At 33.6% G+C, this 72089-nt stretch overlaps 1 protein-coding gene across 2 annotated transcripts; it reads right to left on the bottom strand.

Moving 5' to 3' along the window:
- Positions 1–12233: 12233 nt before the first annotated feature.
- Positions 12234–38410, bottom strand: LOC139490520 (betaine--homocysteine S-methyltransferase 1-like). Of its 2 annotated transcripts, none has more exons than XM_071277319.1 (7): positions 38325–38410; positions 23978–24168; positions 16974–17171; positions 15923–16034; positions 14391–14569; positions 13066–13147; positions 12234–12644 (listed from the first exon to the last, which is right to left on the bottom strand). In XM_071277319.1, exons 1-7 carry the CDS (start codon positions 38335–38337, stop codon positions 12376–12378), a joined length of 1044 nt encoding a protein of 347 aa, XP_071133420.1. In that variant the 5' UTR covers positions 38338–38410; the 3' UTR covers positions 12234–12375. The 2 variants fall into 2 exon arrangements, with proteins under 2 accessions (XP_071133420.1, XP_071133411.1); XM_071277310.1 differs by lacking the exon at positions 38325–38410 and adding an exon at positions 26172–26314.
- Between the last annotated feature and the right edge of the window lie 33679 nt (positions 38411–72089).

The raw sequence follows: 72089 nt of genomic DNA, 5'->3' as shown, positions 1-72089 counted from the left end.
ATGAGGAATAAGACTGGTGTTACATTGTAGCATGATCTACTAACCCTTCCGGGACACCTGAGATCACCCCTGGTTTTTTGGTAGGGTTTGTGTTGCTCAGTGTTAAGTTTTCTATGTCGTGATTTTTTTATATTATAGAGTAGTTTAGGGGTGAGTATAGAACCACACTTAAATCAAAACGTGTTAATCGAAAATGCTTAAGTTGATGCAAAGAGTGTTTACTAAAGGACAACAACATTAAGATGTTTTCGCGTTACACGAATTGATAAGTTTATGATAAGGAGATGCAAAGAATTGAAATTGATCGCTTGTTATAGTTAAGTTTTTTGTGTTTTGGTCTGTATTTCCTATACTGTATGTAATAGGTCTACTATACTTGGTGTATGGAATGATTCAAGGTGTACATTCTAGCATGTAGTTCATTGCTTATATTAGTGTTAAGATTTTGTGTTTTGGTCTGTTTTTCTTAAACTATAAGCAATTGGTCAACTAGATTTGTTGTATGGAAGGATTGTAAGCTGTACATATCTGCCTGGCATTGATATCTGACCTTGACCTCATTTTCATGGTTCATTGGTCAATATTTAGTTTTCTTGGTTATGTCTGTTTCTTAAAAACTATAAGGAATAGGTCAACTTTATTTAAAGGTTTCTTCAGTGATTCCCAGGAGGCCAAAATGAAATTGAAAATCCAAAACTTTTTAAAAAAGCTATAAACCAAAAAGGACAAAAAGAAAGCCAAAGTTGGGCAAGGAATCAGAGCTTTGCATGAGGGAGATACGTACATTCCTTAATTTTAGATTATTTCAAAAGTTTCGTAACAGCAAATTCTAATACATGTTTTAAAATAATACGGGGCTTGTACAGGAAGTCATGCTTTATACATGTATTAGTATATCCTGACTCATTCCTTATTCTTGCTCAAAAGAAAGTTTGTGTATAACAACATGTTTTCTAGGATACCAAATTGAAGCTCAATAAAAATTCAAGAACTCAAAACAAAATTAAAGAATCATCACGAAAAAGTATACAGATCTTAAAAATAATTTAGCTAACAAGTATTATATCAAAATAAGGTTGAATATTCGGGTACAGAAACATGGTCTGCTTTCCCTCGGACTCTCGACAGACGAACTACATCTGTGAGAGTTGGTTCTGAATCTTTACATGAGGGGGGAAACTAGCTTTGAACAATACCTAGGATGGTACATGGCATTGCTGTCGCTGTAAAAGCAGGCCGGACGTAGTTGCCGATGTAGAGGCAGTCCGGGTGTTGTTGCCGATGTAAAAGCAGTCCGGGATCGACTGACACCTATGAGTTTCAAAATTCAAACTTTTTAATAAAATAAAAAAAAAATACAAAAATACAAAACAGTTACAAACAACAATAAAGTAAAACAAATATTTTCAATTATTTCCCTAATAGAAAACAATAAATATTTTGATAAAACTTTATTTATGATTACTATTAATTATCTTTATTTTAGTTAAACTTATTTGAAAATAATTTACTTTAAATCTTAATACTTTTAAAATCACGACTTACCTATAAGTTTCAAAATTCAAACTTTGACGTCTCATAGCAGAATTTCTACTTATATAGCAATAATTTTTGTTCGTTGTGAGAATAAAGTACAAAGAACTTCTGAAGGATTTGCCTTCAACTGCAATTATATTGTATGCTGGCGAAACAAAACTATCCATAGCCGCTGCATGTTTATACACCTGTCCTGATTGATTCAGGGGCGCCTGTCGTTCAGCAGTTATCGTTTGTTGATGTCGTTCATTGGTATTTTCCCGTTTGGAAATATAAATTGGATCGTTGGTTCTCCTGTTCCAATTGTGTAAGCTAATAATTTTGGGGTCCTTTTTAGCTTGCTGTTTGGTCTGTATCAAAGCCCGGTGTAAAAGGCCGTACTTTGACCTGTGTTAACAGTTTGTTATTATCAGGTTGAGAACAACCCTCCCTCAGACAAGGGGTCATTTAACTGATGAAGAAAAGAAAATAGAAATATCAAGGATTTGTATAGTTCTTCTATACAAAACCTTTGAAAACTTAGAATGTTGTACTAAAAAAGAGGAGAGTTACATCATATTTTAAACAACTTTTTCTAAAAGTGGGGTCCACTTATTTTGAATAATATTAAATTGTTAAAGTAAATGTGTTAAAGTCCAGGAATATTACAAAATTCTTGGACATGTTTTGACCATTTAATACCAGATAGATATATAGTTTTTTGAGAAAAAATTAGCCCTTTTGTACAAACAAATATATTATAACTTATATTGATCCCTTATAAAACATGTAAAGGGATATTTATAACATCAAGGGGTTGCCCCCAAACTGATTATGACTTGGATGGAGAATTGTCTCATTATCTGTCACACATACATAGACCAGATTTAATTATTTCTTGGTGAACAGGGAAAAAATACTTCAGAAATTAAAGAAGTGTCAAAGTACAAGTGATAAATTAAGTTTTAATATTGTCAAATAGAATTGAGAATGGAAATGGGGAATGTGCCAAAGAGACAACAACCCGACCATAGAAGAAAACAACAGCAGAAGGTCACCAACAGGTCTTCAATGTAGCGCACCCGGAGGCGTCATTCAGCTTGCCCATAAACAAATATATACTAGTTCAGTGATAATGAACGCCATACTAATTTCCAAATTGTACACAAGAAACTAAAATTAAAATAATACAAGACTAACAAAGGCCAGATGCTCCTGACTTGGGACAGGGGCAAAAATGCGGCGGGGTTAAACAATAAAAAGTCATGTTTGTTAGATCTCAACCCTCCCCCTATACCTCTAGCCAATGTAGAAAAGTAAATGCATAACAATACGCACATTAAAATTCAGTTCAAGAGAAGTCCGAGTCTGATGTCAGAAGATGTAACCAAAGAAAATAAACAAAATGACAATAATACATAAATAACAACAGACTACTAGCAGTTAACTGACATGCCAGCTCCAGACTTCAATTAAGCTGACTGAAAGATTATGATTTCATCATATGAACATCAGGCACAATTCTTCCCGTTAGGGGTTTAGTATCATACCATCATAACATATATGAGAAGAACATAACCCGTGTCATGCCAACAACTGTTTTTTTGAATAAATGTGTTTAGTTCCGATGCAAAGACCCTATAAGTGAATCAATATTAACGCCAAGATATGCAATCTTTAATGACCTGACAACAGTATCGTAACTATAACCTTTCTTAATAAGTCTATTCAAAGGTTTTGTTAGTATTTGAGGTGAATACTGAAACCTTTGCGCTTTATAAAGAATATTTCCATAAAAAAATTGGATGTAAATACCTGAACGTATAAGAAGCTAAGTCTGCATGTTGAGCTATATTTACGAATGATGTCCTTATACCGATGATAAAATTTAGTAAATGTTTTGACTAGTTTGTGATATCGAAAACCCTGGTGTAATAATTTTTCAGTAATACATAAATTTCTCTCGTTAAAATCTAAAACATTGTTACATACACGAGCGAATCGTACAAGTTGAGATATATAAACACCGTAAGATGGTGACAAGGGAACGTCACCATCTAAAAATGGAAACCTACTATTTTATGTTTACAAAAAAAATTATAATCGCTCGCCTTTACTTTTCAAGTTTCGCCTAAAAAATTTGCAAATTAAATATTTTTTTATTAAAATTTTCAAATCGCTCGCTCGCCCCAAATTTTGGAGTCCAAAAATCCGTAGAACAAGAAATTAAATTGATGTGGCCTAATCATGCCTATTTTTCAGATCTTACCAGGCAACCTTATTCATATATAAAATCCCCCTATCCCCCACTCCAAAAAAGGAATAAATATCAGATAATTTTCATTTTAACATATATTTTATAAATTGATTGATTGTTTGCTGCTAATTTGTAACGCCCGGTGACAATATTTCATTCTTTTTATAAAAGTCAGGTATATAACTAAGAGATGTGATATGATTGCCAACGAGTCAACTATAAACCGGAATTCAAATATGAAAAAGATGTAAGCAATTTAGGCAACCGTAAGGCCTTCGACACAAATGACGAAACAAGATGATATAGAGTCGTCTATACAAGACTCGACGTTAAAAGTTTGAAGAAATTCAAACGAAAAAACTAACGGTCTAATTATTATACATAACAAAACAATTTACAAAATATTAAGTATGAGTCGAGACCTGAACCAACGACAACCCCTTAACTAAAGGCTCCAGACTTTGGACAATCACATAAATAAATAGGGCAGGGTTAATATGAAAACGGAAATGTGGCATCTCCACAGGAGACCAAGTTACACAGAAATTTCCAGCTATAAGTCATTGTATGGCCTTCAACAATAAACACAGCCCAAACCGCATAGTTACATGTAGCTGTAAAAGGCCCCGAAATCGCAATTGTAAACCAATTCAAATGATTAAACTAACGGCCTAATTTATGTACAAAAAAAATAACGAACAACAAATGTGAAACGTACATGTACATAGCAACAAACGACAACCACGACAATCCTGACTTGGGACAGGCAAATACATACAGAATGTTGAGGGTTTAAACATGTTAGCGGGATCCCAACCCACCCCCTAAAATGGGACAGTGATGTAACAGTATACCATGTTTGTGAGCGTTCAACCCTCCCCGAAGCTACGACAGTGGTGTAACAGTACAATACAAGAAAAACCTGAAAAATCAGTTGCAATTAGATTAACTCAAAAGTTCGGTACGTGACACGCACAAAAAAAAAATAACATTAAGACAATAGACAACAAAGAACCGAAATAATAGTATTTGCACTTACTGGATGTATGTTCAAAGCTTTAATCACAACTAGTACTGTAATACATCTTGTTCTTCCGGACTGAAGTATCAATCAGTCAACAAACAACGAATTTATTAAATACAAAATAACATAGTCTGACAAACGTATACTTGCAGATAGATCCATATACAATGAAAGTTTTTGAAATGAGGTTGATCCGACGGCAAATTAAATTTTTGTTTTATTGTTCTTCCGTAGAATTTCTCCAGAAGAGGTGTAAAGACTTCACTAGAAGACATTCTAGAGATGTGCAGAAGAGACCAATAAAACACGCCCCAGGTATCCTACATAATTATATTGGTTCATTGAAGATGATACAATTTTTTTTAGAATAATAATTTTCTGATATCATCGCTTATAATTATAGGATAGGAAAGGTATACGTGTTTGAAGGGGATATGGTCGATTTTTCTAGTATGCACATCTAGATTTGAACAAAATCAAATAATAAGCTAGTTTGATTTTTTTACTAAAATTAATTACGATATCATACTGTCGCACCACTTGTGAACCTCGTCCTGAAAATGTATGGACTATTTTTCACTGGACGAAAAACAAACAACATTGAACCAATCTCTGCAAAGCCCGTTCAAAGCTCTAGTCTAGTTGTTTTTATGCTCCCTACGATAGGAGATGGTAATTATGGTAATTGATCTGTGCGTCCGTTCTTCTGTCCGTCTGTTCGTCTGTTTTTCCTGATTCAGGTTAAAATTTTGGTCAAGGTAGTTTTGGTGAAGTTGAAGTCCAATCAACTTAAAACTAACTTCAAATGTTCCCTATGATATGATTTTTCTAATTTGAATGCTAGATTAGAGTTTTGATCAAAATTTCGCGGTCCACTGAACAAAGAAAATGATAGTGTGCATGGGGCATGTTCTATGGACACATTCTTGTTTTTCGGATGTCTCCAAAGGCTCCCACTGACTTTGAAAGTGTTTAAGCACCCTATAGCATGTTCCACCTACATGTATGTCTGATACCCGAACGGTAATTGCAAGTTTATTTTAACATAATATTCTTTCTGCTCTTAAGCTTGTTCTACACGTAGCTCTCAGTTTATTGCGTCAATAGAGGAAACGAACGGAGAATGCAAGCGGTATTTCTATTTTACCTAAAATGACAAAATCCCGAGGATCTGTAATGCCATGCTTGGTCAATTAAAGGCAGTTTATTAATACCGCAGTCCCACTAGACCACGATCGCTATACGATCTGTGAAAAAACTGAAAATTTTGACGATCGTAGTGCGATCGTGCAGATTGCAGTAATGTCGTAGTACGGTCATGGTGAGGTATTGATGATCGTGATGAGCATGGCCAACTTTGAACATGTTCAAAACAATCGTGGTGCGGTGCGTGGTAACGAAATCAGGTCGTAGTAAAAGCGTAGTGAGAGCGCAGTAAGATCGTGGTAAGATCGCAAAGGTCGCTGTACCATCGTAGCGAAAGCGTGATTCTATTCGGAGAGACTGCCCTACGATCTCACAGCGACGTTATTACGACCTCACTACGTCCATCACGTTCTTACAGCGACCAAACTACCTTCAACTACGACTATACCACGTTTACACCACGCTGTTTAAGACCATAGTACGATTCTAGCACTACCTTGCCGCCCTCATCGCGGTCTTCCTACGACCCGACTACGTTCATACTACGACTTTCATTCTTATTGTCATTTTCACATAAAATATATTAAATCTCTCCAGGTTTTGTTTGTCTGTATGTATAAAGACTTCTTGTCAATTTTCTCTAACTGCTCAACCATGCCACATTATGTATATAGGTGCCTATCAGGAGCCTGTTAAATCAGTGATTGTCATTTGTTTTTCATTCTTTTTTAACAATAATAAAGCCGTTAGTTTTCTCGTTTGAATTGTTTTTACATTGTCATTTCGAGACCTATGAGGAATGGGCTTTGCTCATTGTTAAAGGCTGTATGGTGACCTATAGTTGGTAATTTCTGTGTCATTCTGGTCTCTTGTGGAGAGTTGGCTCATTGCCAATCATACCACATCTTCTAATTTTATATTCACACATCAGTGTCATCTCTACAACCTTTCACTAAAATATCGTCTGTTGAGCTTGATGGACTAGGAATAGGTAGTAAATTAAGGTTGTATTGGTCGTTCCGACATCTTTGCTGGATCAGGGTTCGTAATTATCAGAGCTACTCTCTGCCTCTGAATCAACCCTTACCACCACGCCCACGTGTTCTAGTAGATTTTGGTGGCATGAATGTATTGTTTCCGAGAAATCTGCGTATTAATCAGAAATAGAAGGAATGGAACTGTATTGATATGGAACACGATTTTGATATTATTCCTGAGAACGTGGTAATATCGGTATGAACGTAGTATAATCGTGGTAAGAACGTGCTATAATCGCAGTAGAAGCGTGGTACGATCGTGTTGCAATTGGATAAATCGTAGCATGGTCGTAGTGAGAACGTAATGAGCGTAGAAAGATACGCGCGGTGAGAACGTGGTATAATTGTAGCGGGATCGTTGTAGAAGCGTAATGAGGACGTAGTATCGATCATCGTGAAAGCAACGAAAATTAACATGTTCATGCAGCTCATACCTTGACCTCACCACGACCTGAATTTAATTTAGATCGCGGTGAGCGTGGTGCGATCGTGATCTAGTGGGACTTGGGCTTAACCTGTAGAGCATCATCCTATAGTTATAGTGTAAACCTTATATGATGCGTATTGTCCAAACTCTTGAGAAAAATTATGCCCGAGGCTCTTTGTCTTGCCTGAAAACGACATGAACATTGCTGTCAAGTACCGCTTACGTTTCGTGTATTTTATGCCACCCTTCCAAGTAGTTGTTGAGGATGCGCAACCGGTAAATATCAAGTTCACCTTTACAAAGAATCCTTACAAGAGAATTTACAATTAAAGTTCAATCTTAGTTGGTTTTGTTTTTGTTAAGACTTGGTTAGGCTTAAAGAAGTAAACAAAGAAAAGTTTCTTGTGTACAATTTGGAAATTCTAATATGACGTTCTTCTTAAGCTTTGGGTACAAAGCCATGTTCTAATTCAAATAGAACATGGGCTGCACGTGATTGACGTCACAATTGAAATTGCAACGTCAGATGAGTTTTGAACAACGCCAGAGATCAAAATGGACATTTTTGTTGGTGTTGCTCGCTAGGAAATTAAATAAAAACATTCTAAACGTAAGTTTAAATGTTTGTGTTCTTTTTTTAATGATAAACTGCTGATTTTCTATAACGTTTTTGGTTCATGAAATCATGAAAATGGCGACATTCCGAGCGTCTACTATAGATCCGCTTCGAAGTGAAAAAGTTCAAATATTCCTATTAGAATCAAAATAATTCTATCCTGCCATGCTCTATGCTCATTTTAACATGGGTAGGCATTATATTTGTAAACATTTAATACCTCGCTAACGCTCGGTATTAAGATATTAACAAGTATAATGCCTACCCATGTTAAAATGAGCATAGAGCATGGCAGGATAGAATTATTTCTTAATTAGTATGGCGTTCATTATCACTGAACTAGTATATATTTGTTTAGGGGCCAGCTGAAGGACGATTCCGGGTGCGGGAATTTCTCGCTACATTGAAGACCTGTTGGTGACCTTCTGCTGTTGTTTTTTCTATGGTCGGGTTGTTGTCTCTTTGGCACATTCCCCATTTCCATTCTCAATTTTAAAGAAAATACATGCATAAATATATTGTCATTGACATTAACCAACAGATATGAAGAAGTTACGACACATAATTACTGGATTTTTCATACACGATAATGATTACAAAACAAATCATAAAATTGATGAAAATCATAAATAATTGAAATTTGTGTCAAGGTCACTTACATGATATAACAGTTTCTGTTCTGTTTTATTGTCTAGAAAGTATTAAATATTACACGACATTTTTTTTTTATATTTAAAATAACAATATATTTGTGAAGGATTCATAAACACTCCAAAAATAAAAAATATACGAATAGTTTTATTTTTTTTAAATACTCAAAATTACGTAGTTGTTTTTCAATAGTTTTAAACAGAATGACGATGAAGGACATACATTTCATTTCACTTCCATTGTCCCCATAAAAATCTTTTCGCTTTCTAAAGGATTCTCTGAAATATATCATTAAAAATTAAAAAACTACGAGTAAGATAACGCAAAATAGAGTATAACATAAGTTTGGTCCCATTCAAACGTTTATATAAAATGCGCTTGCAAATTCATGAGGTAAATAATAACAATGAAAATGTTTCATTGTGTCCTCAATGGCAATGATGATATCGATAGCGGTAATGACATGTTATAATAATATGCTTTCCACATATCGTATTATCCATTGTAAAATTTAGAAATTATTAACGAACTAAGGTTCCAAGTCCTTCGGGCTGGAACCCTCGGGCAGACTATTCTATAGGTGAATTTTAAATTACCTATTCTTCTTGTGTCCTTTTTGATGATATATCCCCACTTTACCATTGTTTTAAACAATCTTGGCTTTGGAATATTTTTTGCATTTCTTACTCGAACCTTGGCAGTGTCTGACGTTCCTAGTGGTGGTTTTAAAAAAACAGAAAATTGATTCAGATGCATTAAATCAATAAAGGTTATTTTTCAATTGCTAGAACCCGGTCAATAACGATACCGGTTGAATTTTAATCCCAGAGAGTATCATCAGGTCAGTAGTCAGTGCTTCAGTTGTCCTTGGCCTCATTCTAAGGGTTCATTTTCTCCTTGAAAAAAACATAATTTCTCACTTATAACCAATAGGATAGATAACTATACTTAGTATATTGTTCCTTGTAATGTCAACATGTCTGTCATACAGGGACCACCCCAACTCGACCTCAATTCATGGATCAAGGTTAACGTTACGTGATTAGGTCCGTTCCGTTCCGCAGATACCACGAGCAGTCGGTCAACAATATGTTGTGTATGGAAAAAAGTTTAATAACAAAAATTACGAACTCCGAGGAAAATTTAAAACGGAAAGTCCATACCCTAATGGCGAAATCAAAAGCTCAAACACATCAAACGAATGTACAACGGTCATGATGACATTAAAAAAAAGTGTACCAAATATAGGTATCCTATTACTTATCAGTTTGAAATTCACATTTCGAAAAGCAAGCAGTCGTTGAACAATGAAAATGAGGCATATGGACAACGGACATATTTCAGGCAGTAACTTCGTAACATAAGGTATATGTATGAAAGCTAAAATGCATCCAGGTCCTATATTACCTTTTGAAATATAAAGATTTATACAAATAGTTTACTACGCCGCAGCTGCCGGCGGTGGTAAGTAATTTCTATATCTCGAATACTGATAGTTTTACTTTCGTTGCAAGCGTGACAAAAACCAGCAATACGTTGGCATAACTCGATAAACGATAAAAATACAAAATTTATGTTCCATCATCGATTACAATGAATTATGTCTAAACTCCAGGAAATGCATATATCTTATATTACAAAGTTTCTGACTGTCATATGTCCATTGTCCTTGACTTCATTTTAATGGTTCAGTATCTCCTTGAACATTTTAATAATTTCTCACTTATAATAAGCTATAGGATAACTAATATTGGTATAATTCTTCCTTGCAATGTCTACATTTCTGTCAGACGAGGTTCACCTGACCTTATATATTAGTTATCAAGGTTAAGGTTGCGCGATTAGGTCTGTTTTCTCAGTTGGTAGTTAGTGAACAATATGTGGTGTATTGGATGATTTTAAGGGGTACGGTACATGTCAGTCTTGTAGGTTCCATTTCACCTTGATGATTTGGTACAGGACATTTTAAGACAAAAATGGTGGATTGATTCTGGTTTTGTGACTAGCCAAAACAATAGTTCATTTCGACATGTTAGTAGTTATCAAAGGTTCCAGGTTTGTAATTTAATACGCCAGACGCGCGTTTCGCCAACACACAACTCAATGTGCCGGCGTCACACATTGGCGTATAGACCGTCGTGCACCAAAAACGTACAGAGAAAATTAATAAAGTCGGTATACGTTAGTTGCACGCCAGAGGAACGCTAAGCAATCGTTAAACACGCGTTGCATGAGTTTGAAGTACGTCAATATACAAAGGTATACGCATGGTGAACGCTACAACTCAGCAAATTTTTATGCAGCATAAAATTTTCATTCAGCTCAAGCCTGTGTCTAGCTTATACCTGTACGCTACATGCACGTAATACATACGCTACAAGCGTGTTGAAAACGCTACAGATAAGTTTGAGACACGTTTATGGCACGTTTGAAGATCGTTCGACTTTAACTAAAACTTATGGAGGTGTGTTTGTAACAAACACCTCATAATAGAACGTCCAAGATACGACCGGGACGCGTCTCAAATACGTTCAAGAAACTTTTTGTTCTTCGTAGCGTACATTCCATCTACGTTAGACAAACGCCAGGCATACGCTAACATAGGTTTCTTGAACGCCCGATGAAGGCTTAGGTACTCTTCTCGTTCGCCCAATACATGCTTAAAGCTCGTTGTGCACACGTTACAGATATGATTGACAGGTTGAATGCATTCAAAATTATTAGTGTATTGGCAGCTAACAAGGTTTTTAACACGCCCGCCATACGTCAAAACTATACGCTGATGTGTGACGCCGGTGATGCTCAGATCAAAAGAGTAAGAAAGCCTAACAAGTACAAAGTTGAAGAGCATTGATGATCAAAAAAAGTTGTGTCAAATACGGCTAAGGTTATCTATGCCTAGGTTAAGAAAATCCTTGGTGTTTAGAATAATTCATACTATTGCAAACAGTTAATTTATGAAAATGACCATATAATTGATATTCATGTCAACATCGAAGTGCTGACTAACCACAGAATAAAAACGAACACGAAATACAACATAGGACAGCATATAAAAACAGCACATCATTAACACGCATTGAATTATGGTATAAGAAATATTTTATAACAATTACAAGACTATTAATATAGATTTGTATTAGTAATTAGATAATTAATTGTATTGTTTAGCTATGTCTGTTTGGCAGGTTATATCTGACCTTGGCCTCATTTTCATGGTTCATTGGTCAAGAATGGATTTTGTAATTTGGTCCGTTTTTCTTAAGTTTAATAAGAAATATGTCATTTGTATTTGGTGTATGTCTGTCAGACGGGATTTTGCTGACCTGGACCTCACTGTTGTGAATTTTTAAAACACGTTACGATTGTGTTCGTGTACTTGTAGTTAAACCTTCTGCTTTAGGCCTTCAACATGAAGTCAATGGTCAGTTCAGCTTCCGAGACATTTCAGCGTGTACACTTGTGTTGATAATTTATACAAAAAACTTCGAGATTAATTTACAAAAGTAGTTAATGGATATTCAAGAATACAAATGGTCACGCAATAAAGAAACTCTCCCTGAAGTAATTATTTTAATGCTTTTTGAGAATTCAAAATCACAAATATTCAATAAAAATATTAAAAACCCAAAACACCTAAATTTCAACAACGTAGTAACGAAACTAATCGAAATGTGTGTGTACCTAAATACTTATGATCATTTAAATCTTCTTGTGAATTTCTGTCGTGAAATATTCTGGAAACTTAGTTTTGTCTCCATACATAAAATGTTGATGCATTTCTGGGGCATATTTTTTTGCTCCAAATTCTTTTCCATAAACATCAGCTACAATACGAAGATAATTTGAAGTTCCACCACAACAAAGACCTATATATTGTACACCAAGTTTCTTCATTTCTTTAGCAAACTCTTCTATCTCGTATCTTGTTGATTGACAAGCCATGAGGTTAAGTGGAAAAGCCTTTACATCTAAAATATTAATGTTAAACAACCTTTGTATTGTACATTCAATTTTTCCATTTTTGAAAACAATTAATATTCTATCAATCATTTTATTTATTTTTAGAAAAAAATTCAGTATGATATTTGTTCATAATTCAAAATGTTAGATAAAATAATATCACTATATATGTTCTTTTATTTATTGTGGCGACCAATTTTAAAAAGTTGTCGACCGATAATTTTTTGTCTTATGTTTTTATACCACAATTTTTACAACGGAAACCACTTTGACATACAATTTATCAAACTCAACTGGCCAACAAAATAATGATTATCTTTTCTTAAAACATAAGTTTTTAAAAATAAAACTAAGCTTTCGACACAAATTAATATCACCAACTACTCGTTAGAGTTCTTGGTAGTACATATAAAAGAACCATTTAATTACCTGTTCCTGGTACTGTTAAAGAGAAAAATGAGGGTTGTTCCGTTGTTGTTCTGTAGGTTACTGGTAAACAGGCGATTGGTCCCTGGGATGATAATAAAACAAATAAAAACAACACATTATTAATCTCATGCGTCCGGATCGCTTTTAATGATTAACCTTCATCAAGATCACTCAAATCGAATATTTAAAATATAAAAAAAAGAAGATGTGGTATGATTGCCAATGAGACAACTGTCCACAAGAGACCAAATTTAAATGACACAGAAATTAACAACTATAGGTCACCGCACGGCCGTTAACAATGAGCAAGGCCCATACCGCATAGTCATCTATAAAAGGCCTCGAAATGACAATGTACTATTAAAACAATTCAAACGAGAAAACTAACGGCCTTATTTATGTTAAAAACCCAGAATGTATATAAACTAACGCAGTTGACGAGCTTTATAACCAGATAGTACCTTAAACATAGCCAAATCCATCTATCGCCTGGCCAACTGTTTGATCCTGAAAGTCTATTAGTTATGTTTGTAATCATGTTTTGAATAAGGTCATTGTTCAGTAGATTCTTTTTGATTTGCAATGTAATTGTATAGTCATGACTTAATATAAGAAGATGAGGTATGAGTGCCAATGAGACAACTCTTCATCCAAGTCACAATTTATAAAAGTAAACCATTATGTATGGTCTTGACTGTCTATTTCTTTGTTTGCTACTCTTTTTACATTTGCAAATAGGTTCTAATTTCAGATGATACAGGGGTTGGCTTTGTCAATCAATTTGTACGTTCGTGTAAATGCTTCAGTCAGTTGTGTTGTATGTTTGTGATGTATGTTTACACAGTTTTGGCTGTTGGATTCTAAACGTTGTCACATTTGCCAATTATATAGAAAAAGAAGATGTCGTATGATTGTCAATGAGACAACTCTCCACTCGCGCTTATTTTATGTTTGTTTGAGTTGCTGATCCTATTTGTCAATACAACTGCCATAAAAAAAGTAAGGTTTAGCTAGCTATAAATTCAGGTCTTATCCACCATTTTCTTCGGAATATGTCTAATTCAAGTCAAGAACATCAGGGTTGTTTACCATTTGTTCCGTTGATGGTTTCTATCGGTTTTCATGGACTTTCCATTTTTTGAGTTCGGTAATATTATTTTTATCAGTTCTATATAGTATTTTATAAGTTCAATATTTTGGTTGTATCGTAAACCATTATATGTTATTCTTTTTCTCAATATATTGAAATCATCTAGATATATGTTTACTTAAATGACTATCTTATTCGGAGGACAATTATCTTTTCCCGTTTTTAAAATCCTTACCTTGCATTTTTCTCGCACTTCTTTTATAACTTCGACTATTGTGGTTGGACCTCGTCCACAATTCAGCCCTACAATGTCTGCACCTGCATCTTCTAATTTTCTTGCAGCTTCTCCAATTTGAATGTTATCAACAGTATACATTGTTTTCACAGGTTGTAAAGTTATTACGGCAGGTAAACCTTAAATATTCAAAAGCAAAATATAAAAGATATAGATATGTGATATAACAATGTGCATTTTGAATTACTGTCGACTAAGGTTTGAATTCCAATATTTGTACCGCCTAATACATACAGATTTCATTAAAAAAGTTTTTTTAGTTGCAGTCCAGCTAAGAATCATACAAAGGGTGATACATCCATAGTGAAGTATATTCATCTGCTATAGTTTAATTGCTTCAGCTTGAGGCAAAATTATAATATAAATGGCAATTTGCACACAAAAAATCAAGCTGTTGCTATAGAAACGGCTGTTCCTAGCAACAAGGTTTTTAATGGCCTTAAAAATCCTAAATGTGTATATTTTTGTTTCTAATTGAAAAAAGTATAATACTGATGAACTGTATAAAAAATAAATCCTAGATCTTACAATCTATAATGTACTAGAATAAGTAGGAACAGTTCATATTTTCCAAACATTCAATTTAGCACCAAGAAAAAGTTACTGTACCCAATGGTAAATTTATTATAACTGCACGCCATTACTATGTTTACAATTTGCATAGTTATAGGTCCTTAGTCATTCCTATTCTTGTAACGTTATTTGCTTTTTACAAAATGTAACAAACGGCAGGATGATTTATAGTTCTTGAGGAAAATATTTACACTACATTACAGACTCAAGCTCTGAAACAGACATACACGTAATATGGCTGGGTTAAACATTATATTTAGAGACGTCCCAACCTCCTCTAACTTGGGATAATGATGTATCCGCATCATACAAAGACAAACTATAAAAATTAGTTTAGATAGGCTCAACTCATCAGATCAAAGCACAAAAACTACCAAAACAAAAATACTTGTCACAGTGTAAAGACCTTTCAGTACTCACAGTTACATAAAGCAAGTTCAGGACCAATAAAAACTAATACACACCCCATACATTGAAGACTGAAAGCATACTTTTTAAAACGGGAAATCATATACATGCTTGCAAACTACTAGTACCATGAGGTAGTCAGTGGGGGTAGAATCTGGTGGTTTGGTATCCAAACCGCACATAACGTGTAGAGGTAAAGAAAACTTATACATGAATCAAAATCGGATTTTAATTTACTTTTTTTTTTTTATATAAATTGACATGATATTTACTGTATCTGTTAATGGTGTATAAATTTGTTGTTTGTGTTGTTTATTTCGCGTTGTCGATTTCGAAAACAAAAAATGAATGAAATTTAACGTCAGTTGGTTTTGCCTTTTACTGCCGATTGTTTTTTTTTTAATTCGCAAGAACTAGGAAATCTTAACATTTTATATATTTTACTATACCATAACATTTGATGATAAAGATTTAATATTCATTAAATATACCATTTCCATACTGTTTGATGGTTTCGAGACAGAGCATGGCCTCTCCAAAGCTCGAGAACGTTTCTCCAACTATAAAATCCGCATGTCCCTTAACTGCCCATTCAACTTGTTCCTGTTATATGATATTCATACATTTATGTATTATGAATTTAATATGGAATATTTAAATATATATAGAGTTTTATTAGGGAAACTATTGTTGTTATTTAATAACAGATTTCAATTATATTTCCCAATCTTATCATCGGCATGTGTTTTTTTGGTTTGTTATAACATTCGTAGGTGTCGTTAAAAATGTGTATTTCTAACGGCCCTCTATTCTATCCCATAATCTCACAAACAACTTAATTGTAATTTTGTTCAGTTGTTGTTGTTTGTTGATTTGGTTCATAAGTATTTCTCATTTCCCGTTTTTCATATAGATTAGACCGTTGTTTTTTCCCGTTTAAATGGTTTTGAATCATTTTGGGGGCCCTTTATACCTTGCGGTTCGGTGTGTTACAAGACTCCGTGTTGAAGACCGTACTTTGACCTATAACCTTTTACTTTTTCTTAACTGTGTCGTGGATAGAGAGTTGTCTCGTTGGCACTCATATCATAGCTTCGTATATATCTTTAAGGTGTGAGTGTTACTAATGAAGGTAAATGCAAAAAGGAAATTCAGGAAGCATTTTTTATTAAGTGTTAATTTTCATTTACCCCTTAAAAAAATCGTTTTTATCCATCGAATTATGTATGTATATTTACTTTGTTGCTGTTGCCATGACAATTGCTTATAAAATAATTCAAATTATATTTTATCTAATCTACATTTAATAGTAAACGATAAAGCCACCAAGTGTTTTTGTTTTCAATATATCAAAAGACTATTTCAAGATCAGAACGTCTTGCGTAAGATATTTATTTGACTGAATGGTTGCCTTATCGTACTTACATGTGCTTGCGTGAAATATTTGCAAACATGATTGACATAAACGTTAAGCAATACTTTTGAGCGAAATAATACGTAGTGCATTTTGTGGTCATGCGTAGAACATAAAACATAAATTACCTTAAACATTGCTTTCACTTGTTGTATTTCATCGGCATCTGAGTCTTCTTTAAAAATCGTTGAATTACACAAGTTGCCAGCCATCAATGTACCCGTTTGATCAGCGACTTCCCTTGCTATCCGAAGAGCCTCCATATTAATCCTCTCTAGTTCGTTCTCGCGCCCAATTAGCCGCAGTTTCTCTCTGTGGCCATAGTACTAAAAAAGGACGTTTAATTATTCTTTACAATATATGACCAATCTTCCATATCTTTCCTTTTGGGCAGTCCCTATATCTGGGTTAGGTCTTCTTCATAAATATGGTAATTCCATAACATGGATTAGATTGTTGAAACTTGTCAGTTCCGTAATCAGTTGTTTTGATACGTAAGAAATATGTCGAACGAGTTTCTGTGCATTGGGAGAAACATATTTAAACTAGAGGCTCTAAAGAGCCTGTGTTGCTCACCTTGGTCTATGAGCATATTAGACAAAGGACACAGATAGATTCATGACAAAATTGTGTTTTGGTGATGGTGATGTGTTTGTAGATCTTTCTTTACTGAACATTCTTGCTGCTTGCAATTATCTCTATATATATTGAACTTGGCCCAGTAGTTACAGAGGGAAATATTTTGTAAAAAATTACAAAGTTTACAAAATTTATGAAAATTGTTAAAAAATGACTATAAAGGGCAATAACTCCTTAGGGGGTCAAATGACCATTTTGGTCAAGTTGACTTATTTGTAGATCTTAATTTGCTGTACATTATTGCTGTTAACAGTTTATTTTTATCTATAATAATATTGAAGATAATAACCAAAAGCTGCAAAATTTCCTTAAAATTACCAATTCAGGGGTAGCAACCCAACAACGGGTTGCCAGATTGGTCTTAAAATTTCCGACAGCTTGACCTAATGAATATTTTCATTCCCGTCAGTTTTGCTCAAAATGCTTTTGTTTCAGAGATATGAGCCAAAAACTCAATTTTCCTTATGTACTATCTTTAGCCATGGTTCGCGGGCGGGGTCATCGAACACATTTTTTAAACTTAATTTGTAACCCTAAAGATGAATGTTGAGAGTTTGCCTTTTATGTTTAGGGCGTCTTGAAATCTTTTGACAGCTTCCGAAGTGCTAATTTTCGACCTTTATCAGCTGGACCAAATCACTACTTTTCTTTAACATTCTGGACCCAATTTGTTTTACAGTGTAATTTCCGCCACCCCCCCCCCCCCCTACTTGCAATTTGAGGTATTAAATATGGAGAAATTAATTTGGAAGGGGTATAAAAATTAATGGCAAGCAACCCACTGTCAACACTAGGGACTATATTCGTGGTCTCGGACCAGAAACAGCGGAAATTAGCGGCATATATAGAAACACTGTAAGTGAGACTAGAACCGTGAAGAATGTCCCTAAACATCCCATTGGAAAATACTAAAAAAGAATGTGTATTGACAACCAACTAAATTGATAGCTATTATAATCAAAACAAATACCCCAGCCATTCTATCTCGTTGAATATATTTTTAAATATTATTAGAAGAAAAACGTATTGGACAAAAATATGCACTATGTGAGATTCGAACGGATATCGCGGAATACAAAAGCCGACGCGATACCACTACACTACGTCGCCACAATGTCTGAATTGTGGTATATGTATGCATTTATAGGCATACTGTAAAGTCATGATAGAAATGAAATAAAAAATATGGCACTAGGGCTAACTACCTCCCCTGGACAACTCTCAAATTGTTTCCTTTATATGAGACGATGTGTACTCAAAACAAAAAAAGATTCCCGTTAATATTAAACAGAATTAACTTGTTCTTTTCGGCAGTGGTCTTTTGCAAAGTCGTATGCAATTACAGATTCGACCCAAGGTATCTTGTCCCGAATTTACACATTCAGTTGAACGGCAAACGATTTAATGGCTTCTAAGTTCAAGACATTGGTCACGTGATAAAAGGTCAGAGTTTACGATTTTTTTGAAAACGTGCATGCCTCGTGGTTTTTGGACTCGTATCGTCTTATTTGAACTCGTACATTAATAAAAACCAAAGTGTTCAATTCTAGATTGAATAAGCTTTCTTATTTTATATAATTATAATAAAAAAGTATTGTTAAAATGTTATAAATTCACGAGTGAAGTGAAACTTTTTTTCTGAAAATTTGCGTAGGTCCACGGAAAATCCGTAATAAATCCTTAAATAGGTTTGGTAACGTGTTGAGGGGTATAAAATATGAAGTAAAACCATTTTTTGCTCCTACTATTTCAATATCAGATCACAAAAACCCCGGATACGCAATTGTGTCAGTTTATTCGTGGCGAAGCGGAGATCAAAGGGAGATAACTCGGTACGCGCATCGTATGATATTGCAAGTTCACAACAGTAAATTTGAGTAAAATTAATGATTGCAGATCTATTTCGACGAGTTCTTGAATACCTTTCAATATTCTATGTTCCTCTACTGTTGTAACATTAAAATAGCCATGGAAAGGTTGAAAATGACATTTTTTTTCAAGTTCTTACAGGTTTTTGAACACTTCCATAGAAGACAATTACCTACATTTTATAACAGACTGACTTTTTCTTGACAAAATACTTGAACTTATTGTATATATATATTCTCAAACACCCTTTTGGTAGATAGAAGGATACAAGATGGGTTTATCAGTCATTTGTCAGAAGAACCTGTGTTACAATAGATGCAGAAGCAGAAGATTACATTTAAACAAAAATATGGAAAAAGGGAAATAGTCTTGAAAATTATGAGCATTTAATACCATAGATTGAAAATAAAATCAATCTGCAGTGGCCAGAAGTACATGTACAATTTTTGTTTTATTATAGCTGCTTTAAGATACAGTTGCAGATCTCAGGGAGTCTGGTGATTGGAACCTCATCTTTATGGAAGATTAATGTATTTGAATGGGATCATGCATATAGTTGGAACCACCTTTTTATCTTTGTTATTATGGTTGAGAATACCACCACTTAAGTTTTAAATTTTCTGGATTCACCCTGAGATAAGAAACTACATAAGTTGTACAAGTTCTGTTGCTTGTCTTAATCTGACAAGAGAAAAAAATCTGAACATTCAAATAAAATTCAAAGACCCAGAAAGGGATTTAAAACATAATAATCAACACAAAGATAACTGAACAAAAGCAGCATTGCAATCTGCTATCCTGCAGTTATCATAAATCCTATTATATGTAATATTTGAAGTTTTGCTTTATATTTTTTCTTCTTTCTTATATTTGAATTCAAAAGTCCTGCAACCAACTAACCAACTGTAAGTCCTTTCAATTAAATTATTGATTGGATGATAACCTAAGCTGACCAGTAAATAAAATTTGAAAATGCTTTGATGAAATAAAATAGAGGTATGATGTCATTAGATATACTGAATGACTTTAAATTTAATCCAAATTCACATTTACCTGCTTTAAAATGCAGTCAATTGGACTACAAAAACCTGAGACTATACTTCAATGTATAACATAGAGATTGTGGTCACCTCCCATGTTATAGTAGTCTCAGACAAAAACAAAACTGACTTAAAAACAGTATGTTTAGAATTTTATTGAAAAAGGACAACAATGGGAAATTTATTATTCTGATATATCTGAAATAATCTCATAGTATCAAAGCAGAATGTCAGTTCTTTTAATTGAGATAACCAGTTTAATCACATTATTTATTTTTATAAAAAAAACTCATATTATCTGGATTTACAATCATTGACTGAGCTTGTCATCAACTCACTGACTTTAAATGCTTTTAAAAGTTAACCTGTCAATACTAAAATAAAGAAATGTGGTTAAGACAAGATACTTTATTCCAATTAAACACTGTTATAGGGCATATGAAGAGCAAAGTAATGTACATGTATTACAATGATTTATATATATGTATATATAATGGAACAATTATGTTGATATTAATCAGATAAATATGAAGATAACCAACTTCATTCTTAGATTTTTAACCACAGCCAGTGCAGAGCCACACATGTATTTGAAAAGGCATATAACAATTATATCTTCAATTAACTGGCAAATATTCCCAAAGGCCCAATTAAAACAATATATGTACTCTATATATTGATAGTTTTCTGAGTTCAAACCATTTATTTTAAATTGCAACACTTTTCAATGCCTCTAGGTTTTCTTGAATGAAAAGCCAATAAGATTTGGCCCTTGTGCTGAACTTTTCAAATTTTTTACAACTTGTTATTATATTATTATTAAATTCTTTTCTTAAAAAAATTAACTTTAATATAAAGGGGAAACTGACATTTATGATATAGTTGCCAATGAGATAACAGTCTGGACACTTATCATCAGAGTCCAAGTCTCTTTTAGCAGTGACAGTTAAATTACAAGTCACTTTACATACATCAACAATCAATACATTCCATTGTTTTAAGGCAAATGAGGAAAATAAGAGTAACAATAGCTTTTGCCTTACTACATGCACAAGAGAATATTAGAAATTAAAATATAAATAAGTAAATATCAGAGGCAAAAAAGACAGGACTTAGCCACTGGACTCTTAGTAAAGTATGACTTATCCTTAGGGGAGTTGATGTATACTAGAAAAAATGATGTTGATGATTTGACCCCATCAATCAGCATTTTAGCATTACATTATTGTCAATTGCTATCTGCTCTATTTGTTCCAACCTGTTATGAGAATCAAAACGTATACCTAGGGTGGGAATTAAACCCATGTACGTTCTTTTACTTTATTGTTCTTTGTGTACATGAAATATATCAAATGCAAAAAAATGCTGTAATGTATCATTACACCACAGGGGCTTGTTACCATTGCCGGGTTTACTATCTATACGAACCCCTAAAAAAACACAAGGGAGGAAGCTAATTTGCGACAATGCTTCAAATTGTTGTTGTATTTTTTTTCTAAGACTTTCACTTACTTTGTGACCTGGATAAATATGTTCCCACTTGTTTTTTTAGGGGTTCGTATGGATAGTAAACCCGGCAATGGTAACAAGCCCCTGTGATTACACTCTCATTAGTTAAGGACAAAGAAAAGGAAGTCCCTGCGCCTACTAGACGTATTTCTTGAGTAAGATTTATTATATATTACTCTTGAAAGTATAACACGATAAAGGTTATTGGTAAGTATATAGTAACATCAACGTGTAATTCAGGTAAACAAACTGTCAAACATAAACAATCTACCACGTGTTTGTCTGCTGTGCTTGAATTCAAAACGACCCATCAGGCTTATTTACACGAATTGTTGCTCAATCAGACAGTTAAATATGTCCGTTTACCTTATGGGGTCTGTTAAGAATGGATTTACTGTTATAAAATGTGTATGCATGGAAATATAAGGAAGATATAAACATTGATTTTTACCGTAACTTTTGAATACACAACATTCCCAAGGTATCCCCACAAAACACATGGCTACTTTGTAACGACGGCTGGTAACGTGTAGCCACTTTCTAACGGCAAATGTAATTGGATGATATTTAAAGATCAATAATAAAATTGCTAATAAATGATTGGATACGAATTTGTGTCAGATTATAAATAGGTGAAAAAATGTAAACATTGAAATCCGCCATCTTGACGTAGGAAACAAACTAATTTTCAGTCTTGGATTAAAGGACATTGCGCACATTGCCAGCGTATCATGCATAAACAGTCATCTGCAAATATATCTTTTAATTTGTGTTTTACAATTACTTTTCTATGTTTTAGTTAATTTAATGTTTTAATTTACTACAGAATGGGACATCGTTCTCAAAGATGCCGTAGAAAAAATTATAGGTGGCGCTGTTTGTGGGCGTAAACATTTTACATACGGGTTCTTTTTTTGTCGACAAATTGACCTCTATCTGTCAGATTCAGGCGTTTGCCTTCCAACTGACAACTGAAAACCTTGAGCACCTATCGAAGTATTCTTGCTTTAGTTGAGGGTGTCTTGTCGTAACAGCCGAATGCGGATATTTTCAGCTCTTTCTCCGATTTCATTCCGATACTACTATTTTGACACAAATTGTTGTTTTTTTACGAGAGATTTTTTTAATTTTTGAGCAACTCCGCCAACGTGAGCCAATAATTTCTTTTCATATTTTGAATACCCTGTTTGTATGCCATCTTTATCACTAATTATTAGTGTGTTCACGTTGGCGGAGCCCTTTAAAAACGAAGGATTGCAGTCCACAAATGGACATTTTTCTATATTTTGACGTTATCAACACACTTTAGCCAACCCAAAATCAAATTTCTGCCATACTAGAAGACAAATTGGGCATGTGGTATTGAAGAACAAATATATTAAGATATTTTATGATGCTCAGTTCATTTATAAGGTGAAAATTATTTTTTGACAAAATAGGGGGCAAGATACGGCCCTTAGTGTACCTTGTCCTTTGTCCTAGAAGTTTCAGAGGAGAAGATTTTTGTAAAAGATTACAAAAATTTACGAAAAATTGTTAAAAATTGACTATAAAGGGCAATAACTCCTCAAGAGGTTAACTTACCATTTTGGTCATGTTGATTTATTTATAGATCTTACTTTCCTGAACAATATTGCTGTTTACAGTTTATCTTGTATTTCCTTAAAATTGCCAATTCAGGGGCAGCAACCTAACAAAGGGTTGTCCGATTCATCTGAAAATTTCAGGGCAGATAGATCTTGACCTGATAAACAACTTTACCCCTGTCAGACTTGCTCTAAAGACTTTAGTTTCAGAGATATAAGCCAAAATCTTCATTCTACCCCTATATTCTATTTTTAGCCATGGCATCCATCTTGGTTGGTAAGCCGGGTCTCCGGACACAATTTTTAAGCTAGATACCCCAATGATTATTTTAGCCACGTTTGGTTAGATTTGGCCGAGAAGATTTTTGTAAAAGTTAACGACGACGGACGACGGACGCCAAGTGATGAGAAAAGCTCACTTGATCCTTCGGGCCAGGTGAACTAAAAATGTAGATAGCAATATACGTTATGTTAATTATCAATACCTACGGTAAATGCTAAAACTACATCACTCCCAGCATGAACAAACTCTTCGTGCAAAGACTTGACCAATTCTGGATGATCAAGAACAACTTCCGGAACAAAACTCCCGGCTTTCAAATATCCTCTTCTTTCAAATTCAAATATGTATCCCTCAGCAACAACTACTGATTCACCATCTTTCATCCGTTCTAGCAAACCTATGAAAGAAATGACAAATAAATCTAACAATTTGCAGTTTCGTTAGCACATATGCACAAAGATATGCGGCATTGTTTGTAGTTTTAAGATACATATAGTACATAACATATGTTATCGTTATATCAGTTTAAAATCTTTGTTTCAAAACAAGAAATATAGTCTAATGGGTTTTAAGAGTTAACAGTATTATAATAGTTAAATTTATCGCTTTTTTACGTTCTAGAGAAACTTTTTAAATGGAAAAGAAGTTGTATTATACAAACTTGTGTTATAAATTAGTAACGGATTACGGAATAGAAACTACATGTAAGTGTATACTGGGACTATTATACTATTATATCATTTAGTTTATTAGTATTATTAGTAGAATAGTCCCAGGTGTATATCGTATATAAAAAAAATATTTTAAATGTCCAATATATCGAATGCACAGTTTGCTGATAAATTAGATGGGTGTCAAACGGTTTATTGAGCAAAAACTCAAAGACCCATTTCAACAACAATGATTGCTTTTTCTTGCAGAATCGCATTAAACTTTATGTTATAGTATTGTTTTTAAATAATTTACAATTTGGAAAGTATTTTTCATTTTTACCTTACAAATTTATTTATACATTATGCAAATATAGATTTGGTAGTCACCACTTAATTGCCGATTGAGTCTGGAAGGTGGAAGGATTTACAGAGAGAAAACAGGATCTGCCGGCTTGGTAAATCAAACGACATTGGTGACGAGTACCATTACATTATGGATTGTGGAACATTTAAACTAGAAAGCAAGGATTTTTTACCGAACTACTGCTGGTCAAACCCTAATATCTAAAAATTTGATGAACTGTTTAACTCATTAAATATTGTAATATTAGAAAAACTATGTAAATTTATCAAAGTTATAAATGTGAAAGTTAGTCCTCCAAGTTAATTTAGACGTATCGTTCACACATGCATGTAATGACTGTACTGTATACATTTTCATGTAGTTATGTTTAAGTATGTACTATGTTCTCTTTAACTAATAATTGAAGTTTTATGAAAAATAAAGTATTCAAATTCCTCTTAACGATAAATTACACGAGGACATCCTACGGGTAAAATACAGCCATAACGCATTTAATCCTCATCCGTCCTTGTAAATGCAAAATTCTGCATTATCTTTGATAATTACCTGAGAGACAAATCTGACAAGACTTTCAAAGGTGTTTGTGAAAAATAAAACGAAATAAAAGATTTTTTTTTGACGAGTAACACATTGAAGTAGGAAATTTGACCGAATGAATGAAATAAACTTTATAAAAAATCAGTGCACATCTTCCTCGGTAGTGGCGAAAAACACGCACATCGAGTTGCGTCTATGAAAAAGAGTAAGTAAATTTATATTAATTATGATGTAAATTTCATAGATTAAAGAATTATAAATAGAAAGTAATCTTAAAGACGACTGGTGATTTCCTATGCTTATAGATTAAACCAGATTTTATAATTTTTATTGTTAAATCAAATTCTGAAATACAAAGGCATGGATCTGATTATTGGCAGTTCAGCGAGCAATATGACATGAAATGCATATAATGATATCGAAAACAAAGTTGAGAGATTCAAATTGTAAAATCTGCCGCTGGATGTTAAAGTTTCTATCAGTCATTCAATGATTATAAAGAACTGTTGGATGTAAGTGTATGGTAGAAATACCTTTAATTGATTGTAATTACATTTTTTTTCCTTATTAAATGAATTGTTTGTTAAACTGCTCCAGACATGGTTATTAGTAACCGTCATTTCTTTGCTCTTTTACAAATTTCGAAAAAAAATTCTAAAGGAAAAATTACTGTTCCCATGGGGAAAATATATCTTCCCATGGTAAGAATTTATATTCCCATGGGGAATAATAAATTGATCTCAAGGGAAAAGGGTAGAAAAATGTGTTCACTCAAGCGAGGACATCATACTCGTTTAGATGACAATCTGTAAATGGGATTTGCGTAGAAATGAATAAACAATTTACCTTTGCTTCTAGTTGTTGCTGGTGTTGACCAATACATCTGATATGAGTTCTGATGAAGCTTTTCCTTGTCGTTTGAATTGAAATATATTTCAATCTACATATTGAATGTATTACCAAAAAATCTTAAACTTACTGCTATATAGATTTTCTTGTATGGAATTTTAAATCTTTCATAATATTAATGTACTGTATAAAATGCATATTAAGATTTCATTTTGTGAATAACTTATTACTCATAAACTTTTACGCTTCGCATGCGGTGAAGAGACATGTATTATAAACCTAGTTAAAAGACAAATTAAAAAAAAAAAACGAAATAAAAAAAGCTTTCTTTATCGAATTTTATATATAAAAAGAAGATGTGGTATGATTGCCAATGAGACAATTCTCTACAAGAGACCAAAATGACCTAGATATTAACAACTGTAGTTCACCGCACGGCCTTCAACATTGAACCAAGCCCAGGCATACCGCATAGTCAGCTATAAAAGGCCCCGAAATGAAAATGTAAAACAATTCAAACGAGAAAACTAACGGCCTCGTTTATGTAAAAAAAAAAAATGAACGAAAAACAAATATGTAACACATTAAAAACAAATGACAACCACTGAATTACAGGTTTCTGACTTGGAACAGGTGTATACATAGAGAATGTGGCGGGGTTAAACATGTTAGGGGAATCCCAACCCTCCCCTAACCTTGGACAGTGGTATAACAGTACACCATAAGAATGAACTATAAAAATCAGTTGAAAAAGTCTTAACTCATCAGATGGACAAAAATACAAATACTACAAATACAAATGGACGTGGCCATGCAGGTTCTTGTTGATTCCAACAACAAAAACACACTTAGTACAGAGCTGATAGTATCCGCAGTTACTGACAGCTAGTTCAAAGTCACTTACAACAAATCCAAAAAATTGCTTCTCTTAAACATAGCTAAGAAGATCTAAGAAGTATTCGTACTTTAGGAAATTTGGAATTTGTATTTAAATGGGCTGTTGGGGATTACTAAGCGCCAATAAAATACAATAATTTGGGTTTTATAAATTAGTTTCTTCAAGACTTCAATAATAAAACTTCGTCATCGAAAACATTCTCATAATGCCGATACTAATAATTTAAAAAGACCTGTTTCAATGTTATTACACCAAATGGGTCATAATAACATGACATTGTTTAATAGTTTGTACTACTAGTAGATAAATAATATTATGAAGAAATAAAACCCATAACATTTGGTGATCTTTCAGTTGACACTAATCGTCGTGCGTGCACCCTCACTGGACAACTCTATACAAAATCTTCTCGTCGGCAAATACAAAATGTATCTTGTCAAGTTCACTTTCAGATAAATCAATGTGATGTAACTCAATGCATCACATTTCAGTGATACATAGTGCTTGCATCTCACATAACTTGGAGAAACGTGCCGACTTCTGAATCAGCGTTATCCTTAGCTTCATTGGTGTCTACATACATGTATCTCAATGATGCTTTCCAGGGTTTTTTATATCTTGAGATTTTCACATCGTTACACTACTCCTGCATGACTTAAAAAAAGAATGTATATAAACTGGGTTGAACACAGGGCAAGTAATTTCTATACCGTACTGTGCTGCTCGATCATGTAACTTATAAACCGGTATTTTGGTAATGTCACAATCGCCGAAAAGGACGGGGTTAATATGGTTACGATAAGTTGAACACATTCGTGATCACACTGACAACCCAGAATGGTTAACCAAATCATTATGGTATTTGGAAAAACTTTCGAAGGGATTAATGAAACTTGTGCATATAGACCCTTGATGCCATAGCTTTCTTGTTAGACGTTACTATCCTCTACAAAGAAAACCATGTTAAGGAACACAAGCCCAGTCATATCGTATCAACTGGAAGACAAATTATACCCCATATGAAGACTTGAATTTCGTGTCACAGAACTGGTAAGTACACGATGGAAAAATTGAAGACCTGCTGTTTAGGTTACCATACCACGTGTTATATACATATTTCGTTATAAATAATGGTTGCTAGTTCACAGTCTGGTACCTGTATCACTCCGGAATCGGAAAGGGTTATTCCGTATCCGGACTGATATTAGCTCTCTTTTTCTTGTCGATGAGGGTAGCAGACGTTATTTTTATTTGAGTGCAAAATATTACAACAAAAACTATCTTATTCGTTATTATATGTGTCCTTAATATACAAAGTCCGTTAAGGATACAGAATGGTGGAGGTCCCTTAAAATAATGTAAATATGAGACTTTTACAGGGCTGAGATCGGTACAAATTATTTTACACGTGGTTATAAAAATTGAAACTGAGACAAACATTTCAAGGTCGCTATTTTGACATCGTTACCAAATAATATATTTGCCTGCTGCAAGTTGGTACAATGTATGACTCTAGGTAGATAAAGGGATCAAATGGAATATCCTACAAACGTCTTGTACACTGAATTATAACATTCTATTTTTTTTTGAGAGAGAGAGACTGAATGTGGCTGTCGAGAATTTGTCGACGAGTGATGACCGACTGTGCATAATAAACAGTCTTTTGTGTGTATATATTATGTGTTATTAATAAAACTGTAAATAAAGAGAATTTTGTGTTGCTCGTAACCTTGTTCTTTGGTCTAGAAATAAAGTGAATGTATGGGTGTAAAATTATGTTTTGGTGAGAACAGTCTTGCCATGTTCATCAAAATATTTTTTTCGGTGAGAATAGTCTTGCCAAATTCTGATATTATAACTCGCTTTACTACTATGAGTTAAGATACTAAATCGTCTTTATTTATGGAAGAATCAATTGAAAATGGACCAGACTCGAAGTCGAAACAAAATGAATCGGTGTCACAACTTTTTTTAAACGACTAATTTTTGAAGGCACATGCTTTAAGCGAACTGGTTTCTTTACAAACTCCATCACACGATTCATTACATGCGCCAATAACTCATTCAACAGCAGTTAGACCAACAGTTAAACTTCCGTTTTCTGAAACTTCTTATATTCAAGAAAAAGAAGAACTACCCCCTACACAAATATCATTTCAACCAGAATCTAGCGTCGGCGTGTCGCTTCCACACACATTAAATAATAAAATGGAAAGTTTGGCTACGTGCTCTAAGTTTCACGGATATCCTCAAGATAATGGTAATACGTTTTTAACTGAATTTGAATCTTTCTCCACATTGCACGGTTTATCTGAATTTAACCTTACTGACAAGCGCATGCTAGCTGCTTTTCATTTACACCTCAAAGGTCCGGCTTTACATGGTACAACACATTTAGCGATGAAAGCAAATCCGACTGGAAAAGTGTCCGGATTCTTTTTAAGGAGAAATATGTAAACTTCTGTTGGCATGGGACTAACGCACTTATGCATAGTGAAATTTTCCAGAACTTGTCTTTGTCGTCCGGTCAAAGCGTGGAGGATTTTTATTATCTAATTTATGAAAAGGGTAAATTACTCGCTAAGCCGGAACACGAAATGCTCTCAAAATTCATCAGTGGCTTACAGGAGCAAATGTCATTTTTTGTCCCCGCAGGGATGCCTCAAGACATGCAAAATGCCCTCGCTTCCGCAAAAATGGCAGAAGCCTATGGTTATAGAAAACATGACGAGTCTGTTAAGTGCCGGGGTATTGTTCAAACACAAATTTCATTATAATAGAAGAACCGCCGCTGGTCAAATACTGAAGTGCGCGATTTGCAACAACAAATTCAGGAGTTAAGCGAGCTTGTAAAAACTCAAAAAGAAATTAAATCCGACAAAAGTTCTCCGGAGGCTCCTACAGCGGGTTCATCTGAAATATCCGAAATGAAGGATCATATACAGACATTAACGTCTCTGAGCATGAATGTGCAGAATAAGCCACAAGCTACCAATGACCGACAAAATACACCTTACCGCAATTATAATTATCCAGCGAATGGCCGTCAAGTCAACAATGACCGCAATAATTTTTCCGGACCGTGTTTCAAATGTCAAGGTAGAGGTCACCGACAGCGTGAATGTTATTTGAACGGTATGGGTCAAAGTTCGTCGACTGCAAAATGTCAGTTATGCCAGCAGGAGGGGAATTTCTGCGCACAGTTTGATTCGGGAAACCGACAGAACCCGGGAGACAGGCACGGTCGTCCGGGATAGATTATAAAAGTGCCTTCATAGACTTTAGTTCACAAAAGAAGCATAATTTTTTGTACACAAATGTTTGTTTCGATCAGTTGAAAGTGGCTGCATTAGTTGACTCTGGAAGTTCGATAAATATTATGTCAAAGTCTTTATTTGATTCTGTTTCCGACAAGCAAAAATTATCATTTGAACAGTTGGGTTGTTCCGAAATTAGGTTAGCCAATAATGACACAATTAAAGTAACGGGAACGGCCAAAATTAAATTGTACATAGAGACACGAGGAGAAATTGATATTGATGTGTATATTCTCCCAGTAACTTCACATCCGTTTATTCTAGGGACGGATTATTTGATGAAAAACAATGTTGTGTTAGATTTTAGCAAAATTTCATGTCAATTGAATACCGCAAATGTTCAAACTCATAAGCGACTAAGCCTTGAACCAAATAAGAAACTATTGTTTGATTAGGGTTCCGAATTACATTACATTGGGACTACAAGGTGTGTGCTCCAAAAGCAAGTTTTCGTGTGGTAAAGGCTTACTTGTAGCTAAATCTGTTGTAACCGTACCGTACAATAGGAAAGTTCCGGTTAAACTTTTAAATCCAACAAGTGAGAATGCCGTTATTCCGAAAGGCCGTACAATAGCAGAATTTAGTGTACTAAATAACGAATATGAATATGCATCATTTTCAGATACTATACCGGAAGTACAGCATGTTGACGTTTCCGAACCTATTGACTCACCTCATTCAGAATTTACTTGTCCGAAACCCGACTATTCAAAAGTGAAGTCTCTGTTTACCTTACCCGAAAATTCGCAAGAAACTGAATCAGATAAACTAGCGTATTTGTTGAATGACAATCTAGATCTTTTTGTCACGGAAGATAACCCGAATTTAGGCTTTACACGTGTGGTGGAACATAAGATTTTACTAAAACCGGACGCCGTTGGCAAACACCAAAAGCCATATCGACTCCCCCCTTTTAAGAGGAAAATTTTGAGAGAACATCTTGACAATTTATTAAAACAAGGTATTATTGCTCCTGTGAGTGAAACAGAAGATTTATTAATTACAAGTCCTATTGTACTAGTCACTAAGCGATCAAAGAGTTCTGCAAAACCGTGCGCCCAAGACTTCCGATTTTGTTGCGATTTTCGTTTCTTAAATTCACAAACTATGCAATACCAAACTTACAAGAATTGACCGAATATCAGCGAAGTCATACCGAATTTTATATTGTCAATTGATCTTTCTTCAGGTTTTTCCAAATGGGACTTTCAAACGACTCTAGCGAATATACAGCTTTAAACACATGTTTTGGTACTTGTAAATTCAGTCGATTACCAATGGGTTTAAAAACTGCTCCAAATACATTTCAAATGCTTATGGATAAGGTCTTGCACGGATTGAAATTTAAATCTTGTCTCTGCTATTTGGACGACGTCTTGATTTTTTCCGACACATTCGAAAAACATTTATCCGATTTGAAGGAAGTATTTCAACGATTCCGTGCTGCAGGATTAAAATTAGGACCAAAAAAGTGATCATTTTCAGCATCATCTTGTGTTTTTCTTGGACATCTTATCTCGAAAGACGGGATCCGCCCGCCACCCGACCGTGTAAAGGCGATTTCAGATTACCCACGACCAAAGAATATCAAGGAATTAAGACGATTGTTGGGTTTATTTAACTGGTTCAGAAAATTCATACCGAACTATAGTGCACTTGTTTTTCCACTAACTCGACTTTTGAAAAAAGAACAGATATTCACATGGCGGATTGAACAGGAAACAGCATTTAACGATTTGAAACATAAATTGGTGAATTCCGACATACTTAGTTTTCCGAAGTTCGATCTAACTTTTCGCTTAAGTGTAGATACATCTTCAGCACGAGGTATTGGATATATGTTATATCATCTTGACCCAGATGACGAAACACAAAAACCACGTATTATTAGGTTTGGCTCTAAATCGTTGAGTCCATGGCAACAATCTTACGGTCCAACAAAATCAGAACTTCTAAGAATGGTCGTGAGCATACTTGATTGTGCGGATTATTTGCGTGGGAATTCTGTTATAGCCGAATGTGACCACCAAGCATTGAAACCTTTGTATCAAAAACAATTTAAAGGGGCAATTTACGAACGTTGGATGCCAATACTTCAGCAATTCTCGTTTGAAATCGTATACAAAAAGGCAGACGACATGCAAGTTCCCGATGCCTTATCTAGATGCGAAAATAGCAAAGCGGAAGTTGTAGAGAGCCCTGTTGAAGATGACCCGTTTTTTTCGTTCGTCGAAGACGTTTGCGGTAAAGTGAAATTACCAAATGGTCAAAATGTTTCCGAACTGATTGCTTCAAAAGTTGCCGATGTACAAGCAGTCCATTTAACTGACAATGCGTACGGCGCAAATACATTGATAAGTGACCCGTGTGATGCCGATACAGATGAAAGTGACGATAATATCAGAAAGAAATCATCTGATTACGCCTTGATTGACAAAGTACTATTTCATTCTCGAATCTCTCAAGCTAAAAGAAACAAAATGATGGATCATTATCAGATTGTTATACCTGAGGTGTTAATTAATACTGTACTTAAAGTTGTTCATGATTCACCCCTTGGCGGACATTGCGGGATTAACAATACTTTGGACAGGGCAAAAGAACACTTTTTCTTTCCAAGAATGGGAAAAATCATTCCAGACAATGTACAATAATGTCACCTTTGCCAAATTCGCAAGGTTTCAAACAGGAAATAGTGTCTTTCCCAACGCCGGCCGAACCATTTCAAGTGTGGCAGATGGAGCTATGTGGCCCTTATCCAGTTTCTGTTAATGGAAATACATGTGTTTACAGTGATTGATATGTTCACTAAACTATTATTTGCGAAATAAAGATGCCATAACCGTATGTGAGGCGATTTACAGGATGTTTACTACTTATGGAGTTTGCCAAACTTTAATATCGGATCACGCGGTAGTGAATTTACCAATAAGTGTACAGCCGAATTATGTAAATGCTTGAAGTAACACAGAAGTTCACGCCAGTATTTGCCCATCATTGCTTAGGAGCGTGTGAACGCCAACATCGAACGTTAGCAGAACGTTTAACAACTCATGTTTTAAAAGGAAAATAATGGAAAAACGAACTACATTCCGTTACATTTTCAATGAACTCGCATTGATTTTTCTCCATTTGAAATACTCTATGGGAAACGCCCAAATTTTCCGCTCATTCAATATAAAAGCGCATCATTCAAAGACATACCCATAGATATGCGTACGTATTTTCATGAACACACTTGTAAATTAAATACAATACATGAAATAGTATCCAACAATGCTATCGCATCCGGCTTATAAGTGGAGGAAAAGGAGAATTTGAAAACTAATAAGTTAAACTTAAAATTATCAATTGGTGACTATGTTTATTTACAACGTGAACCTACTAGTGTAGGAAGAAAATTTCAACCAATTTTTTGATGGTCCGTATGTAGTTATCAACATTCCGAGTTCACATCTTATCAATCTCCGCGACCCAACAAGGAAAAGAAAGCTGTCCGACCCCGTACATATACACAGACTGAAAATAGCACATATCCCAGCACCCGACCCTGTGCATTGTTTAGCGCCTTTAAATATTGAGAGTACCGAGACAGAAGAAAGTGAAACTTTAAGTTCTAGTAAGAATGACGATATTGACAACCAGCCGTCCGATACTATTGTCAGTGAGCCTTATGTTAGGAGGTCTAAAAGAAAATTTAATAAACCATTGCTTTTCAGAGACGAATTTACTTCGTAACTGCTAATGACATTGAAAGTTCAACCGATGCCAAATCCGACAAAGGTTAAACGAATTTTAGCAAAGAAAAAGAACGGAAATCAATCATTCTTATATTTAGTGCAATTAGTCGGTGAACCCTCATTAAATGCGCAATGGAGGACGTTCTCTCAATTATCCAAAAAAGCGCAAGATTTGTTAATTTCACGGCCGCCGCCGCTAGTGAAATAATTTCTTGTATCTACATTATGTATTATCTTGGTGATAACTGTATTATCGTCTCCTAGGAGACGATATTAAGAATTGAACGATGGACAGTCAGTACGTGAATGCTTCTTACTACCTGATTGGAAGATATTACGAGACGTGAATAATTAAAGTTTATTGATTGGTTAGGACAATCCAAACCTAGTAAATGTCCTTCAATCCCGTAGAGTATCGGATTTGTCCTCTCTATTTTAGCAATTAGATTTTGCCTGGTCATTAATCATGCATATTCATGATATTGGTACACAGGTAACTTTTATCTATAAATTGCCGAATCTTCTGGAGTTTCGTAAACAACAACGTTAAACGATATATGATACTTCATAACGTGTGACCTCACGTGTGTGGTAAAACTTGTTGATTGATGCAGGTGGCTATTCTAGTAAATGAATTAATCTACAAAGCGAGAGCACTTTCCATTTTCATCAGCTAAGAGACGACTTAGCCCTTTTTGAAAGGCTAATAATTGTCGCCAATTACCTTGAATATTCCGCATTTTAAATTTCAACATTGTCGTTAGCGTTCAATGATATAAATGATAAGTGTATATATATAGTCAGTGTGCGTGGTATTTCGTTTGAATGGTTCTATTTCTTCAATTTGGATTTAAAGGGTTTGGTGATAACTGTATCGCTAATAACCAGTGATTTTTTTAAAATATGTATACGAATTAGAATTAAAAGATCAATAATTTGAGAATATTGTCATAATAGAATGGCCCATGAGTGTTATTCTGCAAAGTTTGAAATGAAGTTAATGGTGTTTCATAAAACGCTTTGGTGAAAACTGTTTCGCCAAGGTAAAGTTCGAATGGTGTTCTTGTGATTAGGATGTGAAATTTACAGTTTATGAACTAAATAACATTTAATGAACATTTGTTTTATATGTTGTGTAACTAATGATACATTTGTTTTATGATTGAGTGTTTATATGATTGTGCGTCTGCTACCCATTTCATTTATGCACTTTTTATAAGTACACTTATACATAAACAACACATATTTGTGATACAGAATTTACTCAAAATTGTCCAAAATCTGCTCTTCGGGTCTGGGCAGAAACAAACTTCTCTATTACTTTGTCAACATTCACACTGAAATCCCGATGAATATGCAGTAATGCTATGTAACTTTCGTTGTTCATTGTTGATCGTACATTTGTTTTCAATTACATACGTAGTACCGTGACTGATAGATCTCAGGGCCATCATGGCATGGTAGCACTCGCGAGATGTTATAAACCAGCGTATGTGTTCGGCATCGAGCGACCTCCCAATTGAATTCGTCAAAATTACATGCTAGGTCAGTTTCGTATGTTTCAGACAATATTGAGATTTGTTCGTTTGTGATATTTCCTACAACACGATGAAGCAGATACAGCACAAAGAAGCGATTTTCTGATAACTTGACGCGACTCCACTGCCCAGTTGCCTTATCAAATGGTATATGAACGCAAAAAATAATGAGACTTTCCAATACTGTTTTGGCGTGGTTGCAGGGTGATTGTCTCCGGTAGTCTGTCAACCACATCGCTTCGGCATATTTTCAACGATATCGAAGGGATCTGATAATTAATGCCGATTGGTACATCTCATTCCAAACTGATGAACTGTACACTGTAAAATGTGCTCCAAAACTACATATCTTAGACTGAGTATTACAAATTCAAAAGTAAAAATCTTGTAAAAGATACAAGTAACCTTCCGATTTTGTCATAATCTCCAAATTTTTTTTTATTTTGAAACCAAATGTCGTTATTTAATGATATTTCATCATTTAAAAAAAGTGACAACATAGGTGTTTCCTTTAACATTCAATTTATAAATTTTAAAATGCCGAATCAATGTGCACGCAACTTCGGAGCTACGATCTTTTTCTGAATGAACAGCTTCATCAACACTTGTAACTAGGTTGTCAAACTAATATCCGGGATAGACGGAAAAGACACCAACAGTCTCCGATTCCGATTGACCAACTCATCCTTCTCTTTTCTGCTTTTTTTATTTTTTTATTTTTTTTTTATTTTTTTTTTGTGAAAACGACGTGGATGCACGTGCTGTCGTGCCTCCGGGTAGCTACGCCCCTGTACAACATGTACATGCAAATTTGTATATTTATCTCTATGAGTAAGAACGAGTCAGAAAGTGGTGTAGGAGATGTAATGATTTGCTTAGAACGAAAATCTTTAAATTTTAATGCTGTCGTATGTGTTTACACAAGCGAACGAGGAGTTTATTGTCTCCACTGAGAAATCGTAACATTTATTATTCAATCGATGGAATATTTAAATACTGTATCTCTATTACACTATACTTTATATTTGGTGCATTATTTGCAATATTTTTAATTGACTCTATATGATAGGTACACATGAATGTTTGGGTGCAGTGGCAAATGTTTGAGAAGGTTTTAGGAGAGAGAGTTTCTTGTTTTGAAATTGCATAGTTATATGACTATATGTACAACTGTGTTAATTATTACAATACTGTATTCCGTCTGTGAAACTAGCAACCATTTAGAAATTTGAAAATTTCTTTCTTTCGGGGCAGGGATGTTATATACATTCTTCGTTATAAATAACTAGAACACACCCGCGAAATCGCGGGCATTCAGATCGTAGTTTAAAGTATGTAAAGTGTTGTTGGAAGAATTTTGTAAAATATTGAATGACTGGAGAATTTCAGCAAATGTATCATAAGTCATAGGTTATTGGGGACAGGAAAATGTTTTTTTTATCCCTCTTTCTTCATTTCTAAAATTCCAAATTTTTGGTTTTCTATCAATTTCAATATGAACATACATTTAGTATGTTATGAACATTTAAGTAAGGAACCTGTAATTCAGTGGTTGTCGTTTGTTTATGTGTTACATATTTGTTTTTCGTTCATTTTTTGTACATAAATATGGCCGCTAGTTTTCTCGTTTGAATTGTTTTACATCGTCATTTCGGGGCCTTTAAAAGCTGAGTATTCGGTATGGGCTTTGCTCGTTGTTGAAGGCCGTTCGGTGACCTATATTTATTAATTTCTGTGTCATTTTGGTCTCTTCTGGAGAGTTGTCTCAACATGGCAATCACGCCACATCTTTTTTTGTTGTTGTAATAAATGAATTTTGTAAAAGATTTAATGACTGGAGAATTTCAGAAAAGGTATCAAAAGTTCACATGAATAATTTTAGCGCTTATCTTTATATTATGAACATTCATTGCTATAAATAAAGTGTATTTACTTTCAATTCAAGTTTACTAATCGATCCATGGTGGTCAATTGATATAGTATACAGACCCTCTCCATTTAATAAACTCTGTGACCGCCGTGGATAGTAAACTTGAAAATGACAGCAGATAGAATTAAAATACACTTTATTCGTAGTATATGTATGTTCAAAGTATACAGAAAAACGCAAACCGGAAGTCTAATCTGACTTAAAATTTCGTCCAATGACGGGACAAAATCCGGATGCCTTTTTTCTCGTTTTTCTCCCAAAATAACTCAATCTGAATAATCATATAAATGGATGACAAATGCGACTATGCACTGTACCTATAGGAAACAGAGGCGTGTTGATTAATTTATTGTGGAAAGAAGAGAAGTGACACCCAAAATGAGGTCTTCTCGTTTAATAGTATAGATGGTTGCTAGTTCACAGTATCTGTATCACTCCGGAATCGGAAAGGGTTATTCCGTATCCGGACTGATATTAGCTCTCTTTTTCTTGTCGATGAGGGTAGCAGACGTTATTTTTATTTGAGTGCAAAATATTACAACAAAAACTATCTTATTCGTTTTTATATATGTGTCCTTAATATACAAAGTCCCCCAAGGATACAGAACACGCTAGTACATTTTGTTTTTAATTTGTTGAATTTGAGGTAATAAAACCACTGCATTGATTTAATAAAAAAAACAAAAGAGAAATAAAAGAAACAGAGAACCTGAGTATTTTAACTCACCTTTAGTCGGCATTTTTAATTAAGAACGCGAGAGCAATTCACATCCAGTATCATCCACAAATAGACTCCGATTACATATTGGTAAGCGACAGATAGTATAATTGATCTTTGAGATAAGTCAGACACGGTGAAGACCCTTGTGACAGATTTAACCGAATTTATAAAAATGTTCTATGACCATATCAATATACATTTTCCGAAAATCAGTACAAATACTACAGGACAAAAAATGACGAACTTAACATTGACATTGTATCATTAGATTTCTTCTATTGGGATATAGTTTGGGTTATAAAATTGAGAATGGAAAATATAAATGCATGTGCAATAGTCTTGATCTGTTTGCCAAATCAAAAATTTACCCTGTAATCAAAAATCCTTTTTTGTATTGACACTAATTGGAGATAAGAGCTAGCAGAAAGGGCAAACATATTTGTGCGTAATGCATGTAACCTTATTTTTTTCAAATCTTTTGATTATATTCAATTTGTTTTTAAGCAACAGACTTTTGAAACCAGAGATTATTTGTCACTCAAATTTGGTTAAAATACCGATATATCACTTTCAACTAATAATGCTTTGCGTGGACAAAAGTTAATAGTGTCCGGTATCGAACCAGTCTATAATTGAACGCATTACGTTTGCGCGCATTTGATTAACATGTTTTACGTTTGCGCGCAGTTTGGTTACATTTGCACGCATTTATCTTACAGGTAAACTCAGATAAAAAAAAAAGGGAATTATAATAAAATATGAACAATATAAAAATACAAATGACTTTAATGTTCATAATACATATGACTATAAATCGTTTTCATAATTTAAGTTTTGTCAAGGCACGAACATTTGGAGTTTTTTAAAAAGCAAATCGGGGGGGGGGGGGGGGGGGGGGGGATCATTAGTATATTATGGATATTATACTTTCCGTAATGATAGAATATAATGCAACCGACTTATTCTGCTTGAAATACCACTTCCACCTCCTCGTAGTTGAATAGTTGAATAGTTGACTTAAGACTAACGGACAGGGTACTTTTACTTAGAAATAATTGAATAAATTTATAAGTAAATAAGTATTATTACCTGACCATACCTGAGTATACCTGTCAAATAAATGCGCGCAATTGTAATCAAAAGCTGCGCGCAATCGTAATGATTTTTCCGCGCAAATGTCATGGTAATGCGCTCAGACGTAATGCACTGCTATGATTGACATAAGGAAGTGATTTGTTTAAAAAGTATAATTAAAAGAATCAAATCGAAATTTGGGCAATGAACTGTTGGTTTCAGTTATAACCTATTCAAATGAAAACTTTAAACCGCCAAATAGGCGGAGCCACCATACTTACATTTGACATCCGTGATACGAGAATGATATGGTTTAAGTTTTGATATTAAATAGCAGTTACAATTGTCATGAATTTAATTTTTTATACATGTATTTTGACTTCACTCCTTTACAGTAAAAGATGTATTAATGTTATCAGATTTTCTTGCCAAGCAAGTGTTCTACCCAAATAATTAAAAATAAATGATATCAATGGATCTTGGCGAAAGACAGTTACTGTAAATCTTCAAATATATATAAAAAAAAAGAAGAGGTGGTATGATTGCTAATAAGACAACTGTACAGAAGAGACAAAATGACACAGAAATTAACAACTATAGGTCACTGTAACGCCTTCAACAATGAGCAAAGCGGGCCCATACTGCATATTCAGCTATAAAAGCCCCCGAATTGACAATGAAAAACAATTCAAACGAGCAACTTGTTATTTATTCAAAATATTCAGAAGTATTTTGATGTTTGAAAGTTTTAATTTAAGTGACAAAAAAATCCAATATAATTCACAATTTATATCCGTTTTACTTAAATAATTTCCGTTTGGAATACAATTATAATAAATTTCTTTTGTACTTTAAACTATATCTGAATATATTTTGTACTTTGAGACTATCCCTATACCTAGTTATGAAATTTGTATGACATGTAATGATCCTACCGTCACTAGGTTATTGATAATGCAATCTGTAATAAATTAAAGCTGTTCGTATTAGATAAAATACAAAGGTAACAAAGAAATAGGCCGGTAACAACCGTTGCCGGATAGTTTTTCTGCACGAGTAGTCAGGTCAAGGGACCTTGACCTGCCTACAAGTGCAGAAAAACTATTCGGCTGGTTGTTACCGGCCTGTTTCTTTTGTTACTTTTGTTTTTATCTGACTTGTACGACGTTTCAAGAAAGTAATACTACATTTTGCAAGCCTAAACATTTGAGAAATTTAGATAGCCATAAAGCAGTAAATGTAAGTTATTATAATAGTATAAACACTTTTTTTTCATTTCCCTTCAATCTTCAAGAAAAAAAAATCAGGAATCTAATAATTTGATAAAAAAAGAAACGTTTCAAGTAAAAGATGAATGTTGTACATTAAAACTTTTTAAAATGCAACTTCGTAAAAAAGTAGTATATTAAAGAAATATTTTAGTGGTAAGTAGGATAACGTTTGATTTTTATGGATGAAACGGAAAGCGGGGAGGGGGCTAATTCATTTTAAAAATAACAGGCTGTGATCTTTTTTATTATGAAAAAATGCAGGAAGTGCCATTCCATCCCCCCTTAAAAAAAATCGTAAAAATCGCGCGTTTGTTGCCAAATACATGAATTCAATATTAAGTGGTGGGGGGGGGGGGGGGGGGGTCCTGGGGTTGGAACACCCTTTTTTTTGGATGATCAATGCATTTAAATGGGGACATAAAGTTGGCCCCCCTTCCCCCTGTTTTGTCCTGGATTTGGACCTGGATCCGCCACTGATATAAATTCGATAACAATATAAATGTATCAAAAGAATGTATTTCCTTCTTTATTAGTGAATGAAATGTTTATGAAAAAAATGGATTTTGTCTTAATATTATAAATATTCAGGCTTATACTTTAATTTTTTTTTTAAATGCATGCTCGTCTCGTGTTGATCGGGAATAAACACGTGTTACATTATGATCCAATCGCAGCTTACCGCCCAAAATTGATGACTAAGTTGAATGATTTTCCTCTAGATTTGCTGCTTATTGGACGTGTATTACATGAACACTTTTTGTTTATAGGATCAATCGTGCATTGGTGAGTTGATAGGGATTTTATCTTTTGAAAAGATTTGATTTTTATTTAGTTATTTCTTGTCTTATTTTTATTGAAATATACACGTCAGTATCATCATTTCTTTACTTTCAGCATTGTCCAAAATACTATTCATATCCATATATTGAAGAAAACATTTATTGACCGAATATTTTGCTTCATAAAGGGGGCGGTATGTTCTATTTTGAGAATATTAACTATTTACTTTTCAACGCCATCACCCAAATGTTTTTGTTTAAATTAGCACTATTTACGGCATTCGGAAAATTAGGAATCCTGCAAAACATTAATTTGTCATCTGCTTGACCATAATAATTTTTTTCTCATAAAATTAGGGATCAAAATATCTTTTTTAGGAGATAGCCATACCCCCCTTTTTTTGAAGTTAAATGTCTAATCCCTTAGTGTACTGACATGACTAGTATTTTACTGGAAATGTTTGAAAAAAGATATTGATGCTAACGTAAATATTTTGTTCAATAAAAAGACAGGAAATAAGTCGGTGAACCAAAAAGTTCAAATCTAATTGAAAGTTAAAGTGCCCATGAACTCACTGATCATGCACGAGTGATTCTATTCATAAAAAGTGTCCGTGTAACAACTAAAAAGAGTCCGTGTATCATCTAAAAAGAGTCCGTGTAACACCCGTTAATGTACTGTTTTTTCTATAGCTCTGCGGGGGGCAAAGTCGTACAACTATATTTACATAGAAGTGTACTCATTTGTCAGCAGAAAGTTCTGGTTTTGGCAATTAAACCAGTAAAAAACCCAGGATAGGACAGTGATTAAAATTTCCATAAAAATGCAGTGATAATGTATTAATTTGATGACAGAAAAATGGAAACAAATAAGATTTCATTCTTAATCTATAGCTATAAAACATCTTCAGTCTAATAGTGCTCCTGCATCAGGCAAATGTCAATTTATTTACAAATGACATATTACAATGATTATCCATCGTTTACAAGCTATAGAAAAGGAAGATGTGGTATGATTGCCAATGAGACAACTCTCCACAATAGACAACAATGATACAAAAATAACAACTATAGGTCACCGTACGGCCTTCAATCAGTCAAATCTTATGTTGTGATGTTACACTATGGTTTCGGGTAAAGGTTTGTACCTATCAAACATTTAAACCCGCTGCATTTGTTTGCACCTGTCCTATGTCAGGAACCTGATGTTCTGCGTGTGAATCAGTAGATTTCGTTTGTTGATTTGGTTCACAATTGTTTCTCGTTTCTCGTTTTTTTTTTATATAGATTAGACCGTTGGTTTGCCCATTTGAATGGTTTTGAACTATTCATATTGGGCTTTTTATATAGCTTGCTGTTCGGTGTGAGCCAAGGTTCCGTGTTGAAGACCGTACTTTGTTTGACCTATAATAGTTTTCCTTTAACAAATTGTAACTTGGATGGAGAGTTGTCTCATTGGCATTCATACATGTACCACATCTTCTAATATCAGTTTTCAAAACTATGCAGTGAGAATGAATATGTTCAATTTCATCAATAATGAAGAAATTAATAAGACTTAGCGATAAAACCCCTTAAAATACCCCCCCCCCCCCCCCAAAAAAAAAAAAAAAAAAAATACACAGTTGGTTTATTGATCTATGGAATGCATGAAGAGGACAATTTTAAATTAAATCTTGCAGATTCTTTACCGTCAAGTAGATGTGTTATTAAAAGGGCACTACCTACGAGATAAATAATGGAAAAAAAACAGATTCGTTTTGTTCAACCAATGATGAAAGTGAAAAAGTGTCAGTTTGGTTCAATTTTGTCAATATAAGCTAATACACATTGCTGATGAATTATAGAATGGCAAGTGAATAATTCGATCTCATTGAGACCATATTCATGTGATCTTCAATTAGCTAGAGATGGTTTATGCATGATTTAGGCACGTTCAGTTATCAAAAGGACAAGAATATCAACATTGAAATGAAATTGAATTGAATCAATTGCACGAGTTAGCTATCTATTTTCATCTATATTTATGTTTTACCTTATAAAATGACCGTCGGTAAGTCTTTGGAGGTAATCTCGCTAGTTAAAATTAGATGGCGTATAAACTAAAATACACACGAAATGCGGATACATATTATCGAGCCCATACATTGTAAATTGTTTACATAAGGCGATTTTATAATTTGGATATACCTTTCAATATGTTATAAATGAAATAGTAGTATTTGAGTCAAATCGGTGAACATGAATTTGACAGCTAATATCCCTTTAATCCAAAGGATATAAATATATTGAGGTTGAAAGATAGAAATATTAAGGGGTCAGATCACAAAACAGATCAACTACTATCTATGTTGGTTGAAAAAAGAAACAAGAAGAATCTCACCAAATCTAGTTTATCTCAGAAATTTTAATAAAATTGACTCTGACTCTTGACTGAGATCTGAAAACAATGTCAATCTTTGTTGTATATATTGATAAAAAAAAAAGAAAAAAATTCATGTACATACATGAACAAATTAAATCTAAAGATCTTCGGGGTCACCAATTTTTAAAGTGTTGAACAAAATATTTAACGTGTTACTATTTTCCAAAATATATCCTTATGTTTCTGTTTTAAGTTTTCAAGTACACCGGTCTGCCCTTGTCACATAATCATTTAATAAAGAAATATTGTCTTTTCATAAATATAACAATACAAAAGTTTGTATGTGCATGTTTAAAAAAAATGATATTCTTATTAAGAAGGCATTTTTTTACTATTTTTTTTTTATACAATTTTAAGATAATGTCGTCGTAATTTTTGAAAATGTGTTTGCAGTCCCAATCTACTCACATTCAATGTTTACATCGGGATAAGGTAGTTTTAATTTACTTAGTAACTTTTTCTTAAAAGGGCAATCTTTGCTGCATATCAATTGATTCGTTTAGATTTTCCGTCCCGACTTCCTCATATATATACGGATAATTTGCATGTTCAAGAGAGGTATTCAGTCAGTAAATTTTTTGATTGAAGTTCAGGAACATATTCGCATAGCAACATATTATATCATTCTTACCTCCCTTGGTCTGCTGTTGTATCCGTTTTCTATCTAAGGAGGGAAATATTTGAAACAACATTGAAAAGATCTAGTCTTGACAATATTGCAAGATAAAAATCATATATGTACATGTACATGTTATCATATGAATTTTATACTGCAACAGTTATGTTTATTTCCTTAGTATAGTGACACAGCTATATTTTGTATAATGTCAATTTCATCATGGATAATTACACGGCCGACACTCGGCTAACCGAGAGATTGGTCGGTTAATCTATATTGAGTATGCGGCTATATCGACGGTTGGTCTGTTAATCGGGTTGGCTAAAGTCTGTTAATCAGGTGTTATCGAGAAAATCATTGAAAGTTCAGCATGTTTCATTGTATAACTTTCTAAATATATTTTCATCATAAAAAGTATTCATGTCAAACAAAACAATTCAATGTACTGAATTCAGTGGTGTAATTATTATTTTTCTAGCTTCGATGTACGATCTATAAAATGAAAAGGCGGGTTACTCATCAATAAATTTATACACATTTTACACACATAAAATGTACACAAAATGACACATTGGTTAAATTTACTTGCATTCAATATTTTGAACATCGAAAAAACAAAGGCATTATGTTTGATAACCATATTGATATCATTGTGTAAAAAATCTACACGAAAATCTGTATATTGGTGACATAAATCAATCTTTATTTAAAACCTGGTCTGTTAATGGGTCGGATGTATAAAACCCGGTCTGTTAATTGGTCTGTTAAGAGTTATGAATGGCAATAAAAGTATAATTTTATTGCTATATGGGGTGTTATCGGATCAAGGAGTAGGCTCAAGACGAGCGGCTAAAATATACGAAAACAACACATGAGCAATGAAACATAACATATACGGAAACAACACATGAACTTGAAAATTGATAAAAATGGTTTCAAAAAGTGTAATATTAAATTAATATTAATTTCATCCAAGAATGATCGCTTATATCATGTTGATTCTGTTTAATTGTCATGAATGACACAAATTTGTCAACTTCATTGGTAACCAGTATATAAATCAGAGATAAACGTCGTAATGTAACTACACATCAGTAAGTAAAATATATTGGGATGACAAAATATGAAAAATAAAGAAAGAATAATGAGTAAGATAAATAAAATGTAGAACAAAATGACATAACAATTTAAAGAATACAGAAATAAACAATACCCCCAATCCGGACCCTCATGGTATACACGAGAATCTGGATGGAAACGCAGAATATAGAATAATATATAAGGACAGTAGAGAGTGATACATTGCTAAAAACGAGAGAAAAATAATACTTGTTTAAGAATACACACATGAAACACCGATGGCTGTTGAAACAGTAACGGATTGCGATGTACAATGTACTTATATTGGTGACAAATTTTAGAAGTTTACATGCAGACAACTATGGTGGCAGGTTAATGCCATTTTGCGTTTTAACGCTTTAGCGTTTTCGCCTTATATATTCTATATGGCGAAATCTATAATATAAAAATATATTCGCATAGCAACATATTATATCATTCTTACCTCCCTTGGTCTGCTGTATCCGTTTTCTATCTAAGGAGGGAAATATTTGAAACAACATTGAAAAGATCTAGTCTTGACAATATTGCAAGATAAAAATCATATATGTACATGTACATGTTATCATATGAATTTTATACTGCAACAGTTATGTTTATTTCCTTAGTATAGTGACACAGCTATATTTTGTATAATGTCAATTTCATCATGGATAATTACACGGCCGACACTCGACTAACCGAGAGATTGGTCGGTTAATCTATATTGAGTATGCGGCTATATCGGCGGTTGGTCTGTTAATCGGGTTGGCTAAAGTCTGTTAATCAGGTGTTATCGAGAAAATCATTGAAAGTTCAGCATGTTTCATTGTATAACTTTCTAAATATATTTTCATCATAAAAAGTATTCATGTCAAACAAAACAATTCAATGTACTGAATTCAGTGGTGTAATTATTATTTTTCTAGCTTCGATGTACGATCTATAAAATGAAAAGGCGGGTTACTCATCAATAAATTTATACACATTTTACACACATAAAATGTACACAAAATGACACATTGGTTAAATTTACTTGCATTCAATATTTTGAACATCGAAAAAACAAAGGCATTATGTTTGATAACCATATTGATATCATTGTGTAAAAAATCTACACGAAAATCTGTATATTGGTGACATAAATCAATCTTTATTTAAAACCTGGTCTGTTAATGGGTCGGATGTATAAAACCCGGTCTGTTAATTGGTCTGTTAAGAGTTATGAATGGCAATAAAAGTATAATTTTATTGCTATATGGGGTGTTATCGGATCAAAGGAGTAGGCTCAAGACGAGCGGCTAAAATATACGAAAACAACACATGAGCAATGAAACATAACATATACGGAAACAACACATGAACTTGAAAATTGATAAAAATGGTTTCAAAAAGTGTAATATTAAATTAATATTAATTTCATCCAAGAATGATCGCATATATCATGTTGATTCTGTTTAATTGTCATGAATGACACAAATTTGTCAACTTCATTGGTAACCAGTATATAAATCAGAGATAAACGTCGTAATGTAACTAAACATCAGTAAGTAAAATATATTGGGATGACAAAATATGAAAAATAAAGAAAGAATAATGAGTAAGATAAATAAAATGTAGAACAAAATGACATAACAATTTAAAGAATACAGAAATAAACAATACCCCCAATCCGGACCCTCATGGTATACACGAGAATCTGGATGGAAACGCAGAATATAGAATAATATATAAGGACAGTAGAGAGTGATACATTGCTAAAAACGAGAGAAAAATAATACTTGTTTAAGAATACACACATGAAACACCGATGGCTGTTGAAACAGTAACGGATTGCGATGTACAATGTACTTATATTGGTGACAAATTTTAGAAGTTTACATGCAGACAACTATGGTGGCAGGTTAATGCCATTTTGCGTTTTAACGCTTTAGCGTTTTCGCCTTATATATTCTATATGGCGAAATCGCTAATTGCGAAGTCGAAAACGCGAAAACGCGAAACCGATTTCTCGATTTCGACTTCGCGATTTCGCCTTTTCGCGATTTCGCGTTTTCGCCCTATAGATTATATAAGGCGAAATCGCGAAAACGCGAAATGGGCTTCACTGGCCACCATAGACAACTGTAGTTCTCCTCTACACTTATTTAGAAAGGAACTAAACGGAATAAAATGAATTGACACTTAAAATAACCAAATGTAGCTGCATTCGCTCCATTCCGTTTACTTCTTTATAGTGATTTGTAAACAACATATGATTAAGTAATAGAAGAAAATAACCAATAGGATGATGCTGACGAATTAGGGTTCAACGTCCAGTGACAAATATCATGTTCATATGTGAACGAGAACACGTTATATGTACCCTGTGTTGTATTAGAAAGACACTTTCAGTCGGAATTGAGAACGTGCTACTTCGAACGTACACAAAAATTAAGGCTGATTGAAAACTTCAATAAAAAATTCATGCATATTTCCATATCACGCTTTATTGAAGTGACACACAATAAAATGCAAAGAAAGTCAAAATAAAAATGCTCTTTCTAGGATACTGTGGCACCGTATTATCATTTTTGTTTACTCAGGAACATCTCATTCTTAAATTTTTCAAGGGGAAAATATAAAGGAGGCAAAATTATTGTCGTGGCTAAATAACTCTTAACTGACACAATTTCAATTGTCCAACCCATTAACAGACTTTATTCCCATAATTTTTACTAAAACGTGGTATTATTCACGTTATTTTACAATTATGAAATATTTACTAATGTCAATTTATTTTTTAGAACCACAGTACTATTTTTTGTCCTTTAAATGATATCTAAATTTGTTTGTTTCGCCTTTTATTAAAAAAATTGCTATGCGTATAAGCATAAATACTACATACTTGCGCGACGCCTTTTAGTTTTACTGAAAACTGCGCAGACTAAGAAATGTTTTTACAAGTGCAAAATGTTCTATGATAGATATCATTTTGTCAGACACTTTTCTTTTTTTGATTTGGTTCTTATAACATGCCAAAAATCTGTATATTTAATAGAGTTTAACATTAAATTAAGCGTTTTACTCTTAACAGACGTATAACCAACCCGATTAACAGACCAATCGCCCATATAGCCGCATACTCAATATAGATTAACCGACCAATCTCTCGGTTAGCCGAGTGTCGGCCGTGAATTAAGTTGCAGTATAAATACAATATTAGATCAATGTCAGAAAAATGTGTATTCAGCGCAAAACTGTGGAAAGGCTCGGTAGAACCTCACCCTTCCCCAGTTCCTAAGCCTCATACAAAAAAGTTAATATTTTTCTGACATTGACTTATAGCTGACTATGCGGTATGGGCTTTGCTCATTGTTGAAGGCCGTACGGTGAGCTATGGTTGTTAATTTCTGTGTCATTTTGGTCTCTTGTGGAGAGTTGTCTCATTGGCAATCATACCACATCTACTTTTTTATAATTAATATTGTATATGTATAGAAATAAACTCATTATAGATACAACTGTACCAAGATTGAATTTGTATTTGCGCCACTCGCGCGTTTCGTCTACAAACGACTCATGAAATGAGTATCACTGTGTATTAGTACACAGATGTATGTCCGGCCTTTAGCTCGTTAAGGCTACAGTTTTTACCAAACTATTATAATTAATTATTCATTAAATATTTCGAATTTTTGTATATAATGAATATTTAGTGATTTCTGTGCTTGTTCCACGATGTTTTTTTTTTTCTTCTTTTATAAAAAAAACTATTATAATGATCTAGTAATTTGGTTTGTGAGAATAAAGATATATAACATGTATAAGTGATAATCATTTTGTTAACAGACGACTTTCACGATTATATTTTTTACGATTAATATTAAAATTTAGAATGAATATGGGGAATGTGTCTAAGAAACAACAACCAGACCAAAGAGCAGAAAACAACCCAAAACCACCAATGGATCTTCAACACAGCGAGAAAAAACATTAATCTGTTTTCGTTTTTCCTGACAAGTTTTTGTATACCACGGTTTATTTTCAGGCTTCCTTTCTTTTGGGTAGAGTTTTTACAACCAAAAATTGATTTAGCCTTAAAATTGTTTCTAAAAAATCTCACCAATTTTTTACTGCTTTATCAATAACATGTTTACCTTTACTTTGTCAATAAAAAAATAATATCGAGTCAAATCAGATCACCGAATGACAAGTACAATTGGTTGCAAAAAAAGCTTTTATTTGTTATGTATAAAGGAGCAACCATTCAACTCCAAGGAGGGTTTTATGGTTTTAGTCGGAGGCAGAAATTTAATCAATCAAATTATTTATTTCAAAATTTAACACTATAAGATATGGGTAAAATTTTGATTTAGAATAGTTTGTTGACCTCTGCCTGAACAGAACATTCTTTTAGAAAAAAACATACACCACACCCTCGAAGTTAAGTGGTCGTTCCCTTGCTAATGGATTTATGTAAATAGTTATACACCGAGGGAAAGGTGTGTCTGGATAAGAAACCCCGTCGGCCGGAGGCCGGAGTGGTTTCTTATCCAGACTTGCCTTATCCCGAGGTGTATAACTAACTTACACCCCATTCTAAACTCTATATTGTTAACATTGATTATTAAATGAAAAAAAAAAAAAAAACCCGATAGCATGTATTTTATTGACAATATCAAACCATGATTTATAAGATTTTATACATGACACCCCACTAGTAACCTTTTTTTTTTGTTATCTTCGTTCAAACTTTGACAAGTGAGTATATTTTACTAATGTCAAGGTTGTTTTGCATATTCCTAATAAATCCATGGGTTAATATGGATCAGCAAGTCAAGGTTGGTCGTATCGTGTATTCATATTACAAACAAAAAATACGTTATGCTCCTTGTATGCAGTTATACCAATATGGAAGGGTATGAGACGGACGACATTTTTTGGCAAGCGTTGGATTAGGTAGAAGAGACCAAAGATAAAGGCAATATTATAACCTTACTTATTAAGAAGGGATATAGTTACGATACTGTTGTCAGGTCATTAAAGATTGCATATTTTGGCTTTAATATTGATTCACTTATAGGGTCTTTGCATCGGAACTAAACACATTTATTTAAAACAATTGTTGGCATGACACGGGTTATGTTCTTCTCATATATTTTATGATAGTATGATACTAAACCCCTAACGTGAGGGATTGTGCCTGATATTCATATGATGAAGACATTTAATCTTTCAATCAGTTTAATTGAGGTCTGGAGCTGGCATGTCAGTTAAGTGCTAGTAGTCTGTTGTTATTTATGTATTATTGTCATTTTATTTATTTTCTTTTGTTACATCTTCTGACATCGGACTCGGACTTCTCTTGAACTGAATTTTAATGTGCGTATTGTTATGCGTTTACTTTTCTACATTGGCTAGAGGTATAGGGGGAGGGTTGAGATCTCATAAACATGTTTAACCCCGCCGTAATTTTGCGCCTGTCCCAAGTCAGGCGCCTCTGGCCTTTGTTAGTCTTGTATGATTTTTAATTTTAGTTTCTTGTGTATAATTCGGAGTTTAGTATGACGTCCATTATCACTGTACTAGTATACACATTTTTAAGGGGTCAGCTGAAGGACGCCTCCGGGTGCGAGAGTTTCTCGCTACATTGAAGACCCATTTGTGGCCTTCGGCTGTTGTCTACTCTATGGTCGGGTTGTTGTCGCTTTGACACATTCCCCATTTCCTTTTTTTCAATTTTATAGCTGATATTATTGAATAATAAAAAAAAAGGTGTTTTCATATATATATTCTTGTGATTTATTCTTTTGTTGAAGACTGAATGTTGCTCCATTTTATTTGCGATCATAAAATATACGAAGTCGTCCATAACTATGTAAATTGGGTCGATTTAAAAAAAATAAGTTGATATAAAAAAAGAAGAAGTGGTATGATTGCCAATGAGACAACCCTCCACAAGATTTCTTTTGCTAAGGTTTTTTCACAAGTATAGTAGTGAACAGAACAGTTCACGTTTTCTATATACACCAAATTATACATTTTGCGTAAATATGAAATAATGTAAATGCAAATTTCACAAGGCTTGATCCAAATAGATTTTTTTACTGTCCAATAACTTTCAAGTACGAGAAAGACAGTCCTGGCAAAAGTATATTGTCTATATATATATATATATATATATATATAAAAGAAGAGTATGCTTGGCAATGAGACAACTCTCCACTAGAGACCCAAATGACACAGAAATTAACAATCATAGGTAGCCGTACGGCCTTCAACAATGAGCAAAGCCCATACCGCATAGTCAGCTATAAAAGGCCCCGATATGACAATGTAAAGCAATTCAAACGAGAAAACTAACGGCCTCATTTATATATAAAAAAATGAACGTAAATACAAATATGTAACACATAAACAAAGTTAACGAGTCGACAACCACTGAATTATATGCTCCTGACTTGGGACAGGTACATACATACATAATGTGGCGGGGTTAAACATGTTAACGGGATCCAGACCCTGCCTTTTACCTGGGACAGTGGTATAACAGTACAACATAAGAACGAACTATAAAAATCAGTTGAAAAAGGCTTAACTCATCAGATGTTTTGATTTAGCACAACTTTTGAAAGTTGATCATGCATTCGTTCTAAAATAAATTTTCAGACCAGATAAAAGTTTTCAGTTCAATGACATAATTCGACAACTTCAAAAATTTTAAATCCCCCTAACGTCCGAAAAAAGATAATTATCCGGCAACACATGCATTATAACTGTTAAAGCCAGTTAAATCATTTTTTTCTAAAAGTACGTGCAATATCATAAAAATTGATTATCAAAACAGAACAAGCACACAAGTATATTTATTTTTAGTTTTCAATATTATAAATCAAAAGGTAGATGTTATTCAAGTGATTAACAAACTTTTCTAAATTGTCTGTTTATAAATTTTGAAATTGTTAAAAAAAAAAAAAAAAACTCTGGCAAATTTGACTTTAGATGAATTTGGCTATTTATTTTTAGGTATTTTTGTCATATAGCTCTTCAGCGGTTTCGGTACCTATACATCCTCGGATTTCAAATGTTTGGCTTTAAGCGTTCCTTATGAAGGTAAATCCAGAAAAGCGCTTCGGACGCAAGAAATTATTAAATGTGTTGTTTTCCATTTTTTATTCCTGATTAGTTGTTCGAATTATTTAATTTAGGCGAGGAGGACCTTTGGTGACCCCACAGTTTAAATGTCTATCGTAGGTTCGTCCTGAACAGTGGTCGTTACAGACAAACGTTCACCTAATCTGTCCCAGTCAATGGATGAATTTAATGCGTCAATCAATGGCCACAGCTACACTGTTATGAATTTCGTATATGTACGTATATGGAATACGGAGGTGAACAAGATGGTGAACTTATTGGAAATTAGAAACATTGTTAGTGATGTATCATTAAGTACAAAAGTAGTCATGAAAAAAGTCACTGAACAAGTTAACATCTTAAATAATACAGAATGGCAGAGAGAACTCTTTAACGATCGCGGAAAAGACAATGGAAATAAACTTAGGTCATATAGGCAATACAAAAGCAACTGTTCCGTGGAACCGTATGTGTCAAAAATTATTCCACGGTCGTACCGACGTGTAATGGCCCTGTTTCGTGCAGGCTCGCTCCCGTTAGCCATCGAGACTGGAAGATACACCAAGCCGCCAATACCTGTTGAAGACCGTTTATTGCTCTGACAAAAGTGTTGAAACTGAGAAACATTTTTTATTGAACTGTTGTCTATATAACGACTTAAGATTTGACCTTTACTCAGAATGTTCACAACATATTAATAGTTTTGAAAATTTGAACGACGATTTAAAATTTATACAAATCATGAATTGCTCCGAGATTCAGCCATTTTTATGTAAAAGTATTCATAAGTTTTTTATGCGACGTAAATTATTTACATAATTTTTAACTATTTTCATGCGACATAAATTTTTTACTTAAATTTTTTAACAGTGGACAATTATTTTAATTCAATAAGTTTATTTAAATTATGCATATCAGTTGATTTTTTCCCCGCAATATCTTAATGTAAATATTTTCACATATATGTGTGAAGGTTTAGATGTATGTATGTGTGAAGTTTTAGATGTATGTAAAGTAAATATTTTTTACGAAACATTTTTAAATATATTTACTTAAGTTTTATTCATCATGTTGAAAATACTCTAAAATCATAGTTATTAGTTTTAAAAATACAGTATTTCAAAGAATCGTTGGATTTTTAAGAACATGTATATATATTTTGTGCAATGTGTCTCATAAGCCAAATGATATGGCTGGGTATTGATTGTTCTATGTATGTTTTAATATTGTTGTATGATATGTATGTCAATCAATATGTGACACAATAATAAAATAGATTAATTCTATTAGCACATACTTACAACTTCTCGTCCAATCAAATTGCTTGAATTTGCCTTCTAATTTTCATAGTACATACTTTTTCCGTGTACTAAGTTACTACGCATGAATGACCACAAGGATAAGATTTCATTGTATTGTAATCAAGATATTAGAACAAAAATTGCTACTGGCTATTTTTAAATAAATGATGTGTTCCAAATTTAACTAAATAGTTTGTAATTAGTTTTCAAACAGATTTTTAACATCCTACTAATCAATCTTTTGATTTAAATTTTGTTTTGACAATTAAAAAAGTTTCTTTCATTGAAATAAAGAGTAATAATAATGGTGATTTATACCTTGATTAAAGTACAACTCAATCTAAAATTTGTAATCCTTTATCTTCCATGCAATTACTTTGTACACAAAAAGAGTCAACCATGAATCTTTTGAGTCTCGGTTATTGTATAGAAAGGTATATACTATGAAAATTAGAGCGAGGGGCTTTGCCCCTAGCTCTTATTTTCATAGTATATACCTTTCTATACAATATCCAATTTAGCACATATTTACAACTTGAGTAATCCTGTAATTAGTCTATTGATATGTTTTGGCTGACTGGATGTAGCTCATTTACGTAGTTTTGTAAATATACTCACTATAATATCATTGTAAAAATGGAATTTCAAAAGGCTCTTGACTTTAGAATGTAAAGAAGGCAGCTGCTGGTGTAAGTATGTTTATTGATATGACCGAAGCGTTGTTTTACTATATACATGTACTTATTTACATGGTAAGATGACAAAATGAATTGACCAAGAGCAGACAATTCTTAAATTGCAGTGAAAGCTTTACATTCTTGAAAACATTTTTTTAATTTCACATAAAACCTAAAACTAGCTTTTGAATGAGTACAAACAGTTGGATCCCCCTCCCACATCGTTGGTTGAAACACCTTTTAAAAATGGCTGGATCTGCTCCTGGTATGTACCCATAAGTAGTCTAGTAGATAGTTTATATGCATGAAATATTTGTCACTGGACATTAGGCAACCAATTATCGACCAATTTATGACTAAATATATCAAATTGCTTTATTAATAATTTCCCTTCAAAAGATTCATGGTTGACTCTTTTTGTGTACAAAGTAATTGCATGGAAGATAAAGGATTACAAATTTTAGATTGAGTTGTACTTTAATCAAGGTATAAAGCACCATTATTATTACTCTTTATTTCAATGAAAGAAACTTTTTTAATTGTCAAAACAAAATTTAGATCAATAGATTGATTAATAGGATGTTAAAAATCTGTTTGAAAACTAATTACACACTATTTAGTTAAATTTGGAACACATCATTTATTTAAAAATAGCCAGTAGCAATTTTTGTTCTAATATCTTGATTACGATACAATGAAATCTTATCCTTGTGGTCATTCATGCGTAGTAACTTAGTACACGGAAAAAGTATATACTATGAAAATTAGAAGGCAAATTCAAGCAATTTGATTGGACGAGAAGTTGTAAGTATGTGCTAAAGGGAAATTATTAATAAAGCAATTTGATATATTTAGTCATAAATTGGTCGATAATTGGTTGCCTAATGTCCAGTGACAAATATTTCATGCATATAAACTATCTACTAGACTACTTATGGGTACATACCAGGAGCAGATCCAGCCATTTTTAAAAGGTGTTTCAACCAACGATGTGGGAGGGGGATCCAACTGTTTGTACTCATTCAAAAGCTAGTTTTAGGTTTGATGTGAAATTAAAAAAATGTTTTCAAGAATGTAAAGCTTTCACTGCAATTTAAGAATTGTCTGCTCTTGGTCAATTCATTTTGTCATCTTACCATGTAAATAAGTACATGTATAGTAAAACAACGCTTCGTTCATATCAATAAACATACTTACACCAGCAGCTGCCTTCTTTACATTCTAAAGTCAAGAGCCTTTTGAAATTCCATTTTTACAATGATATTATAGTGAGTAGATTTACAAAACTACGTAAATGAGCTACATCCAGTCAGCCAAAACATATCAATAGACTAATTACAGGATTACTCAAGTTGTAAATATGTGCTAAATTGGATATTGTATAGAAAGGTATATACTATGAAAATAAGAGCTTGGGGCAAAGCCCCTCGCTCTAATTTTCATAGTATATACCTTTCTATACAATAACCGAGACTTACTTTCAGCAAAGGAGTAATTAAAGGATTATTTTTGTATTCACAATAGATGCTTAATTTTTTTTCGCTATTGGAATAGTGGTTTTTTTTTTAATATCTCGAAACAATTTGTAGTGAACACTATTAGTAATTTCTTATGTTCATGCTATTTAAAGAATAATCAATTTCTATTGTTACGAATAACAATGGACTTTGTTTGCGGGATGTAGAAGCAGGGGTTTCAGAAACCCCGCTCGTCACACACTGTGGTCAAAATCTATAATTGTTATTCGTAACAATAGATCTATTCAATTTACACGTGTTTCAAAAATCACTGTGTATCATCGCCACCGGAAATTGGGTACTAACGAAGCGGAGAGAAATAGAAAAAAAGTAAACAAGTTAAGAATTCATTAAATTTAAAGCATTTCCACTCATTTGACGAGGGTGCCGCTTAAGAAATGATTTTCTGATATATAAATCTTTAAATTATTAGGCCGATAAGTACAAAATTAATACAAGATTTTGTGTAATACTCCAAAACTTGCCACTTAGTACCGGAAAATTTCGAGGTCGATCGTCCTCTGTCGCCCCATTCTCAAGATATTGAACTGTTTTCCATTATTTTTCCAGACACGTTTTTAGATTATTATAGTGTGGCATCATATTTACTGAAATTTGTTGTCATAAAGATGTATTTTAAAGAATATAGACCATAAAAAATAAAGTCTAGGGTACGGCAACTTGCTCGTGTTGACAAATTTACTGTATCGCAACTTGTTTTTAACTGTATGGCAACTTGCTAATTTTAGAATAGTTATTTATCGTCCTTTCAAAGAAAATAAAGTATTAAGTTCAAATATCTAAGGTGGGGGGTACCCTTTTATGTTAAACTGTTTTTGTCCTTTTCAAGGTTTTAATTTGTTTAAAACTTTTATTTGACTGATAAATTTTAAAAACTGTTAACTGTTTTCGACCCACTGTCCTTAATCTGTTTTGTTAAAATTTGTAATGTTGTTGACTGTTTATTTGAAATAGAGATTCCTGTTATCTGTTACTTAATACTTAAAGTGTTCACTGTTTTTGACATTATTTTCTCTGTTAACTGATCTTAACTGTTATTTACAAGAATCACATTAAAATTTGCCATCCATTCCTTTCTTTACGTTGCTTCCGCAAAGGAGTGACATATTCAGCATATATATGTAACTGTACATGTCTTTAAAAAATCTTTGAGTATAGTAAATCCTTGATAAAATTGAGTATGGAAATGAGGAAAATGTCAAAGAAACAGAAGCCCGACCAAATAGAAGAAACAACCCAACGCAACGAGAAAATTATGCACTAGGGTGAGTGTCAATTCACAGATAGAAAAAAAACTTAGAATTGACAATCATAATTTTTAAACGCCCTCTTTCCCTTCCTTCCTAATAAATAAGGCTTACTATTTGAGTTATGCATGTGTTTATTTATGGAAAGAGAATCGTCCATAGATTTGATTTCCAATAGTAATAATGGTGAAATATAATCTTTTTTTTTGTGTGTAACCATGGCAACAATCAGCATTTATTTGATACCAAATATTGCAAAATAGGGGGTTGAACATGTCACAAAGATCTAAAAAATTTGGTGCAAAGGAAAATTTCAATTTTCAATCAATAAGAGTGATACCTTAAAGTTTCCTGAAACCATAGACATATATCTATCAAGCGTCAAATCTTTGATGAAAAACAATACAAAATTTCTAAATCTATGGCGGTACGGATAGGAACGTATGGACGTTCAAACTGAAAAATGGGTTATAAAACATGCTAAAAACAATCTAAATGTTCATATAAACCCACTAGGAAGCATATATTATTATTCAATTCAATTGTTCAAAAACATTCATATTTAGAAAATTCACCATGGCTATAATGCGTAACTAGACTTGTAACTGTGTATTGATATACCTGAAGCTGTCTCCTAAGTGAGCAATCATTTAACTACAAAAAGGGGGTAGCAGTTCAATGTTTGTTTCTTGAAACATATAAATGAACCAAAATTTAAAAAATGAAATAAATACAAGACTATATACAAATGTAGCAAAGGTTACGGACTCAAGTTGGGCCATGCAGGTGCAACAAATGCGGCAGTGTTAAACATGTTTAGAGATATCTCATGCCCCTCTTTATACGTCTAACCAATGTAGTTATATATGCCTTCTATTTGTAATGTATCCAAAACGTTAAAAGGAAAGGCCACTTCTTATCCAGCTAAAACCCTGGTCAGTCGTATGGTCCGAGTACACAGTTATTTCGTAGTGCATTTCCAATCAATAAATGGAAATAAAAAAAATCCCACCTGCGCTTTCTCAATAATATTTTTACAGTGTGGTGTACTACTTTTGGGACAAATTATATCAAAATTATAGAAAAATTCATCAGCTCTAACTCAAAATATGGACAATTTTATGTGATGGGGGGCTTGAAATCTTTTGACAGCTTCCGAAATGCTAATTTTGACCTTATTCAACTGGACCAAATCACTACTTTACATTATAATTCATGAATCAAATTTTTTTACAGTGTAATTTTATCCCCTTTCTTGCTACTTGAGGCATAAAACATAAATAAATAAATTTGGAAGGGGTATAAAAAAAATTGACAAGTAATACACTGTCCACACTAGGGAAATCAAGGGACAATAACTGTGTACTCGGACCCTATGATGAAAATAATTCAGATGTATATGGAATGTTTGATAAGTTATATTGACCCAGAGTACCTGGACGGAATTGTGAAAAATAAAGTACCTTTTCAATTTGCAATTCGTAAAATAACTGAACAGTGTGGCCTGGTAGAAGAAGCCGCAAATGAGGACTTGGTTCTCAAATTGATGTCAAATTTGCTAGTCTAAGACTTCAGATATGTAAAGGTTGACCAAGGCTTTTTTTATATCAGCTCAGAGTTCTTAATTGGGATTTGGAGATGAAAGAGCGCTTCAATTTGTGACACCTTACATGTTACTTTCTGATTTATACACTGGTTTTGATGATTTAAAATAAAAATCAGTAAACCTTCGTAATTCCTTTTAATAAAACCATGTAAGCAATGAGTCGTATGAATACCCTGACTGAGATGTAACCATAATTTATAAGAGCCCCCGCCATAAAAAAAAATGTTCGCGCCCTATAGTATTCACTCATTCTATCCGTTTGTTACACTTTCCTACGTCATGACGATAACCCAAGTTTAACGAATGATTGACATAAAACATTTACTCAACAATATACATCACCAGAAGAAGCCTCCCTTTTGCTGTTTGAAGCATTTTCGATTATTCATGACATAGTCCTTTTTCTTGGAGTCAATCATCCGTCTGCTTTTCCATCCGTTCAATTGTCTGTCCATGTGTCAATAAAAAAATATGGTACTTGCGTGTGTCTTCTAAATATTAGTCAGCTTTATAAAAGATTCCTTATGGAGCTTGGCATTTCTGCGACTTTGTACACTGTGGTTTTCAAACTTTTGAATACATTGAAGCTATGCACTTCCCCTTTTTATTGCTTTTGGGTTCGTTTGGAAAAAAGGGTAAATTAAAGTTGCTGTTAACTCTTATCAGCATTTAAAATTTGTTGTTAACTGTTTTTGCCAAAATCAAGGTGTTGTTAATATGTTAACAGACGCCCTCCCCCCCCCCCCCAAATCTAGTTATGCATTAGATAGAAATACCACTTGCTTGACAGCATTTAAGATGTATGCAAATTATATATTTTCAAAAAGAAACTGACAAGAAAATTAATTCGAAATGCAATTCACGATTTGTTTCTCCTTACTTTCGATGAAAACAAAGTATTTTCTTAATTTTGTCTGTCCGAATTCTCGATCCTGTGGTTCGGTGGTTGTCGTTGCTTCATTTCTATCTTATTTGTTGTTTTCATAAATTGTTTTGTTACACTGTATATGAGTTAGGCCGTTAGTTTTCTTGTTGAGTCCTTCCACATTTTTCTGTCGGTGCTTTTTATAGCCGACTATAAGGTACGAGTTTTCGTTGTTGAAGGCCGTACGATAGCATATAATTGCTTGCATACACTTTATTTTATCCTGATGGATAGTTATCTTATTTGCTATCATACCACATCTCCACTGTTTTTATCTAAAAAAAAGCTAGCACCATGAAAAGATGAATGGACGGTTTATTTTATTGAACTTTCACAATTTCAACCTAACAACAAACAAGACAACAGTCGTTAGTAGTATAACGATATATGAATGTATTTAGGATAATATGGTTGAAAAAAAAACTTTTTGTACAAAATCGAAAAGCGGTACGCAACGAGGCCTTCTGAACTGAATTAACGGCATATATTTAATAACATTTGATAAGTAAGACATTTTGTATATTTGTAAGCCTGTAAAGCTTTGATATCAACAAAATATCGTCACTTGATATTATCTCAACAGTGATTAGTTTCCTCTTAAAATTATAATATATTGCAAGACGCCGTACAGACAAAAGTTGTTATTTTGCAATTCGCCGTACAACGTCCTGCAATTCGCAGTACAACAAACAAACAATGTTTTTGTCCATATTCTTTAAAACACATGTTTTTGACAACAAATTTCAGTGAATATGATGCCACACTATAATAATCTAAAAACGTGTCTGGAAAAATAATGAAAAACAGTTCAATATCTTGAGAATGGGGCGACAGAGGACGATCGACCTCGAAATTTTCCGGTACTAAGTGGCAAGTTTTGTAATATTACACAAAATCTTGTATTAATTTTGTTCTTATCGGCCTAATAATTTAAAGAATTATATATCAGAAAATCATTTTTAAGCGGCATCCTCGTCAAATGAGTGGAAATGCTTTAAATTGAATGAGTTCTTCACTTGTTTATTTTTTTTTCCATTTCTCTCCGCTTCGTTAGTACCCAATTTCCGGTGGCGATGATACACAGTGAAAATAGAAACTATGAAGTATAACAATAGAACTGGGGTGTAAATACTGAAACGAGCTTATATATTTTGAAAGGGTCAACAATCAACACAATTGACCGCGTTAAGACTGTCAATCACTTTTCATAAATGTATGACCGAAGGCATTATAAAACTAGTAAGCTTCTTAAAAGTTTTAAATGTATTCGTAACAATGATTTGTCATCCGGTTATACAAATCATCAATTTGTATTTGTACATCCTGTTGAATTAAATTTGGAAATAACAAATTACAAGACACAACACTCGTGAGCGCAAGATCGAAAGTAAGTATTAATTATAAAAGAATCATTAACATTGACATACATATATTCTTTATGATTTTAGTTATTTGACAATGTTACATGTAGTACAAAAAAGATATATTGAATGGTTCTGATTATATTTTTTCTAAATCCTCCCGTCTTAAGGTTCCACTAAAGTCAAAATATAGCTAACTAAAGACACTACAGAAATATATAAACTTTGCCTGTATTTTTTAACCTATAATGAATAAAGTCCTACACTATGGGAACATATGTTCATTTAAACATACTTAACATATACACACTGAAAATTGTAAATAAACTTGATTTTTTTATGTTGTGGCTAAACCGGTTTTGGGGGTGAGCAATAAATTTTCCAAAAAATCTGGAGGCCTGTGAGATGACTTAATTTGTTTAAAATTGGTATAGACGAATACTGTTACATGTTAATGCAGTACAAGCTAGTGTTTATTTGTTAAATAGATAAGTTTCAATGACATTTTTGTCCAATTTCTGTATTGTACCTTTGATATTCGTTCACTTAGATACACGAAATTAACTGAAACTCTTAAATCAATACGTTTTCTTAAAAATCAACATTAGCTTGTACTGCATTATATGTTACAATATTCATTCATACAAATTAAGTCATCTCGCTAGCCTCCGGATTTTTTGGAAAATTAAGTGTTCACCCCCAAAACCGGTTTGGCCACAACATAAAAATTTCAAGTTTATTTACAAATTTCACAGTGTGTATATGTTAAGTATGTTTAAATGAACATATGTTCCCATAGTGTAGGACTTTATTCATTATAGGTTGAAAAAAACAGACAAAGTTTAGATGTTTATGAAGTGTCCTATATTTTGACTTTAGTGGAACCTTAACTAAAACTCTCAGTATGTCATTTGTATATATCTGACTTTGAGGTAGAACCTTATGGCGTATTTGAAACATCATAAAACTTGGTTTCGTCCTTGTTGGTTCTTTAAAACAATAAATCAAAAATTAATGAAAACATAAGCTTATGCTAGTATATACTAGTCAATATATAAAACGTCTGAATAGTAGTCAACTATTTTCCCCACTAGGGCGATGGATCGTTACGAGTAACGATACATGTACACAATAAATAAATCAAATATATCTTGAAATCATACAAATTAATGTATAGAAATTCACACAATTTATCGAACATCGATAAATGATGTGTTAAACTTTTATTCCAACTTTATGTAGTTGTAGCTACAAACATATTTTACGCAACATCAATAAATATGTTACACTTTTCCTCAAATCTTGTGTAGATTAAGCTACAAAAATATGTTTTTGTCATGCATCCGATTTCACCTTTAGAGATGCGCTCGCCTGATGAAGCTAATTTGTTTAGCGAAATATTGCGTATTTCTATTTAAAATCTAATAAGAACTTTTTTATGTATTAATTAGCGTGTTTAAGTTTTATTCTTAGACATTACTGGAACACACCCGTGATATCACGGGTCCGTGACTGCATGAATTAAAGTATATAACTATGCGCAAGCCTTATTTTAGTATCAGTATTGTCATCTGATAAAGTCTTGCCGATTATAAGATACACAGTTTTTCTCTGCTTTCAAGTCTTTCTGTTTGAACCCGTCGAACAGGAACTTATCAATTATTGGTAATATTAATTATTTGGAAAACAAAAGGTCCTGGAATGGAGTATTCTTTCTGTTTGAACCCGTCGAACTGGAACTTATCAATTATTGGTAACATTAATTATTTGGAAAACAAAAGGTCCTGGAATGGAGTATGTTTTAATCAACAGCATTGTCCTATATAAGTTATAAATAAAGTTGAATTCTTTGCTTCGCTGTTTTACGTCATGCTCACTAACAAATTGAAAACTGTACCTATACGCCTTATTTTTAGTCAAAATTTTTAGTATTCGTATTGTTATCTTAGAAAGTCTTACTGATTAAAATACTACAATAGGTAACAATTTGACAATTAAGTAGTGTCAACCCTGTGGTTATGACCCGTGTATATAGCATATTAATCCTGAATACAACGTTTGGTGGTGCGCCTGTCAGATGCGGAACGTACAGATAAGGTAATAGGTAACTTGTGAATATACTATTGGTATCGGTAGCGGACTCGACCCGGAACTTCTTAATTATTGGCAATATTAATTACGTGATAAACAAAAGGGCCTGGAGTGGTGTAATTTTTAATCTACACCTTTGTACTATATTAGTTATATATAAAGTTGAATTCTGTGATTCGTCGTTTTTACGTGATGACGGCTGACAAATTGGACCTCGTCATTTTAGTATTATAACAGATATATAATGGGTACGTATGTCCAATGGTTTGGATCAATTCGGTGTTAATAAATGACAGCTAATGTAATAACATAACACCAGTTGCACAAGACGTAATGAATTATTAAAACGGTTATTGGCGCAAATTGATTTCGGCCCCTATTAGAAATATTGCGTGGTCTATAAACTATACAAGTTCACTGTTATAACTCTGCAAAGCCATATGCATGGGAAATTCAAGTTCAACGATTTTTCCAGATACCATGGGATTAATACATTTTCATTCATCAAGTGGACATATAGAGAGGTACATCGATTTACTACTAGCTACTTGTTATGGTATACAGTAGGTATATATATATTTATTTTTAGTTGTGCCAACTATATAAGTATAGTAATCAATGTAGTGGTAAATTTTTATACAATAATTGTTCTATTTGGAAAGTGTCTTTCTGTTTCGTATTGTTGATTTCGAATCCCGGCCAGGGAAGAACAAAAAAAAAATTGTGAAAGCAAATTATTTACAGATTTAACATTGTTGGGCAGATGTATATTTTCAGCCTTGTATCACCATCACTGCTGGTGATCCGATGGATTAAATATGGTGTAGATTACTTATAATATAATTATTTCTGTATCTTACGTTAATTTGTAGGATCTTTTACAATAGATAATTCAGCTGATCTGTAACAATTCCATTTTTATGCCTTATGTATCGTAGTTGTGTTACGACGGTAGATTAAAACCGACGAGGAAAGGTAACATCCGGCCACCGAAAGCTTTATTATTGTGAAGTTTAGGTGGTCGAGTGGTCTAGCGCGTCGGGCATTGTGCAAGGCGATTTTGTGCCACGATATCTCAGTAGCATGAGTTCGAATCCCGGCGAGGGAAGAACATAAAATTTGCTTTCACAGATCTAACATTGTTGGACTTATTTGTAGACGAATTATATATGAGTACGTCTGAACCAGTGACGACTCTACAACAGATTTTATCCATCTAACAGTGATGGTAATACAAGGTTTAAATAACTATCTGTTTATATAATTCGTCTAAATAAAAGCCCGACAACGTTAAATCTGTAAATTCGCTTTCGCAAATATTTTATTCTTCCCTCGCGGGATTCGACTCATGCTTCTGAGATATCGTGGCACCAAATCGACTTGCACTATGCCCGACGCGCTAGACCACTAGACCACCTAGGCTCTGTGTATGTTAGTCTGAAAATTACACCCAACAGTCTTAGAATTTAACTTTTATGCTGACGTTTTTGTCCGTCCCTCAGCGGGATTCGAACTCGCATCTTTGATACACTTCAGCACCATGTTATTTACAGAAAAATCAAAGCCAGATAGAATACACATTCTTAATATATTATTTCCTGTTTTTATAACAGTCTTATTTGTATGAGGAGTAAGTCGGACAAACCTTGAAACCAGAATGTTTATAATTTTACAATTAAGATCAAATTTAACATTTTGTAATTTGAGGAAACATTTTTTTAAATTCGGAGAATGTGGGCCCTTTTAAATATGTTGTTGTCTCTTTGACGCATTTATCGTTTGCATTCTCTATAGTTGTTGTCGAGCCTGCAACTTTTGTTGCAGAAAGCTCGACATAGGGATAGTGATGCGGCGACTACGGCGGCGGCGGCGTTAGCTAACTTCTTCAAAGCTAAAATATATTTTAGAAGGTAGAAGACCTGAATGCTTCATACTTTGTATATAGATGCCTCATGTTACGAAGTTTCCATCGGTCACATGTCCAATGTCCTTGACCTCATTTTCATGGTTCAGTGACTACTTGAAAAAAAGTTAAGATTTTTTGTAATGTTAAATTGTCTCTTATTATAAGTAATAGGTTAACTATATTTGGTATGTGCGTACCTTGCAAGGTCCACATGCCCGTCAGACAGTTTTCACTTGACCTCGACATCATTTCATGGATCAGTGAACAAGGTTAAGTTTTGGTGGCCAAGTCCATATCTCAGATATTATAAGCGATAGGTCTAGTATATTCGGTGTATGGAAGGACTGTAAGGTGTACATGTTCAACTGACAGGTGTCATCTGACCTTGACCTCATTTTCATGGTTCAGTGGTTATAGTTAAGTTTTTGTGTTTTGGTCTGTTTTTTACTTTATGCAATAGGTCTTATATATTTGGTGTATGGAATGATTGTAAGGTGTACAGGTCTAGCTGGCAGGTGTCATCTAACCTTGACCTCATTTTCATGGTTCAGTGGTTAAAGTTAAGTTTTTGTGTTTAGGTCTTTTTTTCTAATACTATATGCAATTGGTCAATTATATTTGGTGTATGGAAATATTTTATGAGCTTTATGTCAGTCGCGCAGGTTTTATTTAACCTTGACCTCATTTTCACGGTTCATTGTTCAGTGTAAAGTTTTTACAGTTTGGTCTGTTTTTCTTAAACTATAAGCAATAGGTCAACTATATTTGTTGTATGGAAGAAGTGTTAGCTGTATATGTCTGCCTGGCATGGTTCATCTGACCTTGACCTTATTTTCATGGTTCATTGGTCAATGTTTAGTTTTCTTTTAGTTAATGTTAAGTTTATGTGACAGCTGTAATAAAGCTTTATATTTAGGACTATCAACATAATATCAATGATTAGTAAAGAAGGCGAGACATTTCAGCATGTGCACTCTTGTTAATTTCTGTGTCATTTTGGTCTCTTGTGGAGAGTTGTCTCATTGGCAATCATACCACATCTTCTTTTAAATATCTATTCTATAACTTAAGAAAATATAATTACTCTTTACATAATATGGAATTTCTATCTTAAAACATTTAGAAGTAAGGGGGCAAACCATGAACTCTGCACGCCTATTACAAAAAATGTAATATATTACCAAAGATGCAAAAATAAAGTTGAGCAACCTGTCATTATTAGAAAATGTAAAGAAAAAGTCCTGATAAATATTCACAACTTTAGTGTATTTATATTATAAAAGTTAAGGTTTAAAATCTGTTGTCCCGAGGAATACACCGTTTAAACCTTATACATTTGTGGTCTGATAGATATTCTGAGGAAAAAGGGTTATTCATTAATGACAGTTGATTTTATGTGAAATAGAACAATTTTACTGTGTATATTACCGTTGTACATTAACTTTTAAAAATATATGAAAAATACATAATAAAAGTTATATTAATATAACCATTATATGGATTTTTATCCTTGACTTTTTTACAAGGGAAGCTCATACTAGAAGTTTCTCAACATCTTACAAACGAACGAAAATTGCCCTCATTTGACGTAACTTGAACCGTAACGAGAAAATAGGGAGCATTCATTTATTTGTTTACTGATATTTGACTATCGGGTGTGCGCTTCCTTTACAAATGTCTTTTAGTACATAAAAAAAAAACCGATAGACATAAAGGTTTTGTTTTAAACCATTTTTAGTTGTAGAAATATTATATTGACTTGATATATCGATAATGTACGGAAGCCGATAAGGGTCATTCAAAAAAAATTAATTATATCGTAATAACGACATCACTATGTCGTGATAACGACATCACTATGTCGTAATAACGACATCGCTATTGTCGTAATTACGACATCGATCGCTTATATATATAAAAGAATATGTATTATGATTGCCAAGAGACTATATGACACAGAAATTAACAGCTATAGGTCATCATAATGCCTTCAATAATGAGAAAAGCCCCCGCATAGTCAGCTACAAAAAATGTATAAAAGAGGAACGAAAGATACTAGAGGGAGGTCCCCGAAATGACAGATGTTTAACAATTTAATTCAAACGAGAAAAATAACGGTTTTGATAATGTACAAACAAATACCGAAAAACAAATATGTAACGACAACAACTGAATTACAGACTCCTGACCGCTATGTGATAATAACGACAACCTTAGAGTTTGACTTTTCACTTTTTGGAGAGATAGGAAATTCAAAATGGTCGTCAGTAAAGGCAAAGTTCGTAGCGTTAACACATTCATCTTCTTTTTCTTAGAGAATAATGAGCACTATATGCAATCAAGCTTGATTAGATTAAAGTTATTTACTTTCACCTCGAGACTTGTACATACTAGAAATTTATTATATAATCAAGTCAAATGAGACCCAGTTGAATAGGGGAGCAATTCAAGCTCCTTGGAGCCTCTAATTATGTGTGGCATGTACAGATTTGTGTAAATTATGAAGTCCTCCATTTCCATTGCAGGTTCTGAATAAGATGAATTTTAAGCTTTTCCCAATACAGACTAATGTGTTAAACTTTGGACTCATAGTGCTCAGACCCACGGACCTCTGTACCTTCATTTGGACACAATTAAAATTAATGTACTACTGAGACTTGATGCAAATTATAACTGCATTGCTATTGTTGGTTCTTAATGAGATTCTTCAAGCGTCCTCCCCATTGAAGCCTTATAAAAACTTTGTACCCCAAGTTCTTTTAACCACTGTTCCCCAGGACAACTATTCCTATAAACTTAGGGGGAGGGTTTGGATCCCGCTAACATGTTCAACCCCGCACATTCTCAATGTTTGTGTCTGTCGTTTGTTGATGTGTTACATATTTTTTTTCCCGTTTATTTTTGTATATAAAATATGCCGTTAGTTTTTCTCGTTTGAATTGTATTTCATTTGTCATTTTTGGGCCTTTTATAGCTGATTATTCGGTATGGGCTGTGATCATTGTTGAAGGCCGAACGGCGACATATAACTGTCAATTTCTGTGTCATTTGGTTTCTTGTGGAGAATTGTCTCGTTGGCAATCATACCACATCTTCTTTTCTTGTATTTACTACTCATTATATAAGGATCATCCATTCTCTAGGATAGGTCCAATATGGCCTGATAGTTCTTATAGAGAAGATTTTCAATTTTTTTTTTCATTGGAGCCTATGTTAAACTTTGGACCCCTAATACTCGAGCCTAATGGATCCCCTGACCTTCGCCTATCACCCAAGGAAGTTTTGTGTAGTACCCGAAGTGGTGTGCGAGTGATTGCTATCGATTGTTGTCCATCGTCGTCTGTCGTAAGTGTATTTTAAAATCTCCTATGAAACTACTGTACAAAATTCTTTCAAAATTAGTTTTTTCGTATAGAATGTTTCTTTTACAAAAGGCGTGCGTCGATTTTTGACCCCTTAAAACCACAGCCGCTGTTACTAACTTGAAGAATAGGATATAATAGGCACACATTAGTTTTTTTATAATATCTCGAAAACCGTTACATTTATCCCAAAGCTGTCGAGGGTTCATCATGACAAAATGGACCTATGCCGAAAATTTAAGAATGATCAGTATAAACCATATCTGAGTTGTGTCCTCTAAAACATTTTTTCGTTTTCATGGTCTTTTTTTTAATTTTCTTTAGTATTTTTTATTGTCGTACAAATATTAATATAGTGATTACATTAATTAATTTTTTGTTTTTTGTTTATTGTTTTCTTCTCTTCTTTGAGCTTTTATGGCAAACTGTTTACATATTTTACTGTTTTTATATTTCCTATTTGTTTCTTTTTATATAAGGCATGTAAAAAAAATGTAACCTTTAATACCTATGAGACAATCAGTTTTGTTCGTGCTGTGGCATGTTATGTAATGTATACTTTAAACAAGAATATACAAAACTATTTTACTTAACAATAGATCGAGTGCATCTTTATATTTATGTTACTGATTCCCAAAATTATTCAAAACAAATGTATACAAGAAAACATAAAACATGCCGTCTTATCCTACTCTAAGGAACGATTATTATGTATTATTGAATATTCTGGTGGGGGGGGGGGGGGGGGGTCCAGCCATTTGTAAAGGGGGGTCCCAATCAAGAATAAAAGCGGGAAGTCCAACCATAATTATGTCCCCATTTTAATGCATTGATCGTCCAAAAATGGGAGGGGGTGGGGGTTCAAATCCCCGTACCCCGCCACTGATACCATCGATTAAATAAAGGGATTAATGAAACACTTATCATCTTATCACTTTAATCGTTTTTATTTAATATACTAGTAAATGTATATCAAAGTTGTTTTACACGTACATGCATAGTCCGAGATTACTCTGACGTCCGACTACACGCACATGCATAGTCCGAGATTACTCTGACGTCGGACTACACGTACATGCATAGTCCGAGTTTACTCTGACGTCCGACTACACGAACATGTTTAGTCCGAGATTACTCTGACGTTCGACGGCTGTTTTGCCAGACAAGCTTGCCCCAGCTTGTCTGGCAAAACAGCCGTTGGACGTCAGTGTGCCCCAGCTTGTCTGGTAAAACAGCCGTTGGACGTAAGAGTGCCCCAGCTTGTCTGGCAAAACAGTCGTTGGACGTCAGTGTGCCCCAGCTTGTCTGGAAAAACAGCCGTTGGACGTAAGAGTGCCCCAGCTTGTCTGGCAAAACAGTAGTTGGACGTCAGTCTGCCCCAGCTTGTCTGGTAAAACAGCCGTTGGACGTAAGAGTGCCCCAGCTTGTCTGGCAAAACAGCCGTTGGACGTCAGTGTGCCCCAGCTTGTCTGGTAAATCAGCCGTTGGACGTAAGACTGCCCCAGCTTGTCTGGCAAAACAGTCGTTGGACGTCAGAGTAATCGCGGACTAGTACATGCATTAACATGAATCAGTAGTTATAAAAGAATTGTCAATTGTAAATCAACTTCGGGTCAAACAGAAGTCATTTCATTTTGTTTACTAACGACATTTTTTATATAGATTAGACCGTTGGTTTTCCAGATTGAAGGGTTTTACATTAGTAATTTGTGGGGCCCTTTGAAGCTTGCTGTTCGGTGTGAGCCAAAGCTCCGTGTTCAAGGCCGTAACTTGACCTATAATGGTTTACTTTTTTAAATTGTCACTTTGACGGAGAGTTGTCTCATTGGCACTCATACCACATCTTCCTCTATATACGTATTTAATACAAATACAATGTGCTTTTTAATGGATAAGGGAGATAAATCGATTAATTAAGATACCAAAAAGAAATCCATCGATTGACCAAGCGCAAAAACATTCGATGCATGTTACACATCGGATTGTTAAAAACGATAAAGATCAATTAATGCACCTGAAATTATTTTAATCTATGATATTAGAACAAATTTTTTTACGGTTCCGAGGTTTGGGGTTTTGATCATTTGAAAATTATTGAAACAGATGCATAAATGATATTTTGCTAAAGAAATTTAGAAGTTCGAAATACTACATCCAATATAATTGTGTATGGATAATTGGGAAGATTTTTTCTGTAAATCCGAGTTTAATTTGAAATGATTTCGCAATAGTGTAATGTTGTACACAATAGCGGTAAACTCAGTAGTGCTTTGTAGAGTCTGGTGTTATCATTGAAGACTCATGGTCATTATGTTTTCAAATGGATTCATTCTGTAGAATCACTGTTTAACAACACTGGTCTAGATGTATTTTCACGAATCAGATCGGCTTTTGTGATAAAAAGTATCTCTTACTATCGAATATTGAGTTACCAGTTTATTACCTATTGGTTTGGTGATAATTATAGCAAATTAATTTCTGGGACATTGCAAAGGGAATTTGGATTATCTGAAAGAATAGAGGCTTGGTAAAAAAGTTAACGACATCGATCCAATGTATTTCCATCGAGATGAGGCGTTGGCAAAATATACATTGATCAGATAGAATGTGTGCTACATGTATATGTTCATGGATTTGTTGGTGATGATTTTCATGTTTTATATGTATGTCAAAAGTTATCAAAGGTATCAGGCTTATAACTTGATACGCCAGATGCTCGTGTCGTCTACATAAGACTCATCAGTGACGCTCAGATCAAAATAGTTTGGAAAGTCAAACAAGTATATAAAGTTGAAAAACATTGAGGACCCAAAATTCCAAGAAAATAACTTATTCTGTTGTTAATTATAGAAAATTATAGAAAACAATACTTAGGGGACGACCATTTGATTTGGTTTGAAAAATAAGTTATTTTTTTGGAATATTGGGTCCTCAATGTTTTTCAACTTTATATACTTGTTTGACAAAAAAAAAAAATGATTTGGAAAGTGTTTCTCGATTTTTTTGTGGAAAACAGATGAATTTATGAAGAATCTGGTGCCATCTCATACTTTTGATTAGACCTGCTGAGTTATTTATTTTCAATACATTGCAAGTCGGGTAATTTTATTTTCAAACTACCACAGAACAAACCATTTATTTTTGTGATTATCAAGGCCGAGTTATTTATTTTCAAAATCCTCCTGTGCCCCCCCCCCCCCCCCCCCACCCCCAGAATATCAAATGGTCGTCCCCTTACCAAGATACTATACTTTTAATTCACAATACATTAATTTGAAAGGATAACGACTTTCAATTATTAATATAAGAAAATTGCTGATGTTTTCTCAAATATTTACAAATTTATTTTTTTCATATGTGTTCGAATAGTACTGC

Source organism: Mytilus edulis, chromosome 1 (genome assembly GCF_963676685.1).
Source record: "Mytilus edulis chromosome 1, xbMytEdul2.2, whole genome shotgun sequence".
NCBI classification, from domain to species: Eukaryota; Metazoa; Mollusca; class Bivalvia; order Mytilida; family Mytilidae; genus Mytilus; species Mytilus edulis.
The sequence above is the reverse complement of the archived record's forward strand: the minus strand, read 5'-3'. Positions and strand labels throughout refer to the sequence as shown.

Coding starts and splice junctions, on each gene's coding strand:
- LOC139490520 (XM_071277310.1), bottom strand. CDS start 26,208: ATGTATTGGTCAACACCAGCAACAACTAGAAGCAAAG. Junction 17,172..23,977: donor ATGTAGTTTTAGCATTTACC/GTAGGTATTGAT, acceptor GTCCTTTTTTAG/TACTATGGCCACAGAGAGAA. Junction 12,645..13,065: donor TTTAACAGTACCAGGAACAG/GTAATTAAATGG, acceptor TTAATATTTTAG/ATGTAAAGGCTTTTCCACTT.